The 72,089-nt window shown below is 39.4% G+C and overlaps 3 protein-coding genes, 1 long non-coding RNA gene and 1 other non-coding gene across 10 annotated transcripts; all 5 read left to right on the plus strand.

The window, feature by feature from the left end:
* The first annotated feature begins 1,481 nt into the window (after positions 1-1,481).
* Positions 1,482-8,871, plus strand: LOC112743652 (uncharacterized). Of its 2 annotated transcripts, none has more exons than XR_011871055.1 (4): positions 1,482-1,901; positions 2,005-2,099; positions 2,361-2,436; positions 8,704-8,871. It is a non-coding gene; the product is annotated as an uncharacterized lncRNA (long non-coding RNA). The 2 variants fall into 2 exon arrangements; XR_003172164.3 differs by having other exon boundaries at positions 8,656-8,791.
* Positions 8,872-11,894: 3,023 nt separating this feature from the next.
* Positions 11,895-15,584, plus strand: LOC112743650 (uncharacterized). 5 transcript variants are annotated; one of them, XM_025792938.3, is made up of 3 exons: positions 11,895-12,328; positions 12,880-13,283; positions 14,476-15,584. In XM_025792938.3, exons 1-3 carry the CDS (start codon positions 12,164-12,166, stop codon positions 14,924-14,926), a joined length of 1,020 nt encoding a protein of 339 aa, XP_025648723.1. In that variant the 5' UTR covers positions 11,895-12,163; the 3' UTR covers positions 14,927-15,584. The 5 variants fall into 5 exon arrangements, with proteins under 5 accessions (XP_025648723.1, XP_025648726.1, XP_025648724.1 ...); XM_025792941.3 differs by having other exon boundaries at positions 11,914-12,338; XM_025792939.3 differs by having other exon boundaries at positions 11,958-12,328; positions 14,479-15,584.
* A 13,583-nt stretch (positions 15,585-29,167) lies between these two features.
* On the plus strand, positions 29,168-29,271 carry LOC112745877 (small nucleolar RNA R71). Its single transcript, XR_003173784.1, has one exon. It is a non-coding gene; the product is annotated as a small nucleolar RNA R71 (small nucleolar RNA).
* A 13,394-nt stretch (positions 29,272-42,665) lies between these two features.
* LOC112742887 (uncharacterized) lies at positions 42,666-43,535 on the plus strand. The gene has a single exon (XM_025792128.1). The coding sequence runs from the start codon at positions 42,666-42,668 to the stop codon at positions 43,533-43,535; it is 870 nt and encodes a 289-aa protein (XP_025647913.1).
* Positions 43,536-47,230: 3,695 nt separating this feature from the next.
* On the plus strand, positions 47,231-47,839 carry LOC140178658 (uncharacterized). The gene has a single exon (XM_072215868.1). The coding sequence runs from the start codon at positions 47,231-47,233 to the stop codon at positions 47,837-47,839; it is 609 nt and encodes a 202-aa protein (XP_072071969.1).
* The last annotated feature ends 24,250 nt before the right edge of the window (positions 47,840-72,089 follow it).

The raw sequence follows: 72,089 nt of genomic DNA on the forward strand, positions 1-72,089 counted from the left end.
AGCTAGCGTTGGCCAGTTGCAGCTGATGCTTCTCCGACGTGGTTCTTCTTCTCCGACAGAACAATTTTTTGATGACATCCTATAGATTCAGCTCCACCACAACAAATCTATTGGTTGCCATTGCCCCTGCTGTGTCTACTAGGAATCGCCGATCATCATCTTTGAATCGTTTCCCAATGAGGCAGCTACAGTTTGTCCCTTGCAAGCGGTGATTCCTTCCTTTAACTCCATTGCAGCAGACTTTTTCTTTATTCGTTGCTCAACTGCAATAAAAAATTATTTTTTGGCCTTGCTTTTTCAATATTGTCATTGTAGTAAGAGAGAAAAAGTTATCGTGTTTTACTAAGTCTAAATCACACATCAACTTTTTTTATTTTGGATTTCTCTTAAAATCTTTATCGTTACATGTCACCAAATCATTAGCTGGTCAATTTTCGCCTTTTCTTAGCCACCAAATTCTTGCCACCAGAGAACTATTCATGTTATAATGTTATACATCAGTTACATAAGAAGGAGAATTTTATGGTGGAAAAAATATATTTAGGATCTTAGTGGTCTAAATAGAATATTTTAATTTTAACCGTTAAAAATAATGATGTACGGTTTTGATTCAATGATTATTTTATATATTAAAAATTTATAATAATATAAATTAATTATTTAACATTTATAAAATTTTGATTTTTCCTTTTTATCCTTTTTTTTCAATACCTTTCCTTCCTTATCTCATCATCTATGTTCATCCTCTTCTCTTTTCTTCTTGAGTTACTCCACGAGGCATAAACTTTCAAACAAATTTGTGAAATATCCAAGACTTGACAACTATGATCCACCCTTCAAATCACCAGAAAATTCTCAAAATGTTTAGGAAACTAATTTATTAAATAATGATATTGAAATCAACATTAGAATAACTACTATAGTACATACGTTGATCTTGATTTTTCAAACCATGATTGATCTTCTCATTAACGAAAAAGTTAATTGGGTCGGGTCCTTCGACTGCACCAATGAAGATTGTGATGCCACATGCTTCGACAATAATAAATGGGATAATCACACGGGTAAGGAAAAGAGTGCTATGGAGTTCACACAAGGCGTAAATATTTGTAGAAAAGTGAACGCTTTACTCATTGAAAAAACCCAATGAATGAGGAAAGATGTTTTTGAAAAGAGAAAAATTATTATTATTAATGTTGATTACACAAAAATAAGTGGTGTGGTGATTGCTATGCTATGGAGAAAAAGTGAAAGACAATAGTCTAGTAAGTGGTGTGGTTGGTGTTATTGTTAAGGAAAAAACAAAAGAAAGAAGATGAGAGTATTTAAGTAATTTAATATTTTATTTTTTAATTTTTTTATTTAGACCACCAAAGTCCTCAATATTTCTTTCCCCACCTAAGACAAAACCTACATAGAGAATACAAAAATATAGGTCGGTTACAACCGAGTTATAATGGCCAAATTACTTGTCTTCTCGAGAGCCTCACTTTCACCTCCTCACTCTCCTATTGTTTTTATAATGAAGCAATTACATACATTTTTTTTGGACTTAGGTCCATAAGACCCAAAAAAACACACAAAGACCTAATCCATTTCCATTCTAACACTATCACATTTTGAACTGTGAACCAGAGAAAACTCGTCTTCTATCCACCTTCATCTTTCATCAGTGGAATGGTATCCTCAGCCACCCACCATCAATACCTACTCAATACGCTGCTCCTACAACTGTGCTAGGACTCCATCTAAATATGGTGCATCGAAGATTGCGATCATCCCTTCCAAACTGAGATTCAATGCTTTGCTAGAGCCATTGCGAGAAGCTTATATTCATTGTACCATAAGTGGCCACGAGAGTCGAGAAGCTTTTATTCACTGTACCATTTTGGTCCTCAATTGTATGGCACTTTGTTCCTCTTTTATTAAAGCTTAATTCTTTGTTGATCCTCAAACTTTAATTAAATTGAATTTCACTTCTGATGATTCTGTGGATGTTTGCAGGTGGTTGAGTGCTCAAATTTTAGTGCAATATCCCTAGGTTGTTTCATGGGCGAGGAGATTCCCGTTTCTGGGAGTCCAAGTTAACCCCTTTTCCGGTAATTACTCCATTAGCATATCAATGTCTTGAATAATTGCTAAAATTTCTCCTATTGAACCCATGGATTTAATTTCTTGTATGAATTTTAAATTATCAGATTCTATTAGAGTCTTTCCCATCTGGAGATTATTAACTATGATTATAGCTTGTCTAACTGTTGTTTCTTCTGCTGTTATGCTTGAATTTGCTTGAATTTTTCCTGTGAAGCCTAACACAATTCTTTCTCTGTTATCCCTAACTACCACAAATGTTACACCAGAACCCTTTTCTTTCCTGAATGCTGCATCGGCATTTGTCTTCAGCCAACCAATTGGAGGAGGTCTCCATCTTACCAGGTTTGTTCTGTTCTCTCTTTCTCTAAGCATCGTTCCTGCTTGTTTTTCTTTTGATTTCCAGTAAATATTTTCCATAACATTTGCTTTCTTTATTGTCCACATTGAGTTTATTTCTAGATATTGAAATAGTTTGTCATTTCTGGTCTTTCATATTTCCCATATCAAGAACCCAAAATTGCTGATTCTCTTCTCTTGTTCTTCACCTCCTGTTGCTATAATTTTTCTTATATTTTCCAATAACAAATTCCCAATAGATGAGATTGTATCTCTAGTTGGAATACTTTGACATTTAGTCCCAAACCATGTAGCTCTTACCCAATCGCAAAGCATGAAAGCGTGTTCCACTGTTTCCACTTCTTTAGAACAAACTTGGCAAATTGGGCTTTGTATTATATTCCTCTTATACAGATTATGACCCATTGGAAATACATCCTGGCTTGCTCTCCATAGCAACATTCTGATTTTTTGTGGGACACACATTTTTCATATTTCTTTCCATAGGTCCCTTCTATCTTCACTTGTTGATGGATTTCCTTGGTTCAATTCTTGACTTGCCATTTTAGCCGCATGATATCCTGTTCTTGACTTGCCATTTTAGCCGCATGACTTCTATCTACTTTGTTTAGAACACCAATAGGAGTTATCAAAATTGCTCTGCTGATCTAGTGGGAAAGCATTCCTACAATTTTCCTTACGTTCCATCCCTCTCCCTCCATAATCAGCTCGCTAACTTTGGTCTCATCACTACTTTCTACATTCAGAGCCTTGTTCTTTCTGAAAATCCAATTATCCTTTCAAATGCACACCTTTGACCCATCTCCTATGCTTCACTTGCCTCTTGCTCTAAGAAGCTCTCACCCATGCAAAATGCTTCTCCAAACCCAATTTGCCCCTTTTCTTTTTTTTTTTTTTTTTTGCTGTCTAGAAATTGCCTTCTGAAAAATATAATGATCTTAGAATTTGGACCCAAATCAAATTCGAGTTTTTGACGGCTCTCCAAGCTTGTTTTGCAAGATAGGCAGTGTTTTGTGATTTTAGATCCTTGAATCCCAACCCCCCTTCCAACTTACTCTTTGTAATGGATTCTCACTTTTTTCAATGGATACATCGGTCTCTACCTGATGCTGCCTACTAGAATCGTGCCACCTTAGTGCATATTCTTCTGCAGAATTATTTTGAAAACTTTATATTGTTCATAGCGTATGATAGTATTGCTTGAATTACTACTTTGATTAGAGTTTTCTTGCCTGCTTGATTTAATAGCTTCTCATTCCATCCTTCTAATTTATTCATTATTTTCTCTTCAATCCATGCTAAAGCTTCGCTTTGAGATCTTCCCCAAGTAGCTGAAAGACCAAGGTACTTTCCAGGTGTCTCCCACGATGCCATGCCTAGTATTTCCTCAATGTCGACCCTTTTCTGAATTGACACATACTCCCAAAAGTGATATCTGACTTATTCAAATTTATCCTCTGTCTAGACGCCTCTGTGTATTCATTCAGCACTAAAATAATTTGATATGCTTCTTCCTCTTTAGCTTTTGCAAAAATAATACAGTCGTCTGCAAACGAAAAATGAGTAATTGTAGGGGCTGTAGGAGCAATCTTTATTCCAGAGACATCGCCTTCATTCTGTGCTTCCTGCATCAAAATAGTAAAAACTTTGGCTGCCAAAATAAATAGGTAGGGAGATAAATGGTCACCCTGTCTTAGGCCCCTTTGCGACTTGATTTTTTTGGACAACTCGCCATTGACCTTAAATCTGTAATTGGCACTTCTAACACATTTCATCACTAATTCCACCCATCTTTCATTAAATCCAAACTTCTTTAATACATTCTAAAAAAAATCCCATTCTAATCTATCATACGCTTTATTCATGTCTAACTTGATTGCCATGTTATTAGATCCTTTTCTTCCCTTTCTGTTTAGGCTATGATCTATCTCTTGCACGATCACCACATTATCATATAGCAATTTCCCTCCTATAAATGCACTTTGAATTGGTGAAATTATATCCTCCACCAGTCCTTTCAGCCTCAACACTGAGATCCTTGATATAATTTTATATATGAAATTACAATAGCTAATAGATCTTAGCAGGTTAAGTCCTTCTAGATTTTTAATTTTTGAGATCAAGACCATTGTGGTTTCACTAATGTCTTCTGGCAGTAGCCCACTTCTGAAAAATTCTTTGACAACCTCACATACCTCCTTCTTGATCACCTGCCAATATTTCTGATAGAATAACCCGTTTAAGCCATCTGGTCCTGGGGCTTTGAGACTCCCCATGCTGAAAACTGCATTCCTTATCTCATCGTCTAAGACCTCAGAAATCAACCCTCTGTTCATTTCTTCGGTGACCTTCACTGGAATTTTACTTAGGGTGTTGTCATACCTTTGTCTTATAGTCAAAGTGAACAATGCTTCAAAATGCTCTTCAATGTACCTCATTATTTCTTCCCTCTCTTCCAACCAATAACTTGCTTCATTTTTCAATCTTTCAATGTGGTTTCTCTCTCTTCTCTGGATGGTTGTTGCATGAAAAAAGGATGTGTTCTTATCATCCCACTTCAACCACTTTAATTTGGATCTCTGGCCCCAAAATTTCTCCTCTTGCTTCCATAATGCTGTTATTTTCTCCTTTAAAACTTGTACCTTATTCTGCTTCTCTTCAGTGAAATCTGAATCTTGTAACTTCTTCAACTCTTCTTTCTGCCTATTTATTTCCTTATCTACTCGTTTGAATGTAGATTTACTCCACTTTTTCAATTCTTCCTTGTAATTATTCATCCTCTTTGTTATCCTTGTCTATTCGCAGCTCTGTGAAACCTCTTTTTCTCATCCCTTCTTAACAATATTTTCACATTCCTCATGGTCAGTCCAAAATACCTCAAATTTAAAGCTCTTGCTTATCCTAATATCTGTTTTGGGTCCAAAATTAACGGGCAATGATCCGAGCTTATAGCAGGCATAGTCAAAAGTGAAGCATTCTCAAACAAAATTCTCCATTCCCAATTAACTAATGCACTATCAATCATTTTTCTAGTTACAAATCCGTTTCTTGGATTACTGAACCAAGTGAATCTATCCCTTTTGAGATCTAAATCCATAAGAAAGTTAGAATCAACAAAGTTTCTGAATTCTCTTACTTGGCTATGTGGCTTTAGGTAAACCCCTCTTCTCCTCCTGAGTCAAAATGTCATTAAAATTGCTTATAAAGAGTTGAAGTTCCACCTTGTTATAATTGGTTGCTATGATTTTTCTTCATTGCTCTCTCCTCCTGCCAAAATTAGGATTGCCATAAATAAAATTACATACCCATGTATTTTCCTTTCTATCAACAATATGGGCCTTTATGTATCTATCACACAAAAAGTAAACATCAACGTTATATATATCATTCCAAAAGAGACATAGCCCTCCGGACAAATCACGGGATTTTATACAAAAAGTATTCTTGAAATGTAGTTTTTTCTTTAATTTCATAATAGATTTTTTTCGCTCTTGTTTCGATAAGAAAAACTAAAGCTGGCTTGATTTGCTTGCACATTTTGTGCAATTCAGAAACTGTCGCAGGGGCTGCTACCTCGCGACAGTTCCAGCTTATGATACTCATGGCTGAGTTGGGGTCATGTTTAGGCCCACCTCCTCAGCCATTGAGTCTTCTATTATCTCTTCTTTATTCTGCTGGTCTTCCTCTGTTGGCATTGCTCTAGCTGGTCCTAATGATTGCTTGCTTCTTTTACCAGCTTTCCAAACTTGTAGGGCAGCTTTCTCTCCGAATATATCTCCCATCAGCAATTATTGCTCGTCCTCCCTTTTCCTTTTCAATTTCAGTTTTTTCTCCATTCCTTGTACAATTTCCATTTCATATTCTGTAGCCACTACTAATGCTTTGCTATTGTTGGGCTCTAATTCTTCATCTTCATTTGCAAGTTCAACGTAATAAACACCTTCATCAGCTGTTGTATATATCTACTTGTTATCCTGCTCTAACTCTCTATTTTTAACCCAATAGTCTCCATCTACACTCATATGACACCTTTTATTATTATGTTGGGCTTCAATAGCATTGTTTTCTCTTATAACTCCTTTAATTCTCTCCTTTGCCATGTTGTTATTGAGCCTTTTAAGTGGTTATCCAATAGTGATATTATTATCTTCTTCTTGTGACCCAATTCTAAAAAGATGAATATTTTCATTAGGACTTTGATAGAAGTCAGCCCATATAACTTTAATTATAGCCTCCTCTCTTAACACACTTGGCCTACCAATTTCTTTGCCTTTCTCATAGATCTTTTTGCTGTCCTTAGTAAATTTATTCTCCTTTACACAATCCCTAGCATCTCTCTCCACTTATTCTAACTCAGTTTCTTTGACAAGCAGATCTTCTAGGATGTTCTTCCCCTTTTCCACATCTCTATGATCTTCTTTGCTAGTTCTTTTAGGAGCTTTGGCTATACTATCCTCTTCTATTACCCATTCTTTTTCCTGTGCACTGCCAGCTTTACTCCCTGCTGTCTGCTGTGTTGACTCACCTCCCTTCTTTCAATCATGTTCTTCACGTGCCGCCTCTCTCTAATTCTGCCCTGAGCTACTATCTTCCCTGCTACTCTGTATTCTTTTGGCTTTAATGCTCTTGCTTGTGCCACTCCTAAACCAGCCGAATACCTTGGTTCCTTTGGGTTCCAGGTTGACATTGTTGTTGGATTCTTGCACTTTTTCTTGTTATGACCGATAATACCACAGTTCAGACAATAACTCTCCAGGATTCTTTCATACTTAAACTGTATCCATGCCTTTGGTAGTCTGTCCTGTTCAAATAAAAACCAGTGGATATAGGTTTTGAAACTGGTATTGCTATTTTAACTCTAGAAAAAATTCTTTCTAAAGTGTCTCCCACCATTGGGTCTTCATCCTCTACAACCAAGCCTATTTTATTCCCAATCTCTTTTGCTGATTCTATATTAATGAACTCTTGGAGAAGTCCATGTATTTGGATCCGAATTTCCAAAAAATCATGTCTAACCTCAGATATGGAATCTCCATGCATCCACATTTGTACATTTAGAATATGGCCTCTAACATTCCAAGGCCCTCCTTTTAATATTTGTAACCCTTTCGTCTTGTTCTTGAAGCTGACTAAAACTTTGTTTTTGTCCACTTCAAAAATTAACATACCTTCAGGATTTTTCCAAACTCCAATTAGAGTGTTTTTGATGGTTTTGAAAGCAAGCTCCTTGTTAGTGATCACTTTTCCAACTAGATTCAAGCAATCTGCCATGAACTCTTGTTGCGTCGTCTTCAACAAAGAAATTATTTTTCCTTCTATAGATTCAAGTCCAAAGTTTTCCATTGAAACTCAATAGGTTTTAGGATATTGTTGTTCAAGTATTTGTTGGTTTTGCAATTTGTATGCTGGTGATTTGTGGGTAATGGTGGATATTGTGTAAGAACGGATGTATTTGTTAATTGTGTGTAATGGTAGATTGTATAGGAAAGGTTAGATTTTGCTGGAAGAAGTATCGAAATTTTATGTAATATACTGGATAAGTCAGACGATGTGTTTGTGTGATGTTTGATTAAGTGTGAACAGAAAGAATCATATATTCTTAGAAAAATCTCTTATCTTGAGAGAAACATTCTCCTAGAGAGAAAACCGTGCCCTAATACCAATATAGTTACATACATTTAAAGGAGCATACAGGTAAAGTTTTCTCTGGGCCTTCTTACAACTTCTGGCAAGGTTTTGAGGCGTGGCAGACTCCACTAAACTTTTGGGCTGCGGCTTCAGTTGGAACTTCTGTGCGAAATAATGTTGTCAGCTTCACTTCTACCCTAAAAATTGGGTTATCTATTTAAAAATTAATTTATGCAAAGTTGAATCGCAGAATTAAATTTAAAAAAATTGGATTAATTAAATTTTAAGAGGTAAAATTAAAAGTTAAAACACTTATAGAGCCCGTTTGGGAAGTGACAGAAGCTACTTATTTTGACTTTTGAATTATGAAAAGTCACGATACATGTGTTTGGCACCATTTTAAAGAAAAGCTTTTAACTTTCCGAAAAGTTAATTTATAGCTTTTTGAAGAAGTAGAAATATATGACTTCTCTCCTTCTATCATTCTATCATTTCCATGAAAAAAATTGATTTTAAAGCAAAAAAAATCTACTTTCATTTTTTATTCTGTGAAAAAATGTTTCCTGTTTCTGCTAGAAATATTGGCCCTCCACCACCATTTTCACGCAAAGTTCCGTCTTCTAGAAACATTGGCCTTCCACCATCATCTTCACGCAATGTTCCATCTACTGGAAGTGCTGGCCCTCCACCACCATTTTCACATAATGATTAATCAGTTAGAAGTATTGATCCTTCACCACCATTTTCAGACAATATTCTATCTGAACCATCTACTGCATATATTCTTTCCAGGTATTTTTTTTATCATTTCATTATTCAATTTTTATTATTAACTTTGTATTTAACATTGTGTGGAGTATAAAATTTCAGTTTTAATTTTATTTTTTTATATGTGATTTTATTTTTATATAACTTGCTATTATTTTTATAGTTAGTTATAGCAAAGTTCTTGCTATTATTTTTATTTTTGTTTGATTTTTTTTTTATGTTCTTCCCCAACAAATTCATGAAAGTAGCAAGTCCAGAAGAAAATTTAAAGCTGATTGGAGTAAACGAAATACTATTATATTGAAAATATGTAAAGAAGAAATGGTGGCTGGAAATAGACCTGGAACACATTTTAACAAAGTTGGTTGGACAAATTTGAAAATAAAATTTTTGAAAAAGACTGGTTTAAATTATGAGTCTAAACAATTTAAAAACAAGTGGGAAGCTATGAAAAGAGAGTGGGGACTATGGGCTAAACTAAAAGGAAAGGAGACCGGTCTTGGTTGGGAATTGGGGTCCTATTAAGAAGACCATACAAGCAAGTGATGATTGGTGGGATGCTAAGATTCAGGTATCTTACATTTTTTAAAACTATTTCAGAAATATCAATTTTATCGAGAAATTTTTAATTGTTATTTTATCGTCTCATAGGAAAATCCTGATGTGGCAAAATTTAGAGAGGAAGGTCCAAAACATCTTGATGAAATGGAGTTCCTTTCTGAAGATGTTGTAGCTACTGGTGTAGGTGCATGAGCACCTTCTGAAGATATAAATGATAGTTAGAACGATAGATAATGACGAAGATAATGGTAATGAGGAAGAAGGTTTAGAAGATGAGTAAAACAATGAATCAACACCTCCTAGTGCAATGAGACAAAAGAGAAGAAAGGTTGGGAAGGGGTCGGGAGCCTCTCAACTTTCAACTCAACTAGAACGTATAATTAATGTGTTTGAAGAAGAAAAGGCCAATAAAATAGCTCATAAAAATAAAATACCAAGTATATCTACTTGTTTAGCTGTTCTCAAAGAATTACCTGGGTTAGAAGTGGGGAGTGATATATTCTTTATAGCTACAAGACTAATGGCAAAAAGGTCAAATAGAGAGATTTTTATGGGCTAGAAGACTCTGCCTTACAACTTGGTTGGTTGAAGACTCATAATTTAGCAGATGTGTCTAGTTAATATTTTTTGGCTAGAATGTCTCTTTTTAATATATTTATGTGTTGTTCAAAAAATATTTTCTATAATTATATTTTTTTATTGTTTTCTATGGTTGTTTGCTATTTTATATTTAAGATGTGAACTATTGTTTATTTAAAGATTATGGTTGACACACAAGTATGATTAGTGTTTATTATTTGATATTAGTTTAAAATATTTGTATAACAAGATATCTAACAGCTCAACTGAAAGTTTGTCAACTGAAAGTTTAATATCAAATACAAATGTGTCAGATGAAGAATTTGAAAACAAACAAAAAGTCGCAGCCAAACGTAAGAAGAAGACAATAACTTTAATAACAATCGCAACTTGTGTTGATTATTTTCTAAAGTACGTTGTGAAAAATCCACGAAGAACTTCAAAATTGACAGGAAGTAGTTGGGTAAATGAACTTTTAAATGAGCATCCTATTCGTTGTTACCAGCAATTTAGGATGAAAAAGCTTGTGTTCTTTCATCCGTGTGATGTTTTACAAAATACTTACAATCTGAAGACAACAAAAGAAATTGAAATTCATGAACAAGTAGGTATATTTTATATATCATTGGACAATCAGGTTCAATACGTAATGCAGAAGAGAGATTCCAACAATCAGGAGAAACTCTTTCTAGACAATTTCATTATGTACTGGATGCTGTTTGCAAGCTTGCTCAACATATTATTCAACCAACTGATCCACATTCACAGATACTCCAGTGGAAATTAAAAATGATGAAAGATATTATCCATATTTTAAAAATTGTATTGGTGCAATAGATGGAACTCATGTACCTGCTGTTGTTCCTGCCGACAAGAAAATTCCATACATTGATAGAGAAAGGGGATCACAACTACAAATGTGATGGCAGTATGTGATTTTAACATGTGTTTCACATTTATATGGTTAGGCTGGGAGGAATCTGCACACGATACTAAAATTTTTAATCAAGCTGTGAGTAGACAAAGTCTTCATTTTCCTCTTCCTCCTAAAGGTTAGCATATTTGAGACTGATATTATTTATATTAGATTAAACTCTTTATTGTTATTAACTGATTTTGTGGTGCACTAAATTTTTGCTAGATAAGTACTACTTGGTAGATTTTGGCTATCCATGTTTTATGGAGTTCTTAGGTCCTTATAAAGGTCACAGATACCATCTTCCGCATTTTAGATTGGCTCCCAGAGCAAGAGGAAGAAATGAAGTATTCAACTACTATCATTTTAGCCTTAGATGTACAATTGAATGCTCATTTGGATGTTGTAAAGGAAGATGAAAAATTTTGTGCGCCATGCCATCGTTTTTCTTAGACACACAAGTTAGAATTATTGGTGCTTGTATGGCTTTACACAATTTTATTCGACAGAATGACACAAGTGATGAACAATTTGAAGAATTCCATGAAAATTTTGATCTTATGGGTGAAGGTGAAGGTGAAATAGAAGAACCAGTTTCTAATGATATTACGTAGGAAGAACCGAATGCTAAAAGGGCTAGAAAAATGGAACCAATTAGAAAATAAATAAAGAATCAATTGCCTAATCGATTGTAATCTTAGTAATTTGATTATGTAAAATCAACCTTTAATATTGGAAAGTATTTGTTATCATTGTTATTTTAATATCCATTCTCTTGTATAAAAAAATTATATTTTTTGAGTTATTTATTCAAACACTACAATTTTAAAATAAATACTTCTATAACTAAAAATCCAAACACAAAATAATTTATTCATAAGCTGCTATTAATAAAAGTTTTTATACTTTAAATTCTTTTTCCACAAGAACTTATTTAAATTATTTACCCAAACTCGGCTTAATACATTAAAAATGAAAACAATTTAAAGGAATAAACCAAACTTACCCTTACGTTAATTTTGATCTACCAAATTGGGTTTTCACTTTTCTCTCCAAGCAAAATTTGTTGGGCCTACCAAAATACATTGACATAGTAATATAGTTTAGAATAGGATTCTTCTTCTTCTACTTCTGCTACTTCTGCTACATGAATTCTACCGGAAGTAACGTCATATAATCATCTTTCTCCCCGTTTTCCTCTCCAATTATTGCAGATAACTTCCTCTTCTTCCTTCTTCGACTTTTCTGAAGAGAGTTGTTATGGGTGTCGACTACTACAAAATTCTTGATGTCGATAGAAACGCTAAAGACGATGATCTCAAGAAGGCGTATCGAAAGCTTGCAATGAAGTGGCACCCTGATAAGAACCCTAACAACAAGAAGGACGCTGAGACCAAATTCAAGCAAATCTCCGAAGCCTATGATGTCTGCAAATGTTCAAAACTCTTCCCAATCTTCTCAATGTCATGCCAATTGTTTTCTAAATTAAATTTTTAATTATAAATGATTATTTGTTATTGTTTTTGAATTTTCATAAGTGTGAAGCTTTTCACTGCGACTCTTTCTTCCTTTTTTTCGTTCTAGAGTGAGATTTTTATGGCAGTTCAAGCTTTTGATCATTTTTTTGCTGTGACGTCCACAACTTTTTTTCATAAGGGTTTCAGCCACATAGTAGTTTTGAACTTGTGCGTGTAACCTCCTTAGTTTTTACTTGAATATTAGAAATAGCTGAGTAATTTAACTTGTCGAATTTGTTTTTATCCTACAAAGTTGGAACTTTCCGTAAGAATTTTTCAATTTTTAGCTCCTAGGGTTTCCTAATTTGGCTCTTGAGGGTGAGGCGCTGGGGTTTTAAGCCCAGTTTCAAATTTGATCTTTCGAGAAATTCCTCATTTCCTGTGGGGATTAATGTTTTGAAGTGGAGGAGTTATTCATTTAATTATTAATTTGTTATGGTGGTTATTCAATTTGAACAGATTTTGAGTGATCCTCAGAAGCGTGCAGTTTATGATCAGTATGGTGAGGAGGGGCTGAAGGGGCAGGTACCACCACCAGGTGGTGGCAGTGACAGCAGTTCTGCGAATTTCCGGTTCAATCCCAGAAGTGCAGATGATATATTTTCGGAGTTCTTTGGTTTCTCCAGTTCATTTGGTGGAATGGGGGACATGGGTGGTCGCGCTGGCCCATCTAGCTTTTCCAGGGGCGGCATGTTTGGTGATGATATCTTTGCTCAGTTTAGGAGTGGAGCTGGAGAGGGCTCTGCCCATATGCCAAGGAAAAGTGCACCAATAGAGATAACATTGCTATGTAGCTTGGAGGATTTGTATAAAGGGACAACAAAAAAGATGAAGATTTCGAGGGATGTTATTGATGCCAATGGGTGAGCTATCTACTTTTACTCATTAGCTGCGTTTTGTCTTTCTATTTCATGAGAAAATTATGTTATTGGTCATTGGAAGAATTTAAAATAGGCAGTTAGCCACTGTGTTATGAGGAAACTTGGTTCTTTATGTTTGTTGCTAGTGTCCTTCTGTTGTATCATATATTTGTTTATATGCTATGCTTTTGTAATATATCAATCTATATAATTTGAAATCAAAATTATGTGGCTTAATGTTTTATCTGGATTATTAAACTAAATGATGCAATGCAAGTCTAGTCGGTGATTAGCAATTCCGAGGAGCCCGAAGCATATAGTTTATAGAGCCAAATTTTGTTATACATATATAGATTGTTATGTTTGAAGTCAAGTTTGATAATTTGTTTTGGGTTAACTAATAATGTATTGTTATTTGGGGGGTCAGTTAGCTTGATCACCTTGATAGATTTGAATTTGTAGTACCGACATTTGCAGTCTTGGTGTTGCATTTTGGTTGCTGCCGTTAACAACATTGCTGGTTCATATTTTTTCTAGTAGTTCTTTAACTTGCATTTTTGTTATAGAACCTTGGAGTTTTTTATTTTGTTTATTTCTGATAATATAAACTTTCTTGGATATTTCTGTTCAACTATCAGGAATTTTGACCAAACATTTTTTCTCTCTTGATCTTGTGCATCCAGCCTTGCATGAGTGAATCTAACATTAGACCCTTGCTGGCACAATAGTTTGTTAAATTTATCAGCAAAATTTGATGCCAGGTGTCTAACATGGATGAAAACATTTCAGTAGCATAGGCTGTTAGGCAGCTTGTGTATATTTTTAAAAGAAAGTATCAGCTGCTATCAATTTATGTATTTGATTTCTTCAGGTTTCATAAATTTTTTATACTTCCAATGAATTTGGAATTTATGCCTAGATGTGTTGGTTTACTAATATCCTTTGTCTTCACATTTCTAATCCCTATATTGCTCTCTTATTTACTACTTTATTAGTTTGTTCTCTGAGTTGTTTAACACTTGTTGAAAATTGCGGTGTTGATTTTGGAGTACTGCATCATTAATTAATCGAAACAATGTTGGATTAGCAATTAAATTATGGAGGGAAAATTGAATTATTATATTTGGCAGCTACTTGTGGGGTGTAGGTTTTAGGGTTGATAATGACTAATTAATTTTGTTTTCTTATTGTTTAGAAGGCCCACCAAAGTAGAGGAAATCCTTACAATTGAGATCAAACCAGGTTGGAAGAAAGGAACAAAAATAACTTTTCCAGCGAAGGGAAATGAGCAAAGAGGACATATCCCCGCAGACCTTGTGTTCATCATCGACGAGAAGCCGCATAGTGTCTTCAAGAGGGATGGCAATGATCTTGTTTTCACCCAGAAGGTATCCCTTGTAGAAGCTCTAACAGGTTACACGGTGCAGCTGACAACCCTTGATGGCCGAAACCTTACCATCCCCGTTAATTCAATCATTAGTCCGTCTTACGAAGAAGTCATTAAAGGAGAGGGCATGCCAATTCCTAAAGAACCCTCCAAGAAAGGTAACTTGCGAATCAAGTTCAACATCAAGTTCCCGTCCAGGCTTACATCCGAGCAGAAAAACGGCATTAAGCGATTATTGACATCATATTCGTCTACATGAGTGAGGCGGGTGGAAGCCCTTTCTTCCAATTACCTAACGTTATAAGATCACAACTATTTTCAGGTTTTTTGCTTTTTCCTTTTTTCTTCCCAATCCCATTTTGAAGGGGAGCATCAGTTGAGTTGTTTCTGTGTGACATCAAAGGTTACGGGTTCAAGCCTTGGAAACAGCCACCGATGTAATTTTCAAATTAGGTTGCATACATTACCCCTTTGGATGCGGCTCTTCTCCAAACCTTGCGTTAGTGCGGGATGCTTGTGCACCGAGTTTTCCAATCCCACTTCCAAATGAAATTCTTGCCATTGTGAACTGGATTCATTCAGAACCGTTTATTTAGAGTCTGGTATCTATTTACTGTTTACATCTTTTCCTTAGTTGTTGGTATTGACATTTTTTTCTTCATGACCGCTCCCCCCCCCCCCTTTTTTCCCCCGGTGCGCATGCAGGGTCGCATTCATTCTCTTGTTTCTTTTAGAAGTAAAGGTTGAATTTGTTTGTACTTGGTCAGTAGGGTATTTTTGATATTGTGGCGTGATGAATTTTCTCTGGTGTGTTTGAGCCATACTTGTTATTGTATAGTTGTGTCCATAATTTTAAGTTTTTAACCATCCGTGTTACCAGAAAACTAACTTGGAATCCATTTGATGGCTTCGTTCTATTGATTTGCCCGTTGCTGTCTAATTTATTCATTCATTGGTTCTTGAGGACGAACTACTCACTTGGTAATAGATATTATTATATGATAATGGCGCCAATATTTTTTAGATTTCTTATTTTGAGGATAGAACAATTAGAGGAAAATTGCATTTGCTCGTTCAAATTCAATACAAACTAAATAATACTATATTATTAAGTTTATGTTTTTTACTTATTATATACATCAGTTTTTGACAGTATATATAATTGACATTCATTCTATCATTTGTATTACATTAACAAAATTTTGTAAATATAAATTGCGTACCTTATTTATTTTCTATTTTTATCCAATCATTTCATTAATTCAAATGTTTTTGTTTTATTTTTATATTTAAAATTTTATTTGTTAAAATTGAACACACCACTTTGTACTTTTGGACTGGACCAAATTGAATGACAACTACTGTCATTTTGTTTCTCTATTCGTATTTTGATTAGAAATATAAATTTAATTTGATCATATTATTTATAAAATTTGATCATACATATAAATTAAATTTCATTATATTAGTTATAAGAAAGTGTTCATATCCTGGTCCATTACTTAGTCAGGCCCAAAATGAATAAAACCCGTCCATTACTTAGTCAGGCCCAAAATGAATAAAACCCAATTTACAGACATCATGCAAAACGATACCTACCCAATTTTATGGAGGTCAATCCTAGCAACATAGTCACAACCTTACTTATCTAAATAAATAACCAACTCTACTATCTCTCCTACTCATCTAGAAAGGTGATCTCAATAATCTCCCTACCGAAAGGGAGTAACTAACCCACCATCAAATGTGGGACTACTCAAAAGGTGGTTATTGACTTTACATTTACACATATAAATATACTGACACCCTCAGGTATTCTTTGAACCAAATCTACTAAAACCTGCCTAAGCCCTTACTAATTTAAGCATCAGAATCCCTTGCAGGTACCACCCCACCTCCTCACGAGGAACTCAGATGGCGACATCTCGATACCAGGAGACATCGGACGCTACCCCATAAAGGAGCCTGAACCTAATGTTCAGGCCCAAATCCATCTGTTTCAGGTAACTTTCGGAACATTGACGCCGTTGTTGGAGACTTGAAAATCAAGATTGTATGACGGGCATATGACATCCCAGAAGATGGACATACAGCTTTTGATTTAGAAGCCTGAGAAGAAGAGCAAAACAACGAAGAGCGAGCATTGTCATACCTCCCCAAGCTGATAGAGTGAAAGGTGTAACCAGAGATGTGCAACCATCAAACCCAGAAGGACACAGGATAAGCTCAGAAGTATATCGACCTGAAGGATCCAGGCCAAGGGATCCCTCAGAGATCATGGAGCTTGTCCACAGACATCAAGATCGGCTGGAATAACTCGAGCAGGAGCTAGAGCGACAAAGAGAATTTGAAAGAGTCCTGAGGAGGGAAGTTCCACGACGAAGGGAATCATAAGAAAAGCTCTTGAAACTGGAATCTGATTTTAAAGGTAGAAGAACCCGAGCTAACCAAGAAGAAACACCTTTGACGGGCAAAGATCTATTCATAGAAGAATTCATGCAGGTTAAAGTTTCTAGAAACTTTAAAATCCCAGATATGGATCTTTATGATGGAACCACTGATTTGAGGCATCCTCTGAGTAATTTCAAAAGTCGCATGTACTTGGCAGACGCGTCAGATGCAACTCGTTCTAAAGCCTTTCCGACTACGTTAACCAAGGTAGCCATGAAGTGGTTTGATAGTTTACCACTTAGATCGGTCACATGCTTTGGCGATCTGGCAAAAAGCTTCCTTACCTGATTTTCTATTCAAAAGGATAAGGTCAAGCATACGCCAAGTCTCTTAGGAGTAAAGTAAGAAGTCGGAGAATCTCTATGAGTTTATATGGAAACATTCAACAAAGTATGCATGAAGATTCAAAGCCTGCCTACTGAAATAGTCATCATGGGACTAGTCAACGACCTCAAACAAGGACCTTTCTCTCAACGCATATCCAAGAGGCACCCAACCTCTCTGTACGATGTACAAGAGCGAACTAAAAAGTACATCAATATGGAAGAAACAACTCGTTTAAGGGAACCTGCCCCAAGACAACACAGTCAATATTCCTCTCGAGACAAAGATAAGGAATCGAAGAAAAAAGAAGAATACAATTCGGACAAAATTCGAAAGTGACAACTACACCCCATTAATATCATCATTCTATTCTTATTGAGTAATACAAAATTATATTATTAAATATGAATACACTTGTTCATACCCTGGCCCAAAACATAAGCCAAGTCCAATAAGGTTGAAAGGTCCAACTACAAGGATAGCCTCTATCACTCACCCGACCACCTATAAGAGGTCGGATTCGACGAAAACGGGCAACTCATGCTTACTCACAAAAGTATCTACTTTCCCGAATCTCTCACCTACTTCTAGAAGAGAGATCTCAACAACTTTAAAATAAATGGGCGGTTATCCACCATAAGAAGTGGAACTACTTCGGCGGTGGTTATTGGCTCCTCTCCTATAAATACCCTGACACACTCAGGTACATTTAAGTTCCAATACACTTAAAACTATTAAGACCCTTGCTGACTTAAGCATCAGAGTATTTTATAGGTACCACCCCCCACCTTCTCATAAACAACTCGAATGATGGCCACAGGACGTGGGACAAGTTAGAACCCACTCCATTGAGGATTTGGGCCTCTCTTACAAGCCCAAAGGCAACCTAGTTTCAGGTAACCCTCGAAATATTGGCGCTGCTGCCGGGGACTTGGGATCTAACACTACATGGCGGTTGATTAGTATGAAGACGGACGTTGGTGCGTGACAAAAGTTAGACCAATTAAGAAATTGTAATATAATAATAGCGTTACGAGTATAGCTCTTAACCAACTAAAATCCACCTCACCAATTTAGAAAGGTGTCACAAAAATTTAGAATAAAAATACTGGAAGTATGAGTTCCAGGTCGTCTCCCAACGAGTTGCAAGAAAGGATGCTATTTTATTAATTAGGAATTTCTCAGAGAGTTTGAGTTTGGTTGACAAGCAATTAAATAATTGTAAATTAAAGCAATAAAAAACTAAGAATGATTATTAATATTCTAGATAAAAAGCCTTGACTGGGGGAATGATTAATTGGAAGTTCTATCCTTGTTGGGGTCTCTTAAGTGTACTATCAAAAAGGTTGTTGTTTTCACTTAATTAACCCTTACTAAATAAAGGAAAGTCAAGTGATTGAGCTAACTCTTATTCGCAAATCCTAGTCCTCTCCCGTTAGTAAATACAGAACTAGCCAATAACTTCCAGTTTAATCAGCACTTAAGCCTTCAAACTCAAGTGTCTCCTTTTAATCAACCCCCATGTCAAGTATGGAGTCTACTCCATTGACATGAATATAACGCTCATAAAAATATAAGAAGAAGACATGATAAATTAAATAAAATAGGGATTCAAAATTAATCAAAAGTAAAAGTAATCATTTGCACTAACAATCCATGAAAATAATCTAATTACCACTCTAAACAAGAATTAAGAATATGGAATAAATAAAAGAGTAAGTAAAGAAACAAACTAGAATAGTATCTTCAACGGAGGTAATGACTCTTCAATATCCAAAAGCAAAAGCAATAAAACTTATAAACTATGAATGTAAAGAGAACCTAGAGGGAGAGTAATCCTCTCTAAATTCAGATCTAAAAACCTAAAAACTATCCTAATGAGAATATGTCAATGTCTAAAATTGTCTGTTGAGTCTCTGCATGTTCCCTGGCTTTATTCTGTGTTTCTGGGCTGAAAACTGGGTCAAAATGCGGCCCGAAATCGCCCCCAGCGTTTTCTGTTAATTTTGCAGATCGCGCAGGTCACGCGTACGCGTCAGTCACGCGTACGCGTTAGTCACGCGTGCGCGTCATTTAGCATTTTTTCTTGTCACGCGTACGCGTCGTCCACGCGTGCGCGTCATTCGTGCAGACTCCAAGCCGCGCGTATGCGTCAGGCACGCGCATGCGTCGCTGCGATTTTTCTCCATGTCGCGCGCACGCGTGAGCCATGCGTGCGCGTCGATGCTCGCTAGTCATCTCCTTAGTTTCTTGTGTTCCTTCCATTTTTGCAAGCTTCCTCTCCATTTTCTAAGCCATTCCTGCCCTATAAAGCCTAAAACACTTAACACACGGATCACGGTATCGAATGGTATAAAGGAGAATTAAAGTACATAAATTAAAGATCTTTAGAAAGCAAGTTTTCAACCATAGAACAAAACTAGGAAGGAATTGTAAAATCATGCAAATCGTATGAATAAGTGGGTAAAGACTTGATGAAACCACTCAATTAAACACAAGATAAACCATAAAATAGTGGTTTATCAACCTCCCCACACTTAAACATTAGCATGTCCTCATGCTTAGCTTATGGAGATAAAATAAATGAGTAGGGAAAAGTAAGACTCATGCAATACAACCTATGTATATGAATGCAACTATATGATGAAATGATTTTGCCTAATTGGTTAAAATAAATAAGTTCTTCAAGACAAAAAAATAAATCAATCAAATTCCACTAATTCAAATTATACAGTAAAAACAAGTAAACTTATAGGAAGACAGCTCATGAAAGTAGGGAACATAGACTTAAGCATTGAACCCTTACTGATGGTGTATATGCACTTTAGTCACTCAAGTGTATAGGGTAATTCACTCTACTCTTCTCTAATATGCTTTCTAAACCTTGTTCTTCACCTAACCAATCAATAAGTATTTAATGTACCAATGCAAACATCATGAGGTCTTTTCAAGGTTGTAATGGGGCCAAGATAAAGGTGAGAGTATATATATGGCTAAGTGAGCTATAAATTGAATCTTTGAATAACCTAAGCTCTTACCTAACATACATACTCTATTTTCTTCTTAAATCATCCTTAGCTACCTAAAATTTTCCACTTTTGTTTTACATACTCTTGCATCAACTTTTCTCTTTAACTTGTATCACATATGCATTGATTTTTATTAAACTTAGCTTAGCATTGGGGTAATTTTGTCCCCTCATTTATTTATTTAATTACTTAATTAATTGAATATTTTTGGATTTTTTTTAAATAAAAGTAACAGTAAACGTAGCTTATCAATGCACATGGATTTATAATTTTTCTAGTTTCACATGAGTAGGTACCCAAATTCCTAATATTTTATTAATTGTAAAAACATAACACATTCCCTTGTTAACCCATGTTTCCATAATTTTTCCACACTTAATTGACACACAATCTCTATCTTAAGCTAACCAAAGATTCAATTTAGGGTATTACTTGTTTTTCCGCTTAAGGTTAGTGATGTGGTAAAATATAGAACAAATGGGATTCAAAGGCTCAAAGTTGGCTAACAAAGGTGATTGAAAGGGTAGGCTATTTGGGATAAGTGAGTTAATAAAATAATGGCCTCAATCATATGCATGCATATAACACATTAAACATTGACATATAGGATGGAACAAAATATAGATTACAATCATAGAGAAGCAAACACACAAGAATAAAATTTTTATGGTTAAATAATGTAACCATGTAATTAAGCTCAAGTCTCACAGGTTGTGTTCTAGCTTTTAACTATATTCCAATTACAACTACCAAACAAGTTTAACACAAAAATTTTGATTTAAATTAGTGAAAATTTTCAAAAATATGGTATTAAAAAGAAACTTATTGATTTTCAACTAAATAGAACATGCATACAATTAACCTATTACTATGCAATTTTATTCTATCCTAACAAAAGAAAAAATAAATAAATATCATATTCTATTGGTGCTAAGAAAGAAAAATTACCTCCGGAAGTCAGGTACTGACCAACCTCCCCACACTTAAAGCTTGGCATCGTCCTCGATGCCATCAGTCAGGAACAATGGGGGGCTGGTAGCAGCATCTCCACAATCGGGACCGTCATGGCTCCCTGTGCTGGTAAATGAACTGGAGTCTGGGGTGTCTGGTTCTTCTTCAGGTGGGTGGTTACCAACAAGCAGCTCCTTGAGGTATGTAAATCGGCGCTTGTTACGGCGCTCCCTTTGCTTTCCTTTCCGGTCAAGCCGGTCTAGCCTCTTAAGTATCTGATGGAGCAGCTGGTTTGTTGAAGGTGCTTGTGATGTAGAAGCTGAAGGAATATCTTCGGCCGGTTTTGCAAGCCGACTAGTAGTGGCTGCTGGAGGTCTGATATATTTCCCATTAGGGACGACTTGATCATCTCGTGGAATCATGGCCTTGGTGTCCCCAGCTCTGTAGGAGATTTCGGCTGCTGAGACTAGATCTGAAACCAAGGCAGGAAAAGGTAGGTTGCCCGCGATCTTGTACGTGTCCCATAGCATGCCGAATGTGTCTTGGTAAATTGAGGTGCTGGTCTGTAAGAATACACCAGAGTAGAACAGCCATGTCTGCGGTGAAGGAGGACTCGTGAGTGCTCAAAAAGACATAATGGGACATAATATGTGCCCATACTCGAGCCTCCAAGGTGAATGCTGAAGCCAATATGCTCTTTGGTCGAGAACGATGGTATCCATAGATCCATCTGCTGCCTGGTTATGCTATAACTCTGAGAACGGCGTCCCAGTCAAATTGGTAAGTCTGGCGTTTGAATGAGGCTTCTTGGAATGTGTCCAATCCTTCTGGTGCAGGAGAGAGATCTAAAGCTTGCTGAATAGACTCTTCTATTATGGGGACTTGCTTCTGACGGACATAGACAGATTGCATGGTTGGCATGTGAAAATTGGAGTAGAATTCAACTACCCATGAAAGATTAACCTGCCGTGGCTATCTCCATAGGAATTTCCAATATCTTCGCTCAATACGGGGCTCAACAATTTCAACAATGTGGGTCGGGAGAATGAGAAGGTGCTCATTGTTATAGTTTCTTTCAGCCAGAATGGGGAACATCTGCTCACAGTAGCGGTTGGTGAACCGCGCAGTGTCCTTTGCTGGAAAAGCTTTCTCTTTTTTATCGACCTTGATGATCCTCTTGATTCGCTTTGTTGAGGGCTTTACTGCTGTTGAAGATGGCTCTGCCACTAGTGCTCTTTTTGTTCCTTTCCTTGCTGGGTGTTTGGAAGTAGCTTTCTCTTTGCCCTTCTTGGTGGCCATCCTGAAAAGGGAAAAAGTGAGTACATGTAAAGCTAAGGGTTTGAGCAAGGAAGAGGATGGTATAGGTGATAATCAATGCACAGTAAGGAAGGATGTCGTTAACACATGGTCATGACTACATGTGAAAAGTTCATCAATGGAAATATAGCAAGTGCATGTGATGGCAAGTAGATGCAAGATGTTTATTGGCATGCCGGCAAAGGCATGAGTAGCATAGATCAAGCATTAAATGCCTAAATTGATTATCAAGTCTCTTAAACTAACAATCTGTTTGTATTGACAATTATATTTAAATAATAAAATATGAAAAGGGGTTTTGTGAAAAGCAGGCATTAGAGTAGTAGAATAGAATAATTTAAAATAATACACAATGCCATACGGGCTTTTTCACAAACACATAGCATGCATGGTAAATATGTTATCAAAAATATTAAATTGAACATGCAAGCAACCCTTTAAGAAGTAATTATTAATTGTCAAACAATTCCTTAATATACTCACAAGCAAAATATAAGAGAAAATAATCACCCAATTAAATTTCTAACACCAATTAAACGAATAAAAAGAAAAAGAAAGAAAAAGAAAATATAGATAATGAAAGTAAAAAGAAAAAGAAGAAGAAAACATAAAAAACAATGATGGAAAAGTAAAAAAGGAAGAAAGAAAGAAAAGAACCTTGATAATGGATGTAAAAAATAAGGGAGAAGAAAGTAAAAAGTGAGAAAGGATAAAGAAGGAAGAAGGAAGAAGAAAGAAATAAGAAGGGAAAAGAAAAGATTTGGATTTGGGGAAGAAAAGATAAGATATCTGGCGCTGATCTGGATAAGCTGTGCGTCGCAAGTGACGCGGACGTGTGGTGCACGCGATCGCGTGGTGGGTGATAAGTTGAGGTGACGCGGACGCGTGGGTCACGCGCACGCGTGACCTGATTTGTGCAATTGGCATGAGTGCAACCTCACGTACTTACAACTCTCTGTTTTATACGCACATGACCAAAATTTTGGGTGACGCGTGCGCGTGGGTGACGCGCACGCGTGAATGGCCTCTTTTTGAAAAATGACGCGGACGCGTGGGGCACGCGTTCGCGTTATAGGGCTAGTGCTTCCAGCACCATTCCAGCCCAACTCCATCATAACTCACTGCCATATAACCATTTACATCGAGTTCGCAGGGTCACGCGTGCGCGTGGGTGACGCGCACGCGTGGAATGCTGGTTTTTCAAATGATGCGGACGCGTCAGTGACGCGTCCGCGTGGGCATGTTTGTGTCTAAGGCACGCCTCCAGCCACGCTCTCGCGTGACTCTATGCTTCTTTTCTTCCTTGTTTCTAATGCATTAATGACGCGGACGCGTCAGCGACGCTTGCGCGTCGCGTGCATTTTTTTTATATATGCAGTATGCAAATGCAAATGCAGGCTATATGCAGAGATTATGAGATGAGTCATTAACAAAAACAAAATAAAATGAAGTAAAACAAAACTAAGACTGAAACTGAACGATCATGCCATGGTGGGTTGTCTCCCACCTAGCACTTTGCTTTTGCGTCCTTAAGTTGGACGGTCTTCAGGCTCATTATACTTCTGTTGGTGGGTCTTCCAAGAGAAAAACCTCTAGTTCTTTGTGATCCTTCATTTTTTCACCATGATAAAGCTTTAGGCGATGTCCATTGACCTTAATGAATTTGGAGCTAGAAGGATAACGCAGGTGAAAAACTCCGTATGGCTCTGCCTTTTCTACTCTATAGGGACCTTCCCATCTTGATCTTAGTTTGCCTGGCATAAGCCTCAGTCTGGAGTTATAAAGAAGAACTAACTCCTCTGGTCTGAATTCTCTCCTTTTTATGTGCTTGTCATGGATAGCCTTCATCTTCTCTTTGTATCGCCTGGAGTTGTCATATGCTTTTAGGCGAAGATTTTCCAATTCTGCTAGTTGCGGCTTTCTTTCAGCATCAGCTTCTTCAAAATTCATGTTGCACCCCCTCACAGCCCAGAAAGCCTTGGGTTCCACCTCTACTGGAAGGTGGCAAGCCTTTCCGTATACCAAGCTGAAGGGGCTCATCCCAATGGGTGTCTTATACGCTGTTCTATATGCCCAGAGTGCATCTTGTAGCCTGGCACTCCAGTCTTTCCTATGAGGCTTTACTATCTTCTCCAGAATGTGTTTGATTTCTCTGTTAGACACTTCTGCTTGTCCATTGGTCTGGGGATGATAAGCTGTTGCTACTTTGTGAACAATCCCATTCTTCTTCAGTAATCCTGTTAGTCTCCTGTTACAAAAGTGAGTGCCTTGATCGCTCACGATTGCTCATGGTGATCCAAAGCGACAGATAATATGGTTTCTAACAAAGGAAACAACAGTGTTAGCATCATCAGTACGAGTAGGAATTGCTTCCACCCATTTAGAAACGTAATCTACAGCTAACAGTATATAAAGGTAACCATTAGAGTTTGGAAATGGACCCATAAAGTCAATGCCCCAAACATAAAAAATTTCACAGAAAAGCATAATATGTTGAGGCATCTCATCCCTCTTAGATATATTACCAAACCTTTGGCATGGGGAACAAGATTTACAAAATTCAGCAGCATCTTTAAAAAGAGTAGGCCACCAGAATCCACAATCTAAGATTTTTCTAGCTGTTCTTTGAGGGCCAAAATGTCCTCCACTCTCAGAAGAGTGGCAGGCCTCTAAAATGGACTGGAATTCTGTTTGAGGCACACACCTCCTAATTACCTGGTCAGCACCACACCTCCATAAATATGGGTCATACCATATATAATATTTAGACTCGCTTTTTAGCTTGTCCCTTTGATGTTTAGTAAAATTGGGAAGGAAATTATGGCTAACTTGATAATTAGCTACAGGTGCAGACCAAGGAACTACTTCAGATACTGCATGCAAGCTATCAAACGGGAAAGCATCATTTATAGGAGTGGAGTCATCCTTAATGTGCTCAAGGCGACTCAAGTGGTCTGCCACTAAATTCTGGTTACCATTCCTATCCTTAATTTCTAAATCAAATTCTTGCAGCAGCAGTATCCAACGTATCAACCTTGGTTTAGACTCTTTTTTAGCTAATATTTTAGAGCTGCATGGTCTGAGTACACTACCACCTTAGTACCAAGTAAATAGGCTCGAAATTTATCTAGAGCAAAAACAATAGCAAGAAGCTCTTTTTCAGTAGTAGTGTAATTAGACTGAGTAGCATCTAAGGTCTTAGATGCATAAGCAATTACGAAAGGATCCTTACCTTCGCGCTGGGCCAGCACCGCTCCTACTGCATGGTTGGAGGCATCACACATAATTTTAAATTGCTGGCTCCAGTCTGGTCCTCTCACAATCGAAGCTTGAGTCAGGGCGATCTTCAGCTTATCAAATGCTTTCATGCAGTCCTCACTGAAATCGAACTCAATATCTTTCTGCAGCAGTCTGGATAAAGGTAATGCTACCTTACTGAAGTCCTTAATGAATCTCTTCTAAAAACCTGCATGGCCTAGGAATGAACGGACTTCCCTCATGGAGGAGGGGTAAGGTAAACTAGAAATGACATCTAACTTTGCTGGATCTACTGAAATACCAGTTTTGGAGACAACATGTCCTAGAACAATCCCTTGTTTTACCATAAAATGACATTTTTCAAAATTTAATACAAGGTTTGAACTAACACACATGTCTAATACTCTAGCTAAACTAACCAAGCAGAGGTCAAATGAATCACCATATACGCTAAAATCATCAATAAATACTTCCATACAGTTCTCAATAAGATCTGAGAAGATACTCATCATGCATCTTTGAAAAGTAGCCGGTGTATTACACAAGCCAAAAGTCATTCTCTTATATGCATACGTTCCAAAGGGGCATGTAAAAGTATTCTTCTCCTGATCTCAGGAGCTATATGAATTTGAAAGTAGCCTGTATAACCATCTAAAAAACAATAATGGGATTTACCTGACAGGCGATCGAGCATCTGATCAATAAATGGCAAGGGGTAATGATCCTTACGAGTAGCTTGGTTGAGACGCCTATAATCAATGCAAACCCTCCATGAATTATGCACTCTAGTTGTCAAGAGCTCTCCATGCTTGTTCTTTATTGTTGTGACTCCAGACTTCTTGGGCACCACTTGTACTGGACTGACCCATTCACTGTCTGAGATGGGGTAAATGATATCTGCTTCAAGTAGCCTGGTCACTTCTTTCTTGACAACTTCTAAGATGGTGGGATTCAATTTTCTTTGGGGTTGACAGACGGGTTTTGATTCCTCTTCTAAATATATTCTGTGCTCACAGACTTGAGGACTGATGCCTACTATATCCGCCAAGCTCCACCCAATTACTTTCTTGTGCTTTCTCAGTACACTAAGCAGTTGCTCTTCCTGTTGAGAAGTGAGTTCCCTTGCAATGATAACTGGAAACCTCTGATGATCCTCAAGGTAAGCATACTTGAGGTGTGGAGGAAGGGGCTTCAATTCCAATTTCTGCTCATGGCTAGGTTATGGATCATTTGGGGCTAGTGGTAATGGTAAGGTGTCTTTATTATGTTTAGAGGGTGTCCCCACACTTGGACCTTGCTCCATGTGCTTCTCTTCTAATTCTTCTTGGTGAAGTTCAGCCACAGTTTCATTAATGATGTCGCACTGGAAGATAGAATGATCTTCCGGAGGGTGCTTCATAGCTTCATTTAAACTGAAACTCACTGTTCTGCCATCTATCTCAAAGGAGTAAGTTCCTGAGAACGCATCCAACTTGAACTTCGAAGTCTTCAGGAATGGTCTTCCAAGCAGGATTGATGATGGTCTTCTTGAGTCATTAGGGGGCATTTCCAGGATATAGAAATCAATAGGAAATGTGAGCCCCTTAATGCTCACTAATACATCTTCAGCAATTCCAACTACTGTAATAATGCTTTTATCTGCTAACACAAAACGAGCTGTCGACCTTTTTAAGGGAGGGAGCCTTAAGGTATCATATATAGACAATGGCATTATATTAACACACGCTCCTAAGTCACACATGCAATTAGAAAATATTACACCTCCAATGGTACAGTTAACCATGCATGGACCTGGATCACTACATTTTTTAGGTATACCTCCCATTAAAGCAGATATAGAACTACCTAAAGAAATAGTTTCTAATTCATTAATTTTATCTTTATGTATGCATAAATCTTTTAGAAACTTTGCATACTTAGGTACCTGCTGAATAACATCAAAAAGGGGAACAGTTACCTCAACCTTTTTGAAAATTTTTACCATTTTGGGCTCAAGTTCCATCTTCTTTTTGGACTTCCTTGCAAGATGTGGAAATGGGATAGGAATGGTGCCACTTGCAGCTTCTGTATCCTTTGGCGGTCCATTCCTTTGCTGAGCTACTTCTTCTTCAACAATGTCTTGTACTTCCTCTTCTTCTTCAGCATCTTCCACTTCTATCACATCCTCAGCTGGGGCGTGTACTTTTGGGCTTGACTCCTCTTGGTTCCTCTCTTGCAGTGTGGTTCTGGACCTCAAAGTGATGGCATTGATGCCACTCTTGGGGTTAGGTAAGGGTTGAGAAGGAATTTCACTGGAGTTTAAAGGTTGGTTAGTGGAAGTGGGTAATGAAGCTATCCGGGCGGCGAGAGCTTGTAAAGTGGCATTTAGACCATTTAGAGTAGAGTTCAGTGTAGTCTGCATGTCTTGTTGTCCTTGTGCAAAAGAACGAAGCATCTCGTCGTTTGATGAGGAAGTGGGATAAGTGATCTGTGGTACTTATTGTTGGTTTTGCTGGGGTCCTTGTGATTGCCTTAAGTGAGGAGCTCTGTAAGGTTGGTTCTGATTCTGCTGTCTGTTGTTGTTATTCCACCTCTGGTTTCGATTGTTGTCTCTGCCTCCTCTGTTATATTTGTCCTTCCAGCCATAGTTGGAATTATCCCTCCAACCTTGGTTGGAGTTGTCCTGCCATCCTTTGTTATAGTTTCCACCTTGGTTGTAGTTGCCACCTTGTTGGTTGTATCCTTGATTCGGGCGGTCATAGAAGTTATGAGTAGCTGCCACAGTATTGTCTTCTTGTTGGAGATGCGGGCATTCATCAATATAATGACTATAATTAGCACATATGCCGCATACTCTTTGGGGAACTAACTGTTGGCTTTGCTGTGGTTGAGAAGGCTGAGTTTGTTGTTGTTGATTCAACTGTAATTGCTTTAGTAGGTTGGTCATTTCACATATACTCTATGTAAGAGCAGAAGTCTCAGTGCTAGAGAAAATTTCTGCAACGGCTTTTGAGTGGCTATTCTTGTGCCTGTGATTCTTGGTGGACTCAGCTAAGTCGCTGATTAGTTGCCATGCTTCATCTGCGGTCTTGTACCTCTTCAGAGAACCATTACTAGCACCATCTAGTGTAGTTTTATCCCGAGGCTTCATGCCTTGAGTAAAATAGCTGATCAACACTAGCTTGTCAATCATGTGGTGGGGGCATGCGTCTAAAAGATTCTTAAAATTCTCCCAATACTCATAGAGAGTTTCTGATTCACCTTGAACAATGCATGAGATCTCTTTTCTCAATCTATCCGTAACTTCAGCTGAAAAGTATTTTTCCAGAAATTCTCTCCTGAGCGTATCCCAGTTAGTAACAGTCGCTTCAGGTTGGGAGTAGTACCACTCCCTCGCCTTTCCCTCAAGAGAAAACGGGAAGGCAGTTAATAAAATAGAAGTTTCATTCGCACCCTGACGCCTAACAGTAGAACAGGCTGTCTGAAAATCCCTGAGGTGCTTGATGGGCTCCTGAGCAGGTAAGCCATGAAACTTGGGCATTAAGTTGATTAGTGTAGTTTTCAGTTCAAAATCTGCAGCCAGAGTTGGATGATGCACTTGATACGGCTGCATTGTAAAATCTGGGGCTCCAGCATCCTGCAGAGTAATCCTCCTAGGTGCTGCCATTCTATCTGCACGTGAATCAACTGAATCAGTAGTAAAGGAGCTTGTTTCGCTCTCGGATGGTGGTTCAGATTCGCCCTCAGATGAGACTGGTGAATCGATAACAATCACTTCACCACCCTCAGAGGCTAACCGACGTCGAGCTCGCCTAATACGTGAAATAATTATTTCAATTTCAGGATCAAACGCGGCTAAGGTCGGATCAGGTAGTGAACGCGTCATTCAATGAAAGAAACATATAACTCATGGTAATAAAATAAAAATAAAATATGCAAATAAAAAATAAAAATATGTACACTAATTAAAAATTTAGCACACAATTGTAACTTCCCGGCAACGGCGTCAAAAACTGGTGCGTGGCAAAAGTTACACCAATGAAGAGATTGTAATATAAGAACAGCGTTGCGAGTATAGCTCTTAACCAGCTAAAATCCACCTCACCAATTTAGAAAGGTGTCATAAAAATTTAGAATAAAAATACTGGAAGTATGAGTCCCAGGTCGTCTCCCAACGAGTTGCAAGAAATGATGCTATTTTATTAATTAGGAATTTCCCAGAGAGTTTGAGTTTGGTTGATAAGCAATTAAATAATTGTAAATTAAAGCAATAAAAACTAAGAATGATTATTAATATTCTAGATAAAAAGCCTTGACTGGGAGAATGATTAATCGGAAGTTCTATCATTGTTGGGGTCTCTTAAGTGTAGTATCAAAAAGGTTGTTGTTTTCACTTAGTTAACCCTTACTAAATAAAGGAAAGTCAAGTGATTGAGCTAACTCTTATTTGCAAATCCTAGTCCTCTCCCTTGTGAAGGTCTAGCGTTAGTAAATACAGAACTAGCCAACAACTTCCAGTTTAATCAGCACTTAAGCCTTCCAACTCAAGTGTCTCCTTTTAATCAACCCCCATGTCAAGTATGGAGTCTACTCCATTGACATGAATATAACGCTCATAAAAATATAAGAAGAAGACATGATAAATTAAATAAAATATGGATTCAAAATTAATCAAAAGTAAAAGTAATGCTTTGCACTAACAATCCATGAAAATAATCCAATTATCACTCTAAACAAGAATTAAGAATATGGAATAAATAAAAGAGTAAGTAAAGAAACAAACTAGAATAGTATCTTCAACGGAGGTAATGACTCTTCAATATCCAAAAGCAAAAGCAATAAAACTAATAAACTATGAATGTAAAGAGAACCTAGAGGGAGAGTAATCCTCTCTAAATTCAGATCTAAAAACCTAAAAACTATCCTAATGAGAATATGTCAATGTCTAAAATTGTCTGTTGAGTCTCTACATGTTTCATGGCTTTATTCTGTATTTCTGGACTGAAAAATGGGTCAAAACGCGGCCTGAAATTGCCCCCAGCATTTTCTGTTAATTCTGCAGATCGCGCAGGTCACGCGTACGCGTTAGTCACGCGTGCGCGTCATTCAGCGATTTTTCTTGTCACGCGTACGCATCGTCCATGCGTGCGCGTCGTTCGTGCAGACTCCAATCTGCGCACGCGTCGCTGTGATTTTCTCCATGTCGTGCGCATGCGTGAGCCATGCGTGCGCGTCGATGCTCGCTGGTCATCTCCTTAGTTTCTTATGTTCCTTCCATTTTTGCAAGTTTCCTCTCCATTTTCTAAGCGATTCCTGCCCTATAAAGCCTGAAACACTTAACACACGGATCACGGCATCGAATGGTATAAAGGATAATTAAAGTACATAAATTAAAGATCTTTAGGAAGCAAGTTTTCAACCATAGAACAAAACTAGGAAGGAATTGTAAAATCATGCAAATCATATGAATAAGTGGGTAAAGACTTGATGAAACCACTCAATTAAACACAAGATAAACCATAAAATAGTAGTTTATCAGACGTATAGCATCTGAGTCATATCAAGAATTCCAAGACATGGTCAACAACGACCAAGCACTAGTAGTACCTCCTCCAAGAACGGAGGAACCACATGGTGAAGGTCCCTCTGGCGACCGACACCAAAGGAGAATCCCATCCGAGGTTCGTCTCCCCGAAGGGGAAGGACAACCTCATAGCGCCGACCTCATAGGATTGCTGCATGGACATCAGGGTCGACTTGAGCAACTGGAGCAGGAATTAGAAAGACAGCGCGAAGCAGAAAGGAGCCTGAGGAAGGAGATCAAACGGCGAATAGAGGTAGAGGAGAAGCTCTCAAAGCTAGAATCCAACTGTTCATACCCTGGGTCGAACTATCCGACCCGGGATGTTTAGACGACAAGTCAACCGACCTCTTCAGGTCAGGACTATCCGACCTCTTCTCAAAAAGCTCGACCAAATTATCTGGAAAAGCCCAAATAGGGCCCAAACAAGAGGAACACGACCCAAATCCAAAGGTAGTCCAAGCCTACAGAGATAAGGGCGGTTCCCCTGAAGATAAGATGACCTCACTCAAAGATAAGATAAGATAAGATAAGATAACTATCTTATCTCCAAGAAGGTCACTCCTCACCACTATAAATACACTGGAGCACCCAGGTATAACTCATACTCTGATTCTACAAAATACCTGCTTAATACCCTTGCTAACTTAAGCATCGGAGTCCCTTGCAGGTACCCCCACCCTCCGGTGACAAAGGATCATCAACATAGCCAGTCCGACAAGTCGAACACAGTTTCGGTCGCCGTTCACCAACCGGACACGTCAGCTCCGACCAGTACAGAAGATCTCGTCTGAGATCGACCTACAGTTTCAGGTAACCCTCGGAACATTGGCGCCGTTGCCGGGGACCTGGAAGTCATCCCATCATCATGGCGGACAACCTTGACAATGACCACGACTCTGAACTAGAAGACAGGACGCCACACAAAAACGCATACACTACACCAAAAGATACTCCTCAACCTAATAAAGACAAAAATTTACCAAACACGGGAGCCATGCAGGCACTTCAGGATCGCCTAAAACAACTCAAAAAAGAGGTCGAGTATCAACAGGAGGCCGAAAGAGACCTACGAAGGGAAGCTAGGCGACACCGCGAGTTAGAGGACAAACTCCTAAAGCTCGAAGCCGATCTCAAGGCCAAAACTACTCGATCCACCCATGAAGATAGCTCACGTAAGGACCAAGACCCATTCACCAAAGAGATCATGAAGACCAAAATCCCAAAGGACTTCAAACTTCCGAACATGACTCTATACGATGGCACAGTAGATCCCAGCCATCATCTCAGTAATTTCAGAAGTAGAATGTACCTCACTGACGCCTCAGATGCAGTCCACTGCAAAGCCTTCCCAACTACCTTAACAAAGACAGCAATTAAATGGTTCAATAATTTGCCCCCTAGGTCCATTTCAAGCTTTGATGACTTAGCCAAGAAGCTTCTAGCCAGATTCTCCATCCAGAAAGACAAAACTAAGCACGCCCCAAGTCTACTAGGGATCAAGCAAGGAGATCAGGAAAGTCTCCGCAGCTACATGGAAAGATTCAACAAAGCATGTCTGGACATACAAAGTCTACCAACAGAAGCAGCCATTATGGGTCTCATCAATGGCTTGCGAGAGGGACCTTTTAGCCACTCTATATCGAAAAAACATCCCACATCTCTGAATAAAGTGCAAGAACGAGCAGAGAAAAATATCAATATGGAGGAAAACTCTTGACTATGAGAGACCTCAAAGTCTGGATTTTCCTACTCCTCCCGAGATAAGGACAAAGAGTCCAAGAAAAAAGAAGATCAGCATAGAGAAAAGATCAAGAAATACCACAATTACACCCCTCTTCGGGTGTCTCTTGTAGATGTCTATCGAGAAGTATGCCATACTGAAAAGATACCCCAGCTCGCCCACTCAAAAGTAAAAAAGGAGGAGGAAATCGGACTGAATATTGTGAATACCATCGAATCTATGGACATTCCACCAACGAATGTTTCAACTTGAAAAATGTCATAGAAAAACTAGCGAGAGAAGGAAAGCTAGATCGGTACTTAGCCAGCAGAGCAGACGAACCAAGAAAAAGAAGAAGGGACGAAGATGTCGGACGAGTTGAACGACCACCTCGTACACCGGACAGACATGTCCACATGATACACGGGGGATTTGCGGGAGCAGAATCTCCAAATCATCCCGCAAAAGACATCTTAAAGAAGTATATCATATTGAGGGTGGAGAAGAAGCACCTGACATCCCCACTATCACTTTTACTAAAGAGGACGCAGCTGGAATCATCTCGGGACATGACGACCCCATGGTCATCACTATCATATTAGCCAACGCTAATCTCCACCGCACACTGGTAGACCAGGAAAGCTCGGCCGACATCTTGTTCAAAACCGCCTTTGACAAACTTGGCCTGGAAGAAAAAGAACTCAGAGCATATTCGAACAGCCTATTCGGGCTGGGAGACACTCTAATCCAACCACTTGGATACATCTTACTACACACAACCTTTGGAAAAGGAAACCGGTCAAGGACACTCAACATAGATTACATCGTGGTCGACGTGAGTTCAACCTACAACGCCTTAATAGGTCGGACAACATTAAATCAGCTCGGCGCAGTAGTCTCGACTCCACATCTGTGCATGAAGTTCCCAACCACAAAAGGAATAGCTACAATAAAAGCAGATCAGAAGATGGCGTGCCGCTGTTATAACGAAAGTCTACACCTTAGAGGCAGAGGAAAAGAATTTCACACCATCGAACTCGGGAGAGTTCGAGGACGGGAAGAACTTCGTCCACAACCCGAAGGCGAAATAGAAAAATCCATATCGGAGATGTCCCAGAGAAAACAACCAATATTGGCACCATCCTAAAAGGAGATATAAAAAGACCACTCATACAGTTCTTAAGAGACAATGTCGACCTCTTTGCATGGAAGGCCGCAGACATGCCAGGCATAGACCCTAAGTTAATGTGCCACAAGTTGGCAGTCTACCCAGGATCTCGGCCAGTACAGCAGAGACGTAGAAAGCTCGGACCAGAATAATCCCGAGCTGTGGAAGAGCGGGTACAAGCTCTACTGGAGGCAGGATTCATAAGAGAAGTCAAGTACCCACTATGGCTAGCTAACGTCGTCTTGGTGAAGAAATCAAACGGGAAATGGCGCATGTGCACCGACTACACTGATCTCAACAAAGCCTGCCCAAAAGATCCTTATCAGCTTCCAAGTATCGATGCTCTAGTAGACGCCTCCTCCGGATACAAATACCTATCATTTATGGACGCTTATTCGGGATACAATCAAATCCCGATGTACCCACCTGATCAAGAAAAAACTTCATTCTTAACCCCAAAAGCAAACTACTGCTACATCGCATGCCTTTCGGACTCAAAAATGTAGGAGCCACTTATCAAAGATTAATGAATAAGGTCTTCACAGACCACCTTGGGAAAATCATGGAAGTCTACGTGAATGACATGTTAATAAAGACACAAAGTGAAGAGTCGTTACTGTCTGACCTTACCCAAGTATTCGACACTATAAGAAGGCATGGCATGCGACTTAACCCTGCAAAATGCACCTTCGCAGTAGAAGCTCGCAAATTCTTGGGTTTTATGCTCACACAAAGAGGAATCGAGGAAAATCTGGATAAATGCCGGGCCATACTTGATATGAAGAGCCCGACTTGCGTCAAAGAGGTACAACAACTCAATGGAAGATTGGCAGCCTTGTCCAGATTTCTGGCTAGATCAGCAATAAGATCTCTCCCCTTCTACGCCACGCTAAGGAAAGGAAAGAGGTTCGAATGGACTGCAGAGTGCGAGCAAGCCTTCCAGGATTTCAAAAGATTCCCAGGACAACCACCTATTCTAACTCGTCCACGGGAGGGAGAACCACTCGTATTGTACCTCACAGTAGGAAATCGGGCAGTAGCCTCAGCACTAGTCCAAGAAGACGACAGTGGACAACAACATATATACTTAATCAGCAAAGCGCTACAAGGGTCCGAACTGAACTATCAAAAAATAGAAAAATTCGCCTATACCCTCATACTAACATCTCGACGACTTCGCCCATATTTTCAAGCCCACATCATCAGGGTTCGGACCAACCAGCCCATAAAAGGCATTCTACAGAAAATGGATTTAGCAGGAAGAATTTTGCAATGGGCAGTCGAGTTGTCCAAATTCGATCTTCAATATGAAGCACGGACAGCCATCAAATCACAATACATGGCCGACTTCATTTCAGAGTTTACGGACACCTCGAAAATCCCTACAGAGTGGAATCTCTACGTAGACGGTTCCTCAAACAAAACTGGAAGTGGCGCAGGCGTGATAATAGAAAGCGATCAGGGAACCCAAATCGAACTTTCCCTTAAATTCGGGTTTCCTGCTTCAAACAACCAAGCCGAATATGAAGCACTACTAGCTGGTTTGAAGCTGGCTAAGGAAGTAGGAGCTCAAAAGCTTGTCATCTTCAGCGACTCACAGGTAATCACCTCACAAATAGCAGGGAGCTACCAAGCCAAGAATCCCACCATGAAAAAGTACTTGGACAAAACCAAGGAACAGCTCGGACAACTCGGGGAATATGAGGTCCGCCACATACTCCGGGAACAGAATGCTCGAGCTGATGCACTCTCAAAACTAGCGAGCACCAAACCAGGGGGCAACAATAGAAGTCTCATCCAAGAAATACTGCAGAACCCATCAATCTCGGAAAAAGAAAAAGTCCTAGCCATAACAGGTATGGATCAAGGATGGATGACTCCCATAATTAATTACCTCAAAGCAGAAACACTCCCTACAGATACGAAAGAAGCAAAGAGGTTAAAACGGGGGGCACAATACTACACCATCATAAACAATACTCTATACAAGAGAGGAATTTCAACACCACTGTTAAAATGTGTACCGACTTCCAACACAAAAGAAGTTTTAGAAGAAGTACACAGTGGCATTTGTGGCAACCATCTTGGAGCACAAGCCCTCGCCAAAAAAGTACTCCGGGCTGGATTATATTGGCCAACTTTGCAAAAAGAAGCAATGGAATTTGTAAAGACATGTTCACCATGTCAGAAGCATGCTAATTTTCATATCGCCCCACCAGAAGAACTCATCAGCGTAACTTCACCCTGGCCATTTGAAAAATAGGGACTCGACCTCCTTGGGCCGTTCCCTCAAGGATCAGGACAGGTCAAGTTCCTAATCGTTGGGGTAAACTATTTCACAAAGTGGATTGAGGCAGAGCCCCTAGCTAACGCCACTGCTCAAAGAAGTCAAAAATTCTTATATAGAAATATTATCACAAGGTTTGGGGTTCCATACTCCATCACCACAGACAATGGTACTCAATTCACAGATACAGGCTTCAGAAAACCGGTGGCCAACTTAAAAATAAAGCACCAATTCACATCCGTAGAACACCCCCAGGCTAATGAGCAAGCAGAAGCTGCCAACAAAATCATACTGGCCGAGTTAAAACGGAGATTACAGAACACAAAAGGAGCCTGGGCTGAAGAGCTCCTACAAGTCCTATGGGCATATCGAACAATACCACACTCCACCACTAAGGAATCACCTTTCCGATTAGCTTACTGAATGGAGGCAATGATCCTAGTGGAGGTCGAAGAAGGATCACCCAGAGTAATCCACTAAAATGAAGAGGCCAATCCCCTACTTCAAAAAGAGGAACTCGATCTACTTTCCGAAATTCGAGAAAGAGCTCGGATCAAGAAAAAAGCATTAAAACACCGGATGGCCTCAAGATACAACCAAAAAGTAGTACAGCGAGGTTTCATCGAGAACGATCTTGTATTAATCCAAAATGATATCGGAACAACTCGACTTGGAGAAGGAAAGCTGGCAGCAAACTGGAAAGGACCCTATCGAGTCATAGAAGTACTCAGAAAGGGATACTACAAGCTGACCGAACTCGAAGGGCGAGAGCTTCCAAGGTCATGGCACGCCTGAAACTTAAGAAGGTATTACAGTTAAGAGGTAATAAAAGATCTTAGGATGAGGTGCACTCTTTTTCCTAAAAAAGGTTTTTTAACGAGGCACCAAGCCAAGATCCATGAACTGCCTGACTTAGAGGGATAAAATGCCCACCTGTATATATTTGCATTTTCTTGATTTTGAATAAAGTTTTTAGATTTTCTACATATCCTCAAGACGCATAAATCTGAAACGCAAAAATTTTCATCGCCCGATTATAAAGCGACAAATCGACAGAAAGTGAAAATCAAATTCACTGCTCGATCACGATAAAGACCAACAAAGATGAAAACCAAATTCATCAAAAGGTCGACCCAACGGGGATCAAACACAATTTCTACAAAATCGGCAAAGATGAAAAGGTTATCAAAAGTGATCCATAGAAAGGACCTGACGAGGTCTTAATAAAAATAGGTTGCTAAAAATAACTTAAAAGACAGGCCGACATAAAGAAGTTAGACTAGTCGACCACAATAACCAAAGTTATAAAAAGTAAATCCCTGAAAAGAGGCTTGGCCAGCCCTAAAAAAGAGGATTACTAGAAATAACTTAGAAGGGACCGACATGATGAAGTCGGCCCAAACCAAAAGTTATGAAAAAGTAATCCATAAAAGAGACCTGACTAAGGTCCAAGAAAATGGATTACTAGAAATAACTTAGAAGGGACCGATATGATGAAGTCGGTCCAAACAAAAAAAGTTATGAAAAAGTAATCCATAAAAAAGACCTGACCAAGGTCCAAGAAAATGGATTACTAGAAATAACTTAGAAGGGACCGACATGATGAAGTCGGTCCAAACCAAAAGTTATGAAAAAGTAATCCATAAAAGAGACCTGACCAAGGTCCAAGAAAATGGATTACTAGAAATAACTTAGAAGGGACCGACATGAGGAGGTCGGCCCAAACTAAAAGTTATAATCCATAAAAGAGACCTGACCAAGGTCCAAGAAAATAGATTACTAGAAATAACTTAGAAGGGACCAACATGAGAAGGTCGGCCCAAACTAAAAGTTATAATCCATAGGAAGAGACCTGCCAAGGTCCAAGCAGAAGGAATTACTAGAAATAGCTTCAAAAAGAAGTCGGACAACAGGAGGCAGGCGCTATTGGGGACCCAAGTCAGACCCAGAAAGCCATGACCTCAAGAAAATCAAAATACAGGCACCATATCAAGAGAATGCAAAGAAGACTAGTGGCACGAAGCTAGCCTCAACTAAAATAGAAAATACAACACAAAGGGCAGTCAAAAGAGATTGGATAACAAGGCTCCAACACTCTCAAGATTCCAGAAGGTGTCAAAAAAGGTGCAAACAAGCATATCACAAAAAGAAACAAAGTTGTTATAATAATAAGACTCAAGAGGCCACCTGAAGTCGACCCCAAAAGTATGAGAAACTACCTTGTTTTTTCCAAAAATAAAGTTGCTAACAGAAAAGCAACTAAAAATATCCAGCAGTCAGAAACCACAAATTACAAAATAAAAAAAGTTCAAAGCCCACAGGCCGGGCTATACACAAAAACATCAGAAATAATCAGAGAAAATCCAAGGATTTTCTAGTAGCAGCATCCCGAGGTGAAGGAGGACGAGTCTAAAGAGGCACCGCATCTACCGTCCCATCATCCCGGTTCAGGATCTGGACATCGGGATCAGACTCATGCTGATTGACTTCAGCTGCCAGAGTTGAAGAAGGCGGGGCAACGGAGACCTTGGCAAAAGGAACAGGAGGAGGGTTGACATCATCATCATCATCAGGGTCATCTGGGACAATCTTACCATCTTTTACAATGTTATCCAAGCTGAAAAAAGTAAGGTCAAGCTCGGGCGCAAGAACTCAAACTTAATCCTTCAAATTCTCATAAGCAGCATTTACACTGCCTACAAGATGATCCTGGAGATCGGCGTAATCAGCTCGGGCAGACTTCAAATCCTCCCTAAGACCCATCATCTCCCTATAAGTCGTGACATAGCTCTCCTTATGCTTCAACGCCATATCTTCAGACAACTTGGCAGAAGCCGCCAAGGCAATGGCCCAAGTCTTCTCCCCCTCCAACTCTTTTTCTAACTTGGCCACTTTCACCTCGAGCTCTTCCTTCAAACCATTCATCCGGTCGAACTCCAACTTGGCTTCCTCCATAAAGACCTTTGTTGCATGAATAGGAAGGTCCTGGGCAGTCCGATATAAAGCTGCCCCCACATGTGCCATTTTAATGCTACTCCAAGTAATAAAATCCAAATGACGAAGAAGAGAAACATCGTCAGTAAGAATGGTACCATAAGGACCAATTTGCTAATCAACAAACTCGACAGCATCGAAATCGGGGGCATCAAGGTTAAAGGGCTCAGCTGTTTTCTGTTTCTTCGAAGGAGGAGCACCAGTGGGAGAAGAGGTAGCAGCAGAAGTCTGGGGAGGATCGACCAAATGAACCTGAGGGGTAGGAATCATCCTTGTCGGTCCAGGAGAGCTTGGTACTGATGGCTTTGGCAAAACATAAGAAGATCTTTCCCCAGCCACCCTGGCCGAGATGTTCTGGGCAGCTGTAGCCTTCCTTGCCTTCTTAAAGGCCCTCATGGAGTCATTATTTTTAACCATCTCTGAAAATACACAAAGAAAACCAAGTTATCAACCAGAAAGAAGAAGAATGAACTCGACAAAATAAACAAATACGACAAATATCAAGGAAGTCGACCCCTACCCAGTTCAGTTCGGAGAAGTAAAGGATTTTTCAAAAATTTCTTAGTATCAAGATGGGGAGGCTGCCCCCAGTTTTCTTCCAACATAGTTACAAAAGCTTGCTCAACTTCGTCCAACATCTCCCAGGTGTACCTGGACACCACTACATTCCTCTGCCATTCTAAGGGAAAGCTGGACTCGCAATTCTCATCCAAAAAGAAAGGACGAGCTCCTTCAACAGCTCGGATCTTAAAAAAGTAATTCTTAAAATCCCTGAAAGACTCATCATACATGAAAAAAACTTTGTGTCCCTGGGCAGACCTGAACGAAATTCAAGAAGCTTTCTTTTTGGTAGTCCCAAGCTTGGTCAACACAAAGAGGTACAGAAAGAGAGTTTGAGAAGGTTTAACATCAAATTCTTGACAAAGCAATTGAAAAATTTTGATAAACCCCCATGAGTTTGGATGAAGCTGAGATAGAGCTACGTTACACGACCACAACAGGTCGGTCTCAAAAGGGGTGAAAGGAAGGGTGATATTCATCTGGCTAAAAAAGAAGTCGTACGCATAAAAGAAGGGACGCTCCCCCTGGGTTGGAACAGGGAAGCAAACCCTTTCATCAGAATCAGGTGCTACCAATTCATAGTTGTTCTCTTGATCTCTACTACTACATATTCGATGATGTTTTCTAAGCTTCGCATAGAATTCAGAGTCAGCTAGAGAAACACATAGCAGGACGAGGGAGTCCAGCCAATCGGACATACCCTCAGGAACCTTGGAAGACGTCTCGACAATATTTTTGCGAGAAGACATGGTCAACTAGTCCTACAGCCAGAAAAGAAAATGGATTACTAGCCAAAAACAGCTCGGACAAAAGAAATCAGCTCGGATGAACATGACTAAGAGCAACACAAACAGCAAAAGGAAAACCCCAAGACGCACACCAAGGTCCAGGGGCATCCTTTGGAGTAGGGATAGAGTAAGGACTCAAAAAAGAGTCTACAAAGCTACACCCCAACAAAACTCTCAGCAAAGTAATCCCCTTCCAAACAAGCATCAACATGAAGCAAAACAAGATACCAGAAAGTCGTTATCTCCTACAAGTTTATCAAAAAAGAAAACTACCAACATGGCAAAAGTCATCAAAGGAGCAATCTTTCTTAAAAATCAAACAGTAGGTCATAAACCCTCAAAATCAAAAGTGCGATCAGAAAAGCAACAACAACATGCAAAGCCCTAAAAATGACAAATTACCAGGGAATCTACCCAAGAGCGTACATAAGGTCGAAAGAAAACCAGAAAACATACATCACAGTAACAACCAAGCATGGTAATACGAAAAGGTTCAAGCTTTCCAACACAAAGTCAAGCCAGATCAAAACTTTACCAAGAATAGAACAATGCAAGCATAAAAGAAGAAGAAACGGAAGCCAAATCTTTGAAAAACTAAATTCAAAATGAAGAAAGGGGGAAAAACAGCAAAGGAAAGAATTAATGGGCTATTAAACCCTCGCACGTTCCCAAGGCAGAGAGACGCGCGTTTCAAAAGAACAAAGGAACGCCTGTTTCAAAAAAATTAAAGGAAGCGTTCCGCATTCAAAGGGAAACTCTACAAAGAAGAAGTCGACAAAATGCTCGAGTTCGGCTTCACCAGAGAAGGATTGAAGTCTTAAAACTAAGGACTCGACCTCAAAAGGAAGACCACACTCGAGCAGGGGCACTATTCATACCCTGGGTCGAACTGTCCGACCCGGGATGTTTAGACGACAAGTCAACCGACCTCTTCAGGTCAGGACTATCCGACCTCTTCTCAAAGAGCTCGACCAAATTATCAGGAAAAGCCCAAATAGGGCCCAAACAAGAGGAACACGACCCAAATCCAAAGGCAGTCCAAGCCTACAGAGATAAGGGCGGTTCCCCTGAAGATAAGATGACCTCACTCAAAGATAAGATAAGATAAGATAAGATAACTATCTTATCTCCAAGAAGGTCACTCCTCACCACTATAAATACATTGGAGCACCCAGGTATAACTCATACTCTGATTCTACAAAATACCTGCTTAATACCCTTGCTAACTTAAGCATCGGAGTCCCTTGCAGGTACCCCCACCCTCCGGTGACAAAGAATCAGCAGCATAGCCAGTCCGACAAGTCGGACACAGTTCTGGTCACCATTCACCAGCCGGACACGTCAGCTCCGACCAGTACAGAAGATCTCGTCCGAGATTGACCTACAATTTTAGGTAACTCTCGGAACACCAACCTTCGAAGGAAGGATTTCCACACAGCTCGGAAAGATACCCCTCTGGGGGGAGAAGATTCTTTCACTGAGGACATCATGCAGGCTAGAGTTCCTAGAAACTTTTAAAGCCCAGATATGAATCTATACGACGGGACAACCGACCCGAAGCATCACCTCAGTAATTTCAAAAGTCAAATGTATTTGGCCGACGCCTCAGATGCTACTCGCTGCAAGGCCTTCCCGACAACCTTGACAAAAGCGGCCATGAAGTGGTTTAATAGCCTGCCTCCTAGGCTGGTAACCAGTTTCGACGACCTCGCGTGTAAATTTCTCACACGATTTTCAATCCAGAAAGATAAGGTTAAGCATGCACCTAGCCTACTCGAAGTGAAACAAGAAGCCCGAGAACCCCTGAGAGACTACATGGAGAGCATTAGCAAAGCATGCTTGGAAATCCAAGACCTGCTTACTGAAGCCGTAATCATGGGACTAGTCAATGGGCTCCGAGAAGGACCCTTCTCCCAATCTATATCAAAAAGACATCCGACTTCCCTGATCGATGTACAAGAGAGAGCTGAAAAGTACATCAATATAGAAGAAAATGCCCGGCTACAAGAACCTAGTTGGCGACTTAGGCACCCTCACCAGCTAAAGGAAAAAGAGAGGGAACCCAAGAGGAAAGAAGAAGTCAAATCCGAGAAGCCCAGAAGGTACCACAATTATACTCTGTTACGAGTTTCTCTCATGGATGTTTACAGGAAAATTTATCACACCGAGAAGCTCCCTCCCCCGCGTCCAATTAAAAACAAAAAAGGTGGGAGCCGTAACGAGTATTATGAGTACCACAAGTTGTATGGGCACTCAACAAATGATTCTTATAACCTAAAAAATGTGATAGAAAAACTGGCCAGGGAAGGTCGGTTGGATAGATATCTCATGGAAAGGTCGGACAATCACGGAAAAAGGAAAAGAGACAACGAAGACCTTGACCGAAGAGGTCCGCCCCCGCAGACTCCAGAACGACACATTCACATGATATCTGGAGGATTCACTAAAGGGGGCTGACCAAGTCATCTCGGAAGAAATATTTAAAAGAAGTCTACCAAGTCGAGAATGATAGATAACCCTAAATTGATTGGGCGCGGTCATTTCTACTCCCCACCTTTGCATGAAATTTCCAACACAGGAAAGGATCGCTACCATCAAAGGAGATAAAAAATTAGCAAAAAAATGCTATAATGAAAGCCTAAACCTACGAGGCAAAGGTAAAGAGGTCAATACAATTGAACTCAGAGGAGTCCGAAGAAGATAAGAGCTACAACCACAACCCGAAGGGAAGACAGAAGAGGTCCAAATCGGGGAAGAAACCGAAAAGAATACCAACATAGGACCTAATATGAGAGCGGGGTTGAAGACCGATCTCATAAAACTCCTACAGGAGAACTCCGACCTCTTCGCTTGGAGAGCCTCCGATATGCCTAGAATAGACCTCGAGCTCATGATGCACAAGCTGGCTGTCTATTCTGGGTCCTGGTACATGAAATTGTGATCTCTGGTAATGGCTCCAAAGGCTTGGTGCTCTAATCTCAATTCATAATTTGTCACAACTTCGATACAACTAACCAGCAAGTGCACTGGGTCGTCCAAGTAATACCTTACGTGAGTAAGGGTCGAATCCCACGGAGATTGTTGGTATGAAGCAAGCTATGGTCACCTTGTAAATCTCAGTCAGGCGGATATAAAATAGTTATGGAGTTTTCGAAATTAATACTAAAGTAAGGATAGAAATACTTATGTAGATCATTGGTGAGAATTTCAGATAAGCGTATGGAGATGCATTCATTCCTCTAAACCTCTGCTTTCCTGCTGTCTTCATCCAATCCGTCTTACTCCTTTCTATGGCTGGCTTTATGTAAGGATGTCACCGGTGCCAATGGCTACTTTCAATCCTCTCGGGAAAATGGTCCAAATGCTCTGTCACAGCACGGCTAATCGTCTGGAGGCATCACCCTTGTCGTTGGTTGCATCCTATTCCTCTCTGTGAAAATGGTCTGATGCGCTGTCACTGCATGGCTAATCATCTTGGAGGTTCTCGATCATACTGGAATAGAATTTACTATCCTTTTGCGTCTGTCACTACGCCCAGCACTCGCGAGTTTGGAGTTCACCACAGTCATTCAATCCTAGAGTCCTACTCGGAATACCACGGACAAGGTTTAGACTTTCCGGACTCTCATGAATGCCGCCATCAATCTAGCTTATACCACGAAGATTCTGATTAAGAGATCTAAGAGATACTCATTCAATCTAATGTAGAACGGAAGTGGTTGTCAGGCACGTGTTCATAGGGAATGATGATGATTGTCACGTTTATCACATTCAGGTTGAAGTGCGAATGAATATCTTAGAAGCGAAATAAGATGAATTGAATAGAAAACAGTAGCACTTTGCATTAATCTTTGAGGAACAGCAGAGCTCCACACCTTAATCTATGGAGTGCAGAAACTCTACTGTTGAAAATACATAAGTGATAATGGAGTTCATTGGTCTTGGCCCCAGAGGGGAACCGGAGTAACCAAAGCTACGAATACAATGATAAAAAGTTCTATTTATAATAAACTAGTCACTAGGGTTTACAGAAGTAAGTAATTGATGCATAAATCCACTTCTGGGGCCCACTTGGTGTGTACTTGGGCTGAGCTTGAAGTCTACACGTGGAGAGATCATTCTTGGAGTTGAACGCCAGCTTTTGTGCCATTTTGGGCGTTGAACTCCACTTTGCAACTTGTTTCTGGCGCTGGACGCCAGAATTGGGCAGAAAACTGGCGTTGAACGCCAGTTTGCATCGTCTAAACTCGGGCAAAGTATAAACTATTATATATTGCTGGAAAGCCCTGGATGTCTAATTTCCAACGCAATTGGAAGCGCACCATTTTGAGTTCTTTAGCTCCAGAAAATCCATTTTGAGTGCAAGGAGGTCAGAATCCAACAGTATCAGCAGTCCTTCTTCAACCTCTGAATCTGATTTTTGCTCAAGTCCCTCAATTTAAGCCAGAAAATACCTAAAATCACAGAAAAACACACAAACTCATAGTAAAGTTCAGAAATGTGAATTTAACATAAAAACTAATGAAAACATCCCTAAAAGTAACTAGATTCTACTAAAAACATGCTAAAAACAATGCCAAAAACCGTATAAATTATCCGCTCATCAGGTCCCAACCTGTTCAACTAAGGCGTCGGAAGCTCGGAACCGAATGAGCCCAGGCGATCAAAGAACAAGTTCAAGCTCCCCTAGAAGCTAGGTTCATAAGGGAAGTCAAGTACCCAACATAGTTAGCAAAAGTAGTACTGGTGAAAAAGCAAAATGGGAAGTGGAGGATGTGTGCCGATTATACCGACCTCAACAAAGCGTGTCCTAAGGACCCGTATCCTCTTCCCAACATTGATTCTTTGGTGGATTCTTCCTCAGGATACCAGTACCTATCATTCATGGACGCGTACTTAGGATATAATTAGATCCCAATATATAAGTTGGATCAGGAAAAGACATCGTTCATCACACCCAGAGCAAACTACTACTACGTGGTCATGCCTTTTGGATTAAAAAACGCATGGGCCACATATCAAAGGTTGATGAACAAGATGTTTGCACCCCATCTCAGAAGCTTAATGGAAGTCTATGTGGATGACATGTTAGTAAAAACCAAGGTTGAGACATGCCTTCTATCCGACCTCTCACAAGTCTTCAACACCATAAGAAGACATGGGATGAGACTAAATCCCACCAAATGCACTTTTATAGTAGAAGCAATAAAATTCCTGGGTTTTATGCTCACAAAAAGGGAGATTGAGGCTAACCCTGACAAGTGAAGAAAAATCTTAGAGATGAGAAGCCCAACCTGCATAAAAGAAGTCCAATAGTTGAACGGCCGACTTGCAGCTCTATCCAGATTTCTGGCAGGATTGGCCCTAAAATCCTTGCCATTTTTTTCTCTACTAAGAAAATGGTGCCAATTTGAATGGACCCTTGAGTGTGAAGAAGCTTTCCAAGAATTCAAGAAGTTCTTGAGTCAGCCACCAATCCTTACCCGGCCTAAAGCGGGAGAGCACCTTGTATTGTACCTGGCTGTCGCTGAGAAAGCAGTAGCGTCGGCACTAATTCGAGAAGATAAGGTCGGACAGCATCCAATTTATTTCACCAACAAAGTCTTACAAGGACCCGAATTGAGGTATTAAAAAATAGAAAAATTTGCATATGTCTTAATTTTGGCATCCAGAAGACTCCGACCTTATTTTCAGACTCACACCATAAGAGTCCGACGAACCAACCCATGAAGCAAATCCTTCAGAAAACAAACATTGCAGGTCGAATAGTTTAATGGGCTATAGAGATATCCGAGTTCGACTTGAAATACAAAACTCGGACAACAATTAAAGCTTAATGCCTTACCGACTTCTTGGCAGAATACACAGGCGACAAGAGCGAAGCCTCTACGACCTAGAGCCTTTATGTTGATAGAGCCTCTAATAAAGTCAGAAGCGGCGCTGGCATCATCTTAGTGAGTGAAGAGGGGACTCAAATAGAGGTCTCCCTGAAGTTTGAATTCCCTGCTTCCAACAACCAGGCCAAATATGAGGCCTTAATCGCAGGCTTGAAACTCGCAAAAGAAGTCGGTGCAACCAAGGTAATAGTCTTCAATGACTCCTAAGTAGTAACTTCTCAAATCAATGGAGAGTACCAGGCAAAGGATCCTAATATGAAAAGGTACTTGGAAAAAATACTTGAGCATCTTAGGCAATTTCTTGAGACCGAGGTCACGCACATAACTCAGGAACTCAATAGCAGAGCCGATACCCTCTCCAAGTTAGCAAATACTAAGCCTGGAGGAAATAACAGAATTTTGATACAAGAGACTCTCCAGGAGCCCTCAGTTATGAAGACGGATAACAAATTGGACGTTCTACCTGTTTTGGGCTTAAACGTCGGATGGATGACCCCTTTAGTCGAATATCTGAAATTCGACATACTTCCCGAGAAACAGAAAGAAGCCAAAAAACTTCGGAGGGAAGCACAGAACTATACTTTGGTACAAAATATCCTTTATAAAAGAGGGATATCTACATCATTGCTAAAGTGTGTTCCAACTTCTAAGATAGAGGAAGTCTTGGAAGAAGTGCACAATGGCATTTGTGGGAATCACCTCGGAGTAAGGTCTTTAGCCAGGAAGGTGATTCGAGCTGGGTTCTTCTGGCCGACCTTACAAAAGGACGCCACCGACTTTATTAAAAAGTGCCAACCCTGTCAGATGCATACGAACTTCCACGTCGCTCCCCCCAAAGAGCTCATTACTGTAAGCTCTCCCTGACCTTTCGCAAAATGGGGATTGGACCTACTCGGACCCTTTTTCCAAGCTCCTGGACAGGTCAAATAATTGATTGTGGAGTGGATTACTTCACTAAGTGGATAGAAGCAGAGCCACTAGCCACTATCGCAGCTCAAAGAAGTCGGAGGTTCCTGTACAAGAGTATCATTACCCGATTTGGAGTCCCTCACTCCATCATTACAGATAATGGTACACAGTTCACCGACACTACGTTCAGAAATCTAGTAGCTAGTATGAAAATCAAGTATCAATTCACATTAGTCGAGCATCCTCAAGTCAATGGGCAAGCTGAAGCTGTCAATAAATTTATATTGGCAGGGTTAAAAAAGAGGTTGTAGGATGCGAAGGGAGCTTGGGTTGAAGAGCTCCCTCAAGTACTGGGCTTATAGAACAACACCTCACTCCACGACTGGAGAAACACCCTTTCGACTTGCATATGGAATACAAGCCATGATCCTAGTAGAGATCAATGAGCAAAGTCTAAGGGTGAGATTTTATGATGAAATCAGAAACGTTCAAGCCCAAAAAGAACTCGAACTGCTTCCTGATGAGCGGATATTTTATACGCTTTTTGGGGTTAATTTCATATAGTTTTTAGTATGTTTTAGTTAGTTTTTAGTTTATTTTCATTAGTTTTTAGGAAAAATTCATATTTCTGGACTTTACTATGAGATGTGTGTTTTTCTGTAATTTCAGGTATTTTTCTGGCTGAAATTGAGGGAGCTGAGCAAAAATCTGATTCAGGCTGAAAAAGGACTGCTGATGCTGTTGGATTCTGACCTCCCTGCACTCAAAGTGAATTTTCTGGAGCTACAGAACTCGAAATGGTGTGCTTCCAATTGCGTTGGAAAGTAGACATCCAGGGCTTTCCAAACATATATAATAGTCCATACTTTGCTCAAAAATAGACGACGTAAACTGGCGTTCAACGCCAGTTCTCTGCCCAATTCTGGCGTCCAGCGCCAGAAAAGGATCAAAAGTTGGAGTTCAACGCCAGAAATGGATCCAAACCTGGCGTTGAACGCCCAAAATGGCCTTATGCACGTGAATTGCTTAAGTCTCAGCCCCAGCACACACCAAGTGGGCCCCAGAAGTGGATCTCTATACCATCTGCTATAGTTTACTCATTTTCTGTAAACCTAGGCTACTAGTTTAGTATTTAAACAACTTTTAGAGACTTATTTTATATCTCATGACATTTAGATCAAAACTTTGTACTCTTTGACGGCATGAGTCTCTAAACCCCATTGTTGGGGGTGAGGAGCTCTGCTGTGTCTCGATGAATTAATGCAAGTATTTCTGTTTTCCATTCAAACATGCGTGTTCTTATCTAAGATATCCATTCGTGCCTAACTATGGAGAAGGTGATGATCAGTGACACTCATCACCTTCCTTAATCCATGAATGTGTGTTTGACAATCACCTCCGTTCTACATCAGATTGAATGAATATCTCTTAGATTCCTTAATCAGAATCTCCGTGGTATAAGCTAGATTGATGGCGGCATTCATGAGAATCCGGAAAGTCTAAACCTTGTCTGTGGTATTCCGAGTAGGATTTAGGGATTGAATGAATGTGACAAGCTTCAAACTCGCGAGTGCTGGGCGTAGTGACAGACGCAAAAGGAGGGTGAATCCTATTCCAGCACGATCGGGAACCTCAGATGATTAGCCGTGCCGTGACAGAGCATTTGGATCATTTTCACAAGAGGAGGGGATGTAACCATTGACAACGGTGATGCCCCAACACACAGCTTGCCATAGAAGGACGTGCGTACGTGAATTAGAGGACAAAAGAAAGCAGAGGTTCAGAAGACAAAGCATCTCCAAAACTCCAACATATTCTCCATTACTGCATAACAAGTAACCTTTAACCCATGCTCTCTTGTTTATTCGCAATTCAACTGATAAATACAATTGGCTTCCTGACTAAGAATTGCAAGATAACCATAGATTGCTTCAAACCAACAATCTCCGTGGGATTCGACCCTTACTCACGTAAGGTATTACTTGGACGACCCAGTGCACTTGCTGGTTAGTGGTACGAGTTGTGAAAAGTGTGATTCACAATTCGTGCACCAAGTTTTTGGCACCGTTGCCGGGGATTGTTCGAGTTTGGACAACTGACGGTTTATTTTGTTGCTTAGATTAGGAAAATTTTCTCTTTTTTTTTGTTTAGAGTCTCTTATTATTGTCGTGTTAAAATTTTAGAATCCTTATTTTCTCTTTTTTAAAAATCTTTTTCAAAAATAATTTTTCTATTAAATCATGTGCCAAACTTTAAGTTTGGTGTTTTCTTGTTGATTTTTCTGTGTTTTTCAAAAATTTTAGTTTGGTTTTCTAAAAATTTTAAGTTTGGTGTTCTTCCTTCATGTTCTTGTGTTCTTGTGAGTCTTCAAAGTGTTTTTGAGTCTTCCTTGTGTCTTGATCTTAAAATTTTTAAGTTTGGTGTTCCTTGGTGTTTTTCCCTCCAACAATTTTCGAAAACAAGGAGCATTAGATCTAAAAATTTTAAATCGTGTGCTATCTTATTGCTTTTCTCTCTATTTTAAAGCATCTTTTTCAAAAATCAATTTTTAAAATTCAGATTTTTTTCAAAACTTCCTAACCACTTTCTCTCTCCTCAATTTTTCAAAAATCTTCACCCATTTTTTATTTATCTTTATCTTATTTTCGAAATAAAAAAAATAAAAATATTTTCTCTATTTTACATCATCTCCCTTTCTCCATCTTGGACCTAGGCGGAAATGAACAGTCCAGGAGGACTTTGGGGTCATATTCTAACCCCTCTACTGCTTCATATGGGAGTAGCATCTGCATACCCTCCATTGGAGTCAGTAGCTTTGAGTTGAATCCTCAGCTCATTATCATGGTGCAGCAAAGTTGCCAGTATTCCGGTCTTCCACAGGAAGAACCTACAGAGTTTCTGGCACAGTTTTTACAAATTGCTGACACAGTACATGATAAAGAAATAGATCAGGATGTCTACAGACTATTACTGTTTCCATTTGCTGTAAAAGATCAAGCTAAGAGGTGGTTGAATAACTAACCTAAGGCCAGCATAAGGACATGGAAACAGCTAACAGAAAAATTCCTGAATCAATACTTTCCTCCAAAACGGATGACACAGCTAAGGCTGGACATCCAAAGCTTTAAACAAGGAGATAATGAATCTCTTTATGATGCCTGGGAGATATACAGAGAGATGCTACGAAAATGCCCCTCTGAAATGTTTTCAGAGTGGGTTCAGTTAGACATCTTCTACTATGGGCTTGCAGAAGGAGCTCAGATGTCTCTAGATTACTCAGCTAGTGGATCTATCCACATGAGAAAGACAATTGAAGAGGTTCAAGAGCTCATTGATACAGTTGCCAGGAATCAGCATCTGTACTTAAGCAGTGACCCTTCCATGAAAGAAGAGGTTAAGACAGTAACTGCTGAACTCAGTCCTGTAGAATAAGCTGCTGAATTCAATCAGCAATTGGACTTTCTAACAAAGCAGTTAGCCGAATTCAAAGATAGACTACAGGAGACAAGGATGGCTAATATACATATGGAAGAACAGTTTAAGCAAACAAAGCGGCAGCTGTCAAGGCAAATAACAGAAGAATGCCAAGCAATTCAATTAAGAAGTGGAAAAACATTAAATACCCCACCTCAAGGCAGCAAAAAGCTAAGAAATGAGCAAACCACCCAAAAGTCACCTGAGGACAGTAAGAGCCCAGGGAAAAGTAATTCTGGAACTAAAACGCCAGAAATTTGGTGGAAGGCTGGCGCTGAACGCCCAGACCATGCTCAGGACTGGCGTTCAACGCCAGAAACAAGGCAGGACTGGCGTTCAACGCCAGAAATAGGCAAGGATCTGGCGTTGAACGCCCAAAATGGGCAAGATCTGGCGCTGAACGCCCAAAATGGGCACATTTCTGGCGTTCAGACGCCAGGAACAGACAAGGAGTTGGCATCTAACGTCACCCCAGTTTCTAACCCTGACACTCAATTGCCAGTGAGGGATCAGACACACACAAATTCTGATAACAACCCCTCTAAAAAGGCTTCTTCAACCACTTCTGTAGGCAATAAACCTGCAGCAACTAAGGTTGAGGAATATAAAGCCAAGATACCTTATCTTCAAAAACTCCAGAAAGAGGAGCAGGATAAGCAATTTGCTCGCTTTACAGATTACCTCAGGACTCTTGAAATAAAGATTCTATTCGCAGAAGCACTTGAGCAAATACCTTCTTATGCCAAGTTCATGAAAGAGATCTTGAGTCATAAAATGGATTGGAGAGAAACAGAAAGAGTTCTCCTCACTGAAGAATGCAGTGCAGTCATTCTGAAGAGCTTTCTTGAAAAGCTTAAAGACCCTAGGAGTTTTCTGGTACCATGCATATTAGAAGGTAATTGCACCAAGACAGCTTTATGCGATCTCGGGGCAAGCATCAACTTAATACTTGCATCCACTATCAGAAAGCTTGGTTTAACTGAAGAAGTTAAACCAACCCGGATATGTCTTCAACTTGCTGATGGCTCCACTAAATACCCATCAGGCATGATTGAAGACATGATTGTCAGGGTTGGGCCATTCGCCTTTCCCACTGACTTCGTTGTGCTGGAAATGGAGGAGCACAAGAGTGCTACTCTCATTCTAGGAAGACCCTTCCTAGCAACTGGACGATCCCTCATTGACGTCCAACAGGGGGAAATAACCCTGAGAGTCAATGATGATGAGTTTAAGTTGAACGCTGTCAAAGCCATGCAGCATCCAGACACATCAACAGACTGCATGAAAGTTGATCTTATTGACTCCTTGGTAGAAGAGATCAACATGGCTGAGAGTCTCGAATCGGAGTTGGAAGACATCCTTAAAGATGTTCAGCCTGATTTGGAGGATTCAGAGGACATGAAAGAGCCTCTGAAATCTCTTCTGGAAGAGGAAAAACCTCCTAAACCCGAGCTCAAGCCATTACCACCATCCTTGAAATATGCATTTCTGGGAGAAGGTGACACTTTTCCAGTGATCATAAGCTCTGCTTTAAATTCACAGGAAGAGGAAGCACTTATTCAAGTGCTAAGGACACACAAGACAGCTCTTGGGTGGTCCATAGGTGACCTTAAGGGCATAAGCCCAGCTAGATGCATGCACAAAATCTTATTGGAGGATAATGCTAAACCAGTGGTTCAACCACAGAGACGGCTAAATCCAGCCATGAAGGAAGTGGTGCAGAAAGAGGTCACCAAATTACTAGAGGCTGGGATTATTTATCCTATTTCTGATAGCCCTTGGGTGAGCCCTGTCCAAGTCGTCCCAAAAAAGGGAGGCATGACAGTGATTCATAATGAAAAAAATGAACTGGTTCCTACAAGAACAGTTACAGGGTGGCGCATGTGTATTGACTACAGAAGGCTCAATACAGCCACCAGAAAGGATCATTTTCCTTTACCATTCATAGACCAGATGCTAGAAAGACTAGCAGGTCATGATTATTACTGCTTTTTGGACGGCTACTCAGGCTATAACCAGATTGCAGTAGATCCTCAGGATTAAGAGAAAACAGCATTCACATGTCCATCTGGAGTGTTTGCTTATAGAAGGATGCCATTTGGGCTGTGTAATGCGCCTACAACCTTCCAGAGATGCATGCTCTCTATTTTCTCTGATATGGTGGAAAATTTTCTGGAAGTCTTCATGGATGACTTCTCAGTATATGGAGACTCATTCAGCTCCTGTCTTGATCACCTGAAACTTGTTCTAAAAAGATGCCAAGAGACCAACCTAGTTTTAAACTGGGAAAAATGTCACTTCATGGTGACTGAAGGGATTGTTCTTGGGCATAAAATCTCAAACAAGGGAATAAAGGTGGATCAAGCAAAAATAGAGGTAATTGAAAAATTACCACCACCTGCCAATGTTAAGGCAATCAGAAGCTTTCTGGGGCATGCAAGATTCTATAGGAGGTTTATAATGGATTTTTCAAAAATCGCAAAACCTTTAAGCAATCTGCTAGCTGCTGACACGCCATTTGTGTTTGACACAGAGTGCCTGCAGGCGTTTGAAACGCTGAAAGCTAAGCTGGTCACAGCACCAGTTATTTCTGCACCAGACTGGACATTACCATTTGAGCTAATGTGTGATGCCAGTGATCACGCCATTGGTGCAGTGTTGGGACAGAGGCATGACAAGCTTCAGCACGTCGTTTATTACGCTAGTCGCGTTCTAAATGATGCCCAGAAAAATTACACAACCACAGAAAAAGAATTACTTGCAGTGGTTTACGCCATTGACAAGTTCAGATCATACTTAGTAGGATCAAAAGTGATTGTGTATACTGATCATGCTGCTCTTAAATATCTACTCACAAAGCAGGATTCAAAACCCAGGCTCATCAGATGGGTGTTGCTTCTGCAAGAGTTTGATATAGAAATAAGAGACAGAAAAGGGACAGAGAACCAAGTGGCTGATCATCTGTCCCGGATAGAGCCAGTAGAAGGGACGCCCCTCCCCTCTCTTGAGATCTCTGAGACTTTTCTGGATGAGCATTTATTTGCCATTCAGGAAACACCATGGTTTGCCGATATTGCAAACTATAAAGCTGCAAGGTTCATACCCAAGGAGTACAACAAGATACAAAAGAAAAAATTAATTACTGGTGCAAAGTACTACTTGTGGGATGAACCTTATCTCTTTAAGAGATGTGCAGACGGAATAATCCGTAGGTGTGTGCCTAGAGAAGAAGCACAGAGGATCTTGTGAAATTGCCACGGATCTCAATATGGAGGCCATTTCGGAGGTGAGCGAACAGCCACTAAGGTCCTCCAATGTGGCTTCTATTGGCCCACACTCTATAAAGATTCCCGAGAGTTTGTACGTAACTGTGACAGTTGCCAAAGAGCTGGTAATCTGCCTCATGGTTACGCCATGCCTCAATAAGGAATCTTAGAAATTGAGTTGTTTGACGTATGGGGAATTGACTTCATGGGACCTTTCCCACCATCATACTCAAACACTTATATTCTGGTGGCAGTTGACTATGTATCAAAATGGGTTGAGGCCATTGCCACACCCACCAATGATACTAAAACAGTGCTGAAGTTCCTCCAGAAATATATCTTTAGCAGGTTTGGTGTCCCTAGAGTACTCATCAGTGATGGGGGCACTCACTTCTGCAATAAACAGCTTTACTCTGCCATGGTTCGGTATGGAATTCGCCATAAGGTGGCTATTCCATATCATCCACAAACTAATGGGCAAGTTGAAGTCTCTAACAGAGAATTAAAGAGAATCCTAGAATGGACAGTAAGTACCCGTAGAAAGAATTGGGCACGAAGCTTGGATGATGCTCTGTGGGCTTACAAAACAGCATTCAAGACCCCTATAGGGACCTCTCCATACCAACTTGTGTATGGTAAGGCATGTCACCTGCCCATGGAACTGGAATATAAAGCCTACTGGGCAACCAGATTCCTAAACTTTGATGCCAAATTAGCAGGAGAAAAAAGATTGCTCCAGTTAAATGAGCTAGAGGAATTCAGATTCACAGCTTTATAAAGAGAAATAAAAAAAGTGGCATGACAGAAAGCTGTCATCTAGAATCTTTGAGCCAGGACAGAAAGTTCTGCTGTTCAACTCTAGACTCAGGCTATTCCCCGGGAAATTGAAATCCCGGTGGAGGAGACCATACGTGATTACAAGTGTATCACCAATTGGTTATGTGGAGCTTCAAGATATTGATTCTGATAAGAGGTTCATTGTCAATGGACAGAGAATCAAACACTATCTTGAAGGCAACATTGAGCAAGAGTGCTCAAGGCTGAAGCTAGACTAAAAGCTCAGCAAGGTCCAGCTAAAGACAATAAAGAAGCGCTTGCTGGGAGGCAACCCAGCCATGGGGCATCAATCCTCTAAGAATTTTGCCCTATTTCTATTTTTATTTTTATTTGTTTATATAGAGTTCATTGATGACAAGGTAAATAATCAATTGCATAAGTTCACATGGTTACAGAAGGAATCTGCACACAAAACAGAGAAAAAGAGCTCACTGGCAAGAAAACGCCAGTAAGAGCCTATTTTGGGCGTTCAGCGCCCAAAAGGGGCAGCCAGTGGGCGCTGAACGCCAGTAAGGGTAGCAATCTGGCGTTCAACGCCAGAGAAGGGCAACAACTGGGCGTTGAACGCCCAGGAGATCAGCATTTGGGCGTTGAACGCCCAAAACAAGCAGTGTTTGGGCGTTCAAATGCCAAGATGGCAGGGAGGAGGCAAACTCATTTTTCTTCATATTTTTTCATTCTAATCTTGATTTTCATACTTCAATTCATGATTTCTTGCATAAACATGTTAAGAACCCTGATTTCTAAAATCCCTAATTTCTAAAAATCCTACTTTAAAAATATCAAATGTATCTTAATCCATAAGCACCAAGCCTCTTTGCAAATTCAATCCAACTCTTTTCAAATCCTATTTTCAAAACAAATCTAATTTTTTCCAACTAATATCTTTTCAAATCTCCACATTATCTTTTTCAAAATCTAGATTTATCTTTTTCAAAAATCTTTTATATCTTTTCAATTTTAAACTATATCCTCTCTTATCATATCTTCTATCTTATCTTTTCCAAATCAATCTTTTTATCATATCTTTATCTCTTTTTTCAAAAACCCACCTTCCCTCCCTTTAAATTTGGGTTCGGCCTCCCTCCCCTCCCATCAACAATTGCACCTAGCTATCCTTCTTTCCCTCTCCTTTCTTTTCTTTTGCTTGAGGACAAGCAAACCTCTAAGTTTGGTGTGTTTATCCGCAATCACTAAGATCATGGCTCCTAAAGGAAAACAACCCACTCCAAGAGGCAAGAAAGAGAGCGTTCCAAAACCACTTTGGAATCAAGGGAAGTTCTTATATAAAGAACATTCAGACCATTATAACAAAATAATGGGTCTGAGATCAGTGATCCCAGAAGTTAGATTCGATCTGAAAGAAGATGAATATCCGGAGATCCAGGAGCAAATTCGAATCAGGAATTGGGAAGTCCTAGCTAATCCTAAAACAAAAGTGGGAAGGAATATGATCCAGGAGTTCTATGCTAATATGTGGCAGACTGACAAGCAAAAACTATCTGGAACTACTTTCTATGAATATCGGACCATGGTCAGAGGAAAGATTGTTCATACCACCCCTGACAAGATCAGAGAGATCTTAAAACTACCTCAGCTGAAAGATGATCCAGACTCCTTCAACAGGAGAATGATGAGAACAGACAAGGGCCTGGATAAGATTCTAGAGGACATATGTATCCCTGGAGCCAGGTGGACCACCAACACAAAGGGTGTCCCAAATCAACTCAAGAGAGAAGATCTCAAACCAGTCGCCAGAGGATGGCTGGACTTCATTGGGCATTCTCTGTTGCCTACTAGCAACCGTTCTGAAGTCACAGTTAAAAGAGCAGTGATGATCCATTGCATCATGATGGGAAAAGAAGTGGAAGTTCATCAGCTGAACTCTACAAAATTGCTAACAAAAATTCTAAAGAAGCCAGGTTAGCTTATCCAAACGTGATTTCTCTGCTCTGCAAGGACGCTGGGGTAAGGATGGGAATAACTGAGTATATCTCAGTTGAGAAACCAATCACCAAAGCATCAATGGAAAAATAACAAGCACAGGATGATCCCACCAAGAAGAAAACACAGGAATCTCTCCCAGAAATCCCTCAATCTGAATACTGGGAGTATCTTGAGACGTCTGTTACCAAGATACGAGAAGCTATGGAACAAATAATAAAAGAACAGAAAGAGCACAGTCAAATTCTCACCTATATGTTTAAAGAACAAGAGGAGCAAGGGCGTGACTTGAGGGACTTGAAGCGCCAGAAGTTATCTCTTGAAGGACCAAGCACCCCAAAGATCCGAGGAACACCCGTTTCCCAGAACTAAGGTTGTTAAATTCCAATTTCTGCTTTAACTCTGTGATAGTGTCATTATAGAAGTTACCTTAGGAGTCATATAGTAGTAATTAGTATCTATTTTGATTTTATCTCCAGTTAAGCTATAGTTTATTTTTCTCATCATCAGCAAACATGAATAAAATAGTAGATCTTTTGAATAAGAGGCAATAAAATTTCAAGTTTTAATAAGAGAAATCCTAATTAGTTACATGTGGTGGCAATGCTTTCTGTCTTCTGAATGAATGCTTGAACAGTGCATATGTCTTTTGAATTTGTTGTTTAAGACTGTTAAATGTGTTGGCTCTTGAAAGAATGGTGAACATGAGACATGTTATTGATAATCTGAAAAATCATAAAAATGATTCTTGAAGCAAGAAAAAGTAGCAAAAAAAAAAAAGAGAAAAGCAGAAAAAGCCAATAGCCCTTAAAACCAAAAGGCAAGGGTAATAAAAAGGATCCCAAGGCTTTGAGCATCAGTGGATAGGAGGGCCTAAGGGAATAAAATCCTGGCCTAAGCGGCTAAACCAAGCTGTCCCTAACCATGTGCTTGTGGCGTGAAGGTGTCAAGCGAAAACTTGAGACTGAGCGGTTAAAGTCAAGGTCCAAAGCAGAAAGAAAAGTGTGCTTAAGAACTCTGGACACCTCTAATTGGGGACTTTAGCAAAGCTAAGTCACAATCTAAAAGGTTCACCCAATTATGTGTCTGTGGCATTTATGTATCCGGTGGTAATACTGGAAAACAAAGTGCTTAGGGCCACGGCCAAGACTCATAAAATAGCTGTGTTCAAGAATCATCATACTGAAATAGGAGAATCAATAACACTATCTGAATTCCAAGTTCCTATAGATGCCAATCACTCTGAGCTTCAATGGATAAAGTGAGATGCCAAAACTGTTCGGAAGCAAAAAGCTACTAGTCCCACTCATCTAATTAGAATCTGAGCTTCACTCAAAAACTCTGAGATATTATTGCTTCTCAACCTATTAGTCTTCTATTTTATTTGTCTAGTTGCTTGAGGACAAGCAACAGTTTAAGTTTGGTGTTGTCATGAGCGGATATTTTATACGCTTTTTGGGGTTAATTTCATATAGTTTTTAGTATGTTTTAGTTAGTTTTTAGTTTATTTTCATTAGTTTTTAGGAAAAATTCATATTTCCGGACTTTACTATGAGTTGTGTGTTTTTCTATAATTTCAGGTATTTTTCTGGCTGAAATTGAGGGAGCTGAGCAAAAATCTGATTCAGGCTGAAAAAGGACTGCTGATGCTATTGGATTCTGACCTCCCTGCACTCAAAGTGAATTTTCTGGAGCTACAGAACTCAAAATGGCGTGCTTCCAATTGCGTTGGAAAGTAGATATCCAGGGCTTTCCAGACATATATAATAGTCCATACTTTGCTCAAGGATAGACGACGTAAACCGGCGTTCAACGCCAGTTCTCTGCCCAATTCTGGCGTCCAACACCAGAAAAGGATCAAAAGTTGGAGTTCAACGCCAGAAATGGATCCAAACCTGGCGTTGAACGCCCAAAATGGCCTTATGCACGTGAATTGCTTAAGTCTCAGCCCCAGCACACACCAAGTGGGCCCCAAAAGTGGATCTCTATACCATCTGCTATAGTTTACTCATTTTCTGTAAACCTAGGCTACTAGTTTAGTATTTAAACAACTTTTAGGGAATTATTTTATATCTCATGACATTTAGATCAAAACTTTGTACTCTTTGACAGCATGAGTCTCTAAACCCCATTGTTGGGGTGAGGAGCTCTGCTGTGTCTCGATGAATTAATGCAAGTATTTCTGTTTTCCATTCAAACATGCGTGTTCTTATCTAAGATATCCATTCGCGCCTAACTATGGAGAAGGTGATGATCAGTGACACTCATCACCTTCCTCAATCCATGAACGTGTGTCTGACAATCACCTCCGTTCTACATCAGATTGAATGAATATCTCTTAGATTCCTTAATCAGAATCTCCGTGGTATAAGCTAGATTGATGGCGGCATTCATGAGAATCTGGAAAGTCTAAACCTTGTCTGTGGTATTCCGAGTAGGATTCAGGGATTGAATGACTGTGACGAGCTTCAAACTCACGAGTGCTGGGCGTAGTGACAGACGCAAAAGGAGGGTGAATCCTATTCCAGCACGATCGGGAACCTCAGATGATTAGCCGTGCTGTGACAAAGCATTTGGATCATTTTCACAAGAGGAGGGGATGTAACCATTGACAACGGTGATGCCCCAACACACAGCTTGCCATAGAAGGACGTGCGTGCGTGAATCAGAGGACAAAGGAAAGCAGAGGTTCAGAAGACAAAGCATCTCCAAAACTCCAACATATTCTCCATTACTGCATAACAAGTAACCTTTAACCCATGCTCTCTTGTTTATTCTCAATTCAACTGATAAATACAATTGACTTCCTGACTAAGAATTGCAAGATAACCATAGATTGCTTCAAACCAACAATCTCCGTGGGATTCGACCCTTACTCACGTAAGGTATTACTTGGACGACCCAGTGCACTTGCTGGTTAGTGGTACGAGTTGTGAAAAGTGTGATTCACAATTCGTGCACCACTTCCAGAAATCTGAGAACAAGCACAGATAAGACAAGAAGCGCTAAAGCAAAGGATGGTAAGTAGATACAATCAAAAAGTCATTTGAAGAAGCTTTGTCACAAACGACTTAGTCCTGATACGTAATGACATCGGAGTCAATAAGTCGGGCAAAGGGAAGCTTTCTGCGAATTGGAAAGGACCTTTCAAGGTAACTGAAGTCTTGGAAAAAGGTTACTACATGGTATCCGACTTGAATGGAGCTGAGCTTCCCAGGTTATGGCATGCTTGTAATTTAAAGAGATATTATAGCTAGAAGTGTACTCTGTTCCCAGATGTACTCTTTTTTCCGACTTCATGATTTTTTTTTTCCGAGAAGGGTTTCCCTGAAGGGAGTTTTAACAAGGAATCAAAGCGGGGGCTAGGGGCAAGAATTTAATTCCCTTGGTAGCAAAAGCATTTCTTGTAACACAGGTTTTCCTTAATAAACAATATTTCATTTCTAAATTCCATTATTATCTCTATGACACGCATCGACTTAAGCTCAAAAAAATGCAAAAATCCGTTGTCCGACCTACGTGGTCGGCAAGATAAAGCGACGGATTACAAGTCGGTGTAAAGAGGGTATAAAAGACGATCATATGAATCTCGAAAGTAAAATACTTATAAGTTGGTAAGCGCCCGAGCAGAACAAAATGCATTGTAAAAATACCCTAAATTATGAAAATGATTCAATAATAAAATAAGTTGAACGTTCGTGCTAAGTAATGGAAGAACTCTTTCCTTCAATGATTTAGGACACCTAATAAAGGGTTACGTCAAAGCCTCATAAGCGGTAACAGATGAGCCATGTTACGAAGATGAGCCTAATGAAATCCTAAAAAGAAAGGATAAAATGCTAATAAGGAGCTTCAAAAGAGCCTCATCAACAAACACTAAAACAACTCCATAACCGCTATACGATCAAGACCAACGCAATAAATCTTTGAAGGGAAATTAAAAAACATTACAAAATTACCCACAACCACTTAAGAGCAAAAGGACAAATCCTACTAAAAAGGATAAATATCCATAAATAAAATAACAGTTGTTAAAAGATCCTTTCCAAAAGGATCAACGTCAACAGCAAGCATACCAAAGAAATATTCAAAATATACATAAAGTGTTCATAAAAAAGGTCCCACAAGCTGGGCCTTAACAGAAACATTAAATAGGACCAAGGAGAGGATTTGGGTTATCAGTAGGAGAGGAGTTCGGATCGACACCAGAAGTCGGAAGGGTCATAGGAACCTCTTCGGAGGGAACAACTTCTGGCTGACTCGAAGAACTCGGTGGAACTTCTGAGGTAGCAGCAACTTCTCGGGGAGGGGACTCGATCAAACGCTGCCCAGCAGTCTTAAGTTCAGAATTGGTGAGAGGGCAAGGTGGAAAGACGATCTCCACATCAATCACAACCTTGTCAGGGTGAAGAAGAGAAAGGTCCAGATCAGGAGCAAGAACCCAAACTTGATTCTTCAACACCTTAAACACCTTCTCTGTCCCTTCAGCAACCGACTCCTCCAAATCTATATAACTTTCCCTGAGCTGCTCCATTTGCCTCTTCAGCTCCAGATTCTCCTTAAAGACGCTAGCATGATTCTCTTGAGCCTTCTTCAATAACCCCTCAGACAGAGCACAGGGAGCCGTAGACTCCCTCTCCCTATCCCGAGCTTTGAAGAGTTCGGCCTTCAAGCTTATTTTCTCCTCTTCCAAACCCTTCTCAACCTCCCGAAAAGTGGCCACCTCGGCCTGAAGGGCCTCCAAAGAACGCTGGGTGGCATTCAGTGGAGTCCTCTCCAACTCTTTCAGAAGGGACATACATACCCCAGTAGTTCGGATCCCCCCTCGAATTAGAATTTGGAGGTGATTTTTGATGGAAGCATCATCCATGGCAATAAAACTATGAAGAAGGATGTGCTTCTCACAAAACCTTATCCCATCAAAGCCAGCATCACCAATATTAGGGGCACCAGATTCCATGATTTTCCTCTTCTTGGAGCTCGGCTGCGAGAAAGGAGGAACTGGAGGAGTAAGAACTAAAGTAGGATGTGGAAGAGGAGGAAAAAGAAGAGGGTTTACCGACTTGCTCTGAGAGGATGTCCCCGAATCAGACTTAGTTGGGGAGGAGGTGTCTGAATTGCTACTCTCCTGAAGCTGAGCAGCTCGGGTACGGGCATTCCTTTTGGCCTCCTAGACTTTCTGGTACGCCTTAGAACCACTCTTCATTTTTTCTACAAAACCATTAAAGCGACATCAACACACAAGTCGGAGAAATAATCAATTATCTTCAAAATAAAAATAAAAAACTACCTAGCTCGGTTTGGATATAACTCGGAGTCTCGAGAAGAAATTTTTTGGTGTCAAGGTTTGGAGCCCGTCCCCAAGCCTCTCGAAAAAACTCAACTATGGCCTCCTCGACCTCATCCAAATCTACCAAATTATACTTCTCGATTGGGGTTGACTCTATCCATTACAGTGGAAAACGGGGCTCGTTACTCATTTAAAAAGAAAGGATAGTGACCCTCTACAGCTCAGACTTTGAAGAAGAATTTCTTAAAATCATGGAAGGATTCGTCAAAAATGGAAAAAATTTTCCGACCTTGAATGGCTCGGAAGGAAACCTATTGTTGTTTGTTTTTATTAGAAGTAGTGCTAAAGGGTTTGGTAAGATGAAACAGAAAGAAGAATATCTTTAAAAAAAAATCGAAAAACCAAGCTCGCGACTAACGAGCTAGTAGATTTTCATGAAACCCCAAGAATTTGGGTGCAATTGGGAAGGAGCAACTCTGCAGTAAGACAGGACTTCCATTTCAAAATCAGAAAAAGGAAAAGTCCATGTCGGGTGAAAAGACAATCATACATGAAAATGAAGTGAGGTTCAGAATCTAGAACTCGACCAAAACAAACTCGATTCTCAGGATCAGAGGCAACTAATTCTTACTTCACCTCATCCTCTCCAGAAATGCAGAGCCTATGGTGATTTCGAAACTCATCCACAAAACACTATCTACTAAAGGAATTTCGCAAAAAACTAAGGCATCTATCCATTTCAACAAGTCCTCAGGAACCCTTGAAGACATTTTGGAAACAGATGGACGAGACATATAGGATGGTATACCTACATTACACAAAAAAGGGAATCATTACAAATAAGTTTGAAACAAGGACAATTCCCTTTCGCAAATAAAGAGCAATCAACAGCCACAAAGAAATAATCTTTTAAAGAAAAAGCGAAGATCCCTAACGCACACAGCACTGAAATGACAATAAAGATACATAAAAACTACATAGAATCTCTCAACAAACACCTAGTCTATCAAGCAGAGATTACAAAAACAGTGGGAACACTGTGAAGCCAGGAAAACGTGTAGCAGTAAGAAACTAACCTTTCTTTGGAGAAGAACAAAGGGAAGAGAGTCTCAATAGAGGAGAAGCGAACGTCTTGAAGAACCAGCCACTGGGAAACCAAAGGGCTGTAGGAAGACGAAGGAAGCGCAAAAGAGAGAAAAAAAGTTCACAGAGGAAGACGAAAAAGAAGAAAGAGAAAGAGGGAGAAAGTATTTATAAAGCACTAAGGGCAAAGTAGTAAAAAGCCCCACTTATTTAAAGGATGTGCCGTTACCAATGTAACTGTCACCACGTGTTAATGCGAAAAGCCAACAGATGCGACGATTGGCAATCTGAAATCATGTCGATTTTTAATTCAAAATCACATCGGTTTTCCGACTTGAAAGATGACACCGACCTGATTACTTCCGACTTCATCAATACTTGAATCTGACTCGCAGCGAAGAGACCGCACTCAAGTAGGGGCACTGTTCATACCTTAGCCCAAAATATAAGTCAAGCCCAATAAGGTTGAAAGGCTCAACTACAAGGATAGCCTCTATCACTCACCCGACCTCCTATAAGAGGTCGGATTCGACGAAAACGGGCAGCTCATGCTTACCCGCAAAAGTAACTACTTCCCCGAATCTCTCTCCCACTTCTAGAAGAGAGATCTCAACAACCCTAAGATAAAGGGGCAGTTATCCACCATAAGAAGTAGACTTCAGCGGTGGTTATTGGCTCCTCTCCTATAAATACCTTGACACACTTAGGTACATTTAAGTTCCAATACACTTAAACATGTTAAGACCCTTGCTGACTTAAGTATCGGAGTATTTTGCAAGTACCACCGCCCCCTCCCCACCTTCTCACAAACAACTCGGACGACTGCCACATGACATGGAAAAAGTCGGAACCCGCTCCATTGAGGATTTGGGCCTCACATACAAGGCCAAAGACAACTCAGATTCAAATAACCCTTGGAACAACACCAATACAAAAAAATATAAAAAGTTTAATTTATTGAGATTAAATTAAAATTATATCTAAGTAAAAGAAGCACAAACAAACAATAATAATAGTGAATTTTGTGATATTAGTCTATTAATTAATTATTCAAAGTCAAATTTAGCTTCTCAAAATATAAATGAAACAGATACTATTTGTTGTGATAGGAATGGGACGTGGATGCCCATTTCCTATATGAGACTTGCATTCTCAAGAGAGAATGAAATTAATGAAGGAGGAAAATATCTTTTCTATATGCTTATAAATAGGAGGTTAACCTCCGTTGATGTTACACACAAGCAATAAAGCAAAAATATTTCTCTCTCTCTCTCCTTACATTATAATATAAATTCTTTCTCTTTCTGTAGTCTTAAGCTATAATAATAATATTAATATATATATTAATCATTCTTATTATATTGAGATAGCAATTGTAGTGAATATTAATACTATAGTCTTCTTTATTTATTCTACAACACGTTATCAGCACGAGACTCTGATCAAATTTTTAGGAAGACTCAGGTAACAAATTTTCATTATGTCGAAGCTTTCTCATCTTGAATTCAATGCTCTTGATATATCTGGAAACAACTATTTATCATGGATACTAGATGCTGAAATTCATCTTGATTCAATGGATCTTGGAGATACCATTAAGGCTGAAAATAATGCATCCCAGAAGGATAAAGCCAAAGCCATGATTTTTCTTCGTTGTCATCTTGACGAAGGATTGAAAAATGAATATCTCACATTAAAAGATCCTGCAGATCTTTGGAAAGACCTTGAAGAAAGGTATAATCATCAGAAAACGGTGATACTTCCTCAAGCTCGATATGAATGGACGCACTTGCGTTTACAAGATTTTAAATCCATAAATGAATATAATTCTGCAATGTTTCATATCACCTCACGAATGAAATTATGTGGGGAAAAGATAACTGATCATGATATGTTGGAGAAAATTTTCTCAACCTTCCATGCCTCGAATGTGCTCCTGCAGCAACAGTATCGAGAAAAAGGATTTAAAAAATATTCTGAGTTAATTTCTTGCCTTCTTGTTGCTGAACGCAACAATGAGTTGCTCTTGAAAAATCATGAAGCGCGCCCAGCTGGCGCCGACCCATTTCCTGAAGTAAATACGTCAAATTACCCCAGAAGAGGTAAATGGCAAGGTTTTAATAACAAGAAAAATTATGGAAGGAAAAAGAATTATATTCAAAAGAAAGAATCTCACCAGAAGTGGGATAAAGAAAGAAATATCGGGCAGAGTAAATCAACAAAGGATAAGTGTTTCCGTTGTGGTGGAAAGGGCCATTAGTCACGTACCTGTCGTACCCCAAGGCACCTAGTCGATCTTTACCAGGCATCTTTGAAAAAGGACGACAAGGGAAAAGAGTCGAATTTTATTTCAAATGATGCTGAAAATTTCACCACTCATTATGATGTATCTGATTTCTTTGAGGATCCTGAAGGAAATATTGGTCATTTGATCAATAATGGAATAGTTTAATATGTGGGATTGTGAAGTATCTGTGTAAATAAATAATGTAAAGAACTTATTATTAAGTTTTATTTCCTATGTGTTTAAGTTTCAAATGTAATGTATATAAATAATGAAATATTAATGTTTATGAATTTTGAAATCATTAAATGTGTCAAGTTTTAAAATAAAATTTTAGTATATGACATTATGTGCAGTGTTTCTTAGAAAAATAATTCTGATCAAGTATTCAACTTAACTGTACATACTACTCATTTTATTATTATTTGTCTTTGAAGAAAATGGCAAGGATATGTAATGAAGATGTATGCCTTGCGGATAGTGCAAGTTCGCACACCATTCTCAAAAGTGATATATATTTTACCCATTTTGTGCCAAAAGAAGAATGTGTTAATACTATCATTGGCTCAGGCAATGTGATAGAAGGCTCCGAAAGAGCTATAATTTTGTTTCCTGGAGGAACAAAATTTGTAATAAATAATGCACTATTATCTACCAAGTCCCTGAGGAACTTGTTGAGTTTCAAAGATATTCGCCGAAATGGATATCATGTTGAGACAATGACTGAGGAAAATCATGAGTATTTATGTATCACAACTCATGATTCAAATAAGAAAGTTATATTTGAAAAATTACCCTCACTTTCATCTGGGTTGTATTATACCAAGATTAGTGCAACTGAATCACATGCCATTGTAAACCAGAAGTTTACTAGCCCAAATGAATTCATAACTTGGCATGATAGATGGGTCATCCAAGAACAACCATGATGAGGAGAATTATTGAAAACTCTCATGGACATTCACTAAAGAACCAGAAGATTCTTAAAACTAGTGAATTTTGTTGTGCTGCATGTTCTCAGGGAAAGTTAATTTTAAGGCCATCACCAGTAAAGATTGGATTTGAGTCCCCTGAATTCCTAGAAAGGATTCAAGGTGATATATGTGGACCTATTCATCCACCATGTGGATCTTTTAGATATTTTATGGTCCTGATAGACGCATCTTCGAGATGGTCACATGTGTGCTTATTATCATCTTGCAACCTGGCGTTTGCGAGATTACTGGCTCAAATTATTCGATTAAAAGTACAATTTCCAGAAAATCCAATCAAAGCAATTCGTCTTGATAATGCTGGTGAATTTACTTCCTAAGCTTTTGATGCTTATTGTATGGCTAATGGAATAAGTGTTGAACATCCAGTAGCTTATGTTTACACACAAAATGGGTTAGCAGAATCACTTATTAAGCGCCTCCAATTAATTGCTAGACCCTTGCTTATGAGAACAAATCTCCCAACCTCGGTTTGGGGGCATGCTATTTTACATGCCGCAGCACTTATTCGTTTGAGGCCAACAAGTTACCATCAGTTCTCTCCTATGCAATTAGCTTTTGGCCAGCAGCCAAATGTCTCCCATTTAAGAATATTTGGGTGTGCGATATATGTTCCCATTGCACCACCTAATCACACCAAAATGGGACCCCAAAGAAAATTGGGGATATATGTTGGATATGATTCTCCCTCTATAGTGAGGTATCTTGAGATACAAACCGGAGATGTATTTAAAGCCTGGTTTGCGGATTGTCATTTTGATGAATCAAAATTTCCAACATTAGGGGGAGATAATAAGCTTCCTGAAAAGGAACTTAATTGGAATGCATCATCCTTGATGCATTTAGATCCTCGATCAGGGCAATGTGAACTAGAAGTTCAAAAGATTATACATTTGCAAAGAATAGCAAATGAATTGCCTGATGCATTTTTCGATACAAAGAGGATAACCAAATCTTATATACCAGCGGAAAATGCCCCAATTCGAATTGATGTCCCAGTAGGACAAGTAGCCACTGAAGCAAATTCACGCCAGAAGCGTGGCAGGGCGGAAAATGCCCCAATTCAAATTGATGTCCCTGTAGGACAAGTAGCCACTAAAGCAAATACACGCCAGAAGCGTGGCAGGTCTGTCGGTTCCAAAGACAAAAATCCTCGAAAGAGAAAAGAGGTAAATAATATTCCTGTTGGAAAAGACATAGTAGAGACACCTGTAGTTGTTCAAAATTCTGATATAACGCCAGAAGACGTTCATGTACCTGAAAATTGTGAAAATGACGAGATTTCGATAAATTATGTCTTTACAAGAGAGAAATGGGACCGAAATAAGATAATTGTCAATGAAATATTTGCATATAATGTGGTATTAAATATCATACATGAAAGTAAGGATCTTGAGCCAAGATCAGTCGAAGAATATCGACAAAGGAATGATTGGCTAAAATGGGAAGAAGCCATGAAGGCTGAATTAGACTCACTTGCAAAACATGAAGTCTTTGGACCTGTAGTCCGTACACCAGAAGATGTAAAACCTGTTGGATATAGGTGGGTATTTATGAGAAAACAAAATGAGAAAAATGAAGTTGTGCGCTATAAAGCCCGACTTGTGGCACAAGGTTTTTCACAAAGGCCCGGTATAGATTATGAAGAAACGTATTTCCCTGTAGTGGATGCGATAATATTGCGTTATTTGGTCAGTTTATCTGCATATCATAAACTGCATATGCATTTAATGGATGTGGTAACAGCCTATTTATACGGCTCATTAGATCGGGATATCTATATGAAAGTCCCTGAAGGACTAAAGATATCTAAACCATCCAATGAATATTCGCAAGGGTTATACTCAGTCAAATTTCAAAGATCTTTATATGGTTTGAAGCAATCTGGACAAATATGGTATAATCGTCTTACTGAGTATCTGGCCAAAAACAGATTCAAGAATGATGATATCTGCCCCTGTGTTTTCATAAAGAAAATTGCATCTGGATTCATTATTATTGTTGTGTACGTTGATGATTTAAATATCATTGGGACTCCTGAAGAGATTCCAACAATTATAAAAACTCTAAAAGAAGAGTTTGAGATGAAAGATCTTGGAAAGACTAAGTTTTGTCTCGGCCTGCAGATCGAGCATATAAAAAGTGGGATCTTTATTCATCAAGCAACATACACAGAGAAGATCTTGAAGAGATTTTATATGGATAAGTCACATCCATTAAGTACTCCAATGATCGTAAGATCTTTGGATGTGAAAAAGGATCAATTTCGTCCTAAAGAAGAAAATGAAGATATCCTTGGTCCTAAAGTACCATATCTTAGTGCCATTGGAGCGCTAATGTATCTTGCTAAAAATACACGACCTGATATATCATTTGTTGTGAATTTACTAGCAAGGTATAGTTCCTCTCCAACCAGAAGACATTGGAGTGGAGTCAAACAAATCTTTCGATATCTTCATGGAACGGTTGATATGGGATTGTTTTATCCCTATGGATCCAAGTCACAATTAGTTGGCTATTGATGAGCGGATATTTTATACGCTTTTTGGGGATAATTTCATATAGTTTAGAGTATGTTTTAGTTAGTTTTTAGTCTATTTTTATTAGTTTTTAGGAAAAATTCATATTTCTGGACTTTACTATGAGTTGTGTGTTTTTCTGTAATTTCAGGTATTTTTCTGGCTGAAATTGAAGGAGCTGAGCAAAAATCTGATTCAGGCTGAAAAAGGACTGCTGATGCTGTTGGATTCTGACCTCCCTGCACTCAAAGTGGATTTTCTGGAGCTACAGAACTCGAAATGGCATGCTTCCAATTGCGTTGGAAAGTAGACATCCAGGGCTTTCCAGCAATATATAATAGTCCATACTTTGCACAAGGATAGACGACGTAAACTGGCGTTCAACGCCAGTTCTCTGCCCAATTCTGGCGTCCAATGCCAGAAAAGGATAAAAAACTGGAGTTGAACGCCCAAACTGGCATAAAAACTGGCGTTCAACTCCACAAATGGCATCTGCACGTGACTCACTTAAATCTCAGCCCCAGCACACACCAAGTGGGCCCCAGAAGTGGATCTCTGCATCATCCATCATAGCCCACTCATATTTTGTAACCCTAGGCTACTAGTTTAGTATTTAAACAACTTTTAGAGACTTATTTTGCATCTCATGACATTTCAGATCTAAACTTTGTATTCTCTGACGGCATGAGTCTCTAAACCCCATTGTTGGGGGTGAGGAGCTCTGCTGTGTCTCAATGAATTAATGCAAGTATTTCTGTTTTCCATTCAAACACGCTTGTTCCTATCTAAGATGTTCATTCGCGCTTAACTGTGATGAAGGTGATGATCAGTGACATTCATCACCTTCCTCAAACCATGAACGCGTGCCTGACAACCACCTCCATTCTATATCCGATTGAATGAGTATCTCTTAGATTCCTTAATCAGAATCTCCGTGGTATAAGCTAGAACTGATGGCGGCATTCATGAGAATCCGGAAAGTCTAAACCTTGTCTGTGGTATTCCGAGTAGGATTCAAGGATTGAATGACTGTGACGAGCTTCAAACTCCTGAAGGCTGGGCGTTAGTGACAGACGCAAAAGGATAGTAAATCCTATTCCAACCGGATCGAGAACCAACCGGTGATTAGCCGTGCTGTGACAGAGCGCGTGAGCGTAGTTTTCACTGGAAGGATGGACGGTAGCCATTGACAACGGTGATCCACCAACATACAGCTTGCCATAGGAGGACGTGCGTGCGTGAACAAGAAGGTAGAGGAAAGCAGAGATTCAGAAGACAAAGCATCTCCAAAACTCCAACATATTCTCCATTACTGCACAACAAGTAACCTTTAATCCATGCTCTATTGTTTAATTGCAATTCAACTGATAAACACAATTGACTTCCTGACTAAGATTTACAAGATAACCATAGATTGCTTCAAACCAACAATCTCTGTGGGATTCGACCCTTACTCACGTAAGGTAGTACTTGGACGACCCAGTGCACTTGCTGGTCATATGTGCGAAATTGTAAGAGAGTCACAATTCGTGCACCAAGTTTTTGGCGCCGTTGCCGGGGATTGTTCGTGTTTGAACAACTGACGGATTATTTTGTTGCTTAGATTAGGAAAAAATCTTTCTTTTTGGTTTAGAGTCTTTTATTATTTATCCCTTGTTAAAACACTTTAAATTTATAACTCAGTTAGTTAGAACGTGGTGTTTATGTTCATGGTAATTGGCTATCATAATTTTTTAAAAAACCTTTTTCAAAAATAATTTTTCTATTAAATCCTGTGCCAAACTTTAAGTTTGGTGTTTTCAAAAATAATCTTTCTTAAAATTTTCGAAAGTTCCATAACTCATTTGGCTAGAGCGTTAATCTGTGTTCTTGGTAATTGGGTTAGAATCTTTTATACTCTTTTCAAAACCTTCTTTTTCATAAATAATATTTCTCTATTAAATTGTGTGCCAAACTTTAAGTTTGGTGTTTTCTTGTTGATTTCCCTTTGGTTTTCGAAAATTTTGGTTTGGTTTTCTAAAAATTTTAAGTTTGGTGTTCTTTCTTCATGTTCTTGTGTTCTTGTGAGTCTTCAAAGTGTTCTTGAGTTTTCCTTGTGTCTTGATCTTAAAATTTTTAAGTTTGGTGTTCCTTGGTGTTTTCCCTCCAAAATTTTCAAAAACAAGGAGCATTAGATCTAAAAATTTTAAATCTTGTACTATCTTATTGTTTTTCTCTCTCCTCACTAAATTCAAAAATATCTTTTCAAAATATCTCTTCTAACTTCCTAACTTCTTATCCTTTCAAAATTTGTTTCAACTAACTTTTTGTTTGTTTCTCAACTTTTTCAAAACTACCTAACTAACTCTCTATCTCTCTAATTTTCGAAAATATCTTCCCTCTTTTTCAAAAATTTTTGTTTTTTTTTAACTAATTATTTTTTATTTTTTTTTACAAAAAAAAAATTTATTTCAAAATTCAAATTCTTTTTAGTTATTTTATTTTATTTAAGTATTTACTTCTTATAAAATAAAATA

This window comes from Arachis hypogaea, chromosome 14 (genome assembly GCF_003086295.3).
Source record: "Arachis hypogaea cultivar Tifrunner chromosome 14, arahy.Tifrunner.gnm2.J5K5, whole genome shotgun sequence".
Taxonomy (NCBI): Eukaryota; Viridiplantae; Streptophyta; class Magnoliopsida; order Fabales; family Fabaceae; genus Arachis; species Arachis hypogaea.

Excerpts from the sequence above, each read along its gene's own strand:
- LOC112743650 (XM_025792938.3), top strand. The coding sequence starts at position 12,164 with ATGGGTGTCGACTACTACAAAATTCTTGATGTCGATAGAAACGCTAAA. Across the intron at positions 12,329-12,879 it reads AAATCTCCGAAGCCTATGAT|ATTTTGAGTGATCCTCAGAA; the intron begins GTCTGCAAATGT and ends CAATTTGAACAG. Across the intron at positions 13,284-14,475 it reads GATGTTATTGATGCCAATGG|AAGGCCCACCAAAGTAGAGG; the intron begins GTGAGCTATCTA and ends CTTATTGTTTAG.
- LOC140178658 (XM_072215868.1), top strand. The coding sequence starts at position 47,231 with ATGAAAAGGTACTTGGAAAAAATACTTGAGCATCTTAGGCAATTTCTT.
- LOC112742887 (XM_025792128.1), top strand. The coding sequence starts at position 42,666 with ATGTATTTGGCCGACGCCTCAGATGCTACTCGCTGCAAGGCCTTCCCG.